Source organism: Nycticebus coucang, chromosome 19 (assembly GCF_027406575.1).
Source record: "Nycticebus coucang isolate mNycCou1 chromosome 19, mNycCou1.pri, whole genome shotgun sequence".
NCBI classification, from domain to species: Eukaryota; Metazoa; Chordata; class Mammalia; order Primates; family Lorisidae; genus Nycticebus; species Nycticebus coucang.
This window is the reverse complement of record NC_069798.1, coordinates 10,139,134-10,211,222: the sequence shown is the minus strand read 5'-3', so window position 1 is coordinate 10,211,222 and position 72,089 is coordinate 10,139,134.

Sequence of the window (72,089 nt, the reverse complement as noted above, 5' to 3'; positions counted from 1 at the left end):
TCTAGTACATCAGTTTCTTATTTCTGTATCCTGAGAAATATACATTCTTTGAGGGGGGATTTCATTATGCACATTTTAAGCCCTTCCTTCCATCACCCACCTCCAAACTATCGTCAAGAGATAATCTTCTTTCATCCACCCATCCATTTCCCCACCCACTTGATTATTTTAAAGCAAAACCCAAACATCATTTTGTTCATAAATACTGGGATATGTACCTTTGTAATATATGGCTCTTTTTCCACATAATTAAATATCACACTTAAAAATTATCCTTAATGGGTGGCGCCTGTGGCTCAGTCGGTAAGGCGCTGGCCCCATATACCCAGGGTGGCGGGTTCAAACCCGGCCCCGGCCAAACTGCAACCAAAAAATAGCCGGGTGTTGTGGTGGGTGCCTGTAGTCCCAGCTACTCGGGAGGCTGAGGCAAGAGAATCGCTTAAGCCCAGGAGTTGGAGGTTGCTGTGAGCTGTGTGAGGCCACGGCACTCTACCGAGGGCCATAGAGTGAGACTCTGTCTCTCCAAAAAAAAAAAAAAAAAATTATCCTTAGTTCCTTAATATCAACAACTTCCGTGATTATTTTATACTTTTTCGTTTATAATTTTTTACATGAAGTTTGTTCAAAACCCATTGGATTTGGCTGATACCTCTCTTAACTCTTCTATAATCTATAGGTTTCTCCTCTCTCTTTTCTCTCATACCATTTAGTTGTAGAAGATGCAACTTTGTCCTACAGAATTCCCACAATCTGGATTACTGATTGCATCCCCAGGAGCTAGTCTAACCTGTTCTTATGAATTGACTGTTAAATCTAGAGTCCTGATAAGATTCAAGCTCAATTTTTAAAAAAATAATATATGTGGTGCTAGAGAGACAGTGTCTGGTTGTCTTTCTGCGATGATGCCATGAACCAGTGAAGTCATGTATTGTCAGCCTGATCTATGCACTGTAGAGTTTCTGTCCTGGCTTTGGTTCCCTCAAGTGGAGTCCAGGACCAAAACCTGGGTGCAGGAGGTTTATTTTAGAGGTGATCCCTCTAAGACATGTTTATGGAGCAGGGCCAGTGACACAGGAAAGGAAGAAAAAGCAACAAAATTGTAAATTAATAATTATACTGAGACCTCCTGACAGTTATGAAGAGGACCTCCAAGAATCGTCCACCAGGAAAGTAGGAGGCAGGGGACTTTGTCCAGCAGCTCCCATCTCTTGGTTGAGGGTTTCTCTTGGTGACATTAACTCTTCCACTCTGAGCTTAATCAGAATATTGGATTCAGGGAAACAAAGAATTATAGAGAAGGCTCAAGGGCAGGGTGTAGAAAGACTTCACGTGCCTGGAGGAAGGATGCTGGTATCAGGAGAGCAGTCTGAGCACAACAGAACTGTCCACCAGAGCTGAAGCTAAAATCATATGTGGTCTGAGGGGATGCCATAGGAGAGTTGGAGATGCCTGCCCCAGGCCCCAGTGGCCTTTCTCTAACATTACGATTTTAGCAGCCAAGAATGATCACGGCCTAGAGGCATTATATAAAATGAAGATAATTTAATTCTGTTATTCTCTTTTAATTTATTAATTGCTATTCTTTGAGAAAAAAATTTCTCACACCAACAATTTGCTTACTCTGAGCTAGAGTTTGCTCAGGAAAAACTGAATAAATGCTTAAACTGTTTCCCTTTATTAACCAGTTTTCCGAATAATAATAATATGATGACCAATGAATGTTTTTGTAATGACTATCCTTATGTTCTCATGGACACTGATGTTTCAAACCATCATAATAATTATTCTCTTCGATAGTCACACTGTCACTTGTCTGGTTAGTGGGAGCCCCTCAGATTATCTCCTGAGTCCTTTTGACATATCTCCAGTTTCCTTTGATAGCCACAAGATGTTTCCAAGTCACTTTGCACATTTTCTGCCCAAAATACGAAAGTAGTTATTTCTCCAAGAAATCCTAGTATTCATTACCAGAAGACATGGTGTTCTTTACCACATTCTCGGCATGAGAGTACCCATGGCTACTGAATTGATCCCCACAGTGCCAGCCTTTTATATAGGCAGATCTAGAAACACATCATGAGTCTACACGGAAATTTCCAACTCAAACTTTAACTCAACTTAAATTCTCTCCCATCCTGCATCTGTGACTCATGGGGCATTCCCTGTAGAGGAAGAGAAGACTGGGACTGGTTTACAGGCGGTTCTGCACAGTAGGCACCACCGAGAGTGGACAGTTGTAGCACTACATCCCCTTTCTGGGACACCCCTGAAGGACAATGATGAAGGAAAATCCTCCCAGTGGGCAGAACTTCAAGCAGTGTATCTGGCTGTGCACTTTCCTTGGAAGGATAAAAGACCAGATATGCATTTTATACCAATTTATACCACCAATGTGGCTGATGGTTTAGCTGGATAGTCAGGGACCTAAAAGGAACATGATTAGAAAATAGGTGACAAAGATATTTGGAGACAAGATATGTGGGCAGACCGCTCTGAATGAGCGAAAAAATGTGAAAATATTTCTAAGCCACGTGAATGCTCATCTCAGCATGCTGAGTGACCTCAGATCAGAAGAATTTTAATAACCAAGTCTGTGGATACCAGCCAGCCTCTTTCCCCAGCTACCTCTGTCATCGCCCAAGGTTTCTTGAACAAAGTGGCAGTGGTAGCAGGGATGAAGGTTACACGTGGGTTCAGCGACATGGACTTCTCTCCAAGGCTGACCTGGCAGAAATCATGGCTGAGTGCCCAATCTGCCAGCAGCAGAGACCAACACCAAGTCCTCATGATGACACCATCCCCCAGGGTGACCAACCACCTACCAGGTAGCAGGTTGAATACACTGGAAGGCTTCTATCTTGGAAAGGGCACCATTCTACTCTTACTGAAATGGACCTTAGTCTGAATACAGATGTGCCTTCCCTGCATGCAGTACTTCTGCCAAACCTACCATCCATGGTCTGACAGAGTGCCTTACCCACAATCACTGGAGTCCACACAGTATTGCTCCAGATCAAGGAACTTGCCTGCCTGGAAAAAAGCACAGCCATGGACATGTGCTTGTGGCATCCACCTACCTTACCATGTTCCCCACCATCCTGAAGCAGCTGGTTTGATACAACAGAAGACTGAGGTACAGCACCACCTCACAGGGCTGGGGCAAGGTTCTCCAAGAGGCTGAATATGCTCTTAACTAATGTCCAAATACGATGCTGTCTTTCCCATAACCAGGATTCACAGGTGCAGGAATCAACAGTAGAAATAGAAGGGGCACCACTCACTATACTCCTAGCAATCCATTGGCAAAGCTTTCGCTCCCTCCCTGTGGCCTTATGTTCTCCCACCCTAGAGGTCTCTTCAAAGGTATGAGCGCTTCCAGGAGACAGCAATGATTTCATTGACATGGAAGCCTACCTTCCTACCACTCTGTGCTCTTCTGGCCTTTGAATCAATGGGCAAAAAAGGGAGCTACTGGGCTGGCCAGGGTGGTTCAGTCTGACTACCAAAGGGAAATTGGGCTGCTACTCCACGAAGGGGGTAAGGAAGAGTGTGTCTGGAATACAGGAGATCCCTAGAGCAACTCTTCATGTTACTGTGCCCTGTGACTAAGGTCCGTGGAAAACTACACAACCCAACCCAAGCCGGACTTCTAATAACCCAACTCTTCAGGAAGGAAGGTTTCGGTCACTCCACCAGGTAAAGACTCATGTCTAGTCCAGGTGATTGCTGAAAGCAAATGGAATACAGACTAGGTAGTGGAAGAAGGTAGCTATAAATACCAGCTATGACCACGTGGCCAGTTATAGAAATGAGGACTGTAATTGTTATGAGTATTCCTCCTTATTTTGTAATGAATATATTTATATGTGTATATATTAATATTAATATCTTATATTTAATTTTATTATAATTAATATAGTTTATATGTATATATCTTAAGCAAATAACTTTTCTTTTTCTCCCTCTCATTCCTTATGACGCATGGAACATAAGATGTACTGACTTGTTATCGTAGTAGTAAGTATTGTTACTTTTACGTCACAGTATTTAAGTGATGGTGTATCAAGGAGAAAGTAAATGTCATTCAAATACTTTACCTTCTCCTCCAGGGAAGGGGTTTATGAATTTTCAGTTGTACAAAGGATAGTTGTGTTGTATTGGGTAGAGTTATGACAGAACTGTCTTTATTTGGAAATTAAGTATGTTTAAAGAGAGGGGATTAGTGCCAAGGTGACAAAAGGTGGACTTGAGATGGTTATAATTGCATGTGTCAACTTGCTCAGGCCACAGGGTGCCCAGATATATTTTTAAGTTTAAGTTGGTTGTGTCTGGGAAGGTGTTTCTGAACATTAACATTTTAATCTGTAGACAGAAGGCAGATTGCCCTCCCCAATGTGTATGGGCCTCATTCAATCCTTTGAATGCCTAAATAGAATAAAAATGTGGAATAAGGATGAATCCTGTGTCTGCCTGTCTTCAAGCTGGGACATCAGCCTTCTCTTGCTTTCTCCGTTTTTAACAGTTCTTATGTATTGGGTATCTTCTATGATATAAATTCACTATAACTTTTCCCGAGGTTTTGTTTTGTTTGTTTGTTTGTTTGTTTTGCCATGTAATTTTGGAGTTTTTGTTTTTTGTTTTGTTTGTTTGTTTTTTGCATTTTTGGCCAGGGCTGTGGTTTGAACCCATCACCTGCAGTATATGGGGCCCGTGCCCTACTCCTTTGAGCCACAGGCACCACCCTTGTTTTTTGTTTTTAGGCACAGAGTCTCACTTTGTCACCCTCAGTAGAGTGCTGTGGCGTCACAGCTCACAGCAACCTCCAGCTCTTGGGCTAAGGCAATTCTCTTTCCTCAGCTTCCTGAGTAGCTGGGACTACCGGCACCCACCACAACACTCAGCTATTTTTTTGTTGCAGTTTGGCCGGGGCGGATTTGAACCCGCCACCCTCAGTATATGGGGCAAGCACCTTACTCACTGAGCCACAGGCACCACCCTGCAATTTTGTTTTTATTTCTTTATCTCTAGTACATCATATAAATCTAGTAAATCATATAAATGTCATCCTTTGGCACTAACAAGTTAATTCCAACCACAGGGAAAAACAAACATGGTATTGTAACATTTATGGCACTGTGAGATGTGGCTCCATTTTCTATTCTCCGCTTTGATCTTTCAGCAGGCTTTGATCTAGCCTGCTGTTTATCCTATACTACAAGTGCTTGGGGTCAAGTGTAAGATCACTATTGTAAAACAGAGCATTTTATCCTCATTTATTTCCTAGGGAAGAGAGAGACTTTCTCCACCAGGATATGATAGTACAATCAACCTTTCCAAAAGTCTCTCAAGTTTTGGTCTGTAAAAAGTAGAAGGGCCACATTTGTTTTTTCTGGAAAGGTTAAAAAATGTGCTACAAAGGGATGATTTTTATTTATTTGAGACTGTGATCTTGAATGATATAGTCAGGAAGTCAAGACCACCAAAAGAGCAATATTATTACCAGAATTTCTTTCTTCAGTAGGTCCTTGGTCTCAGGGATTCGAAGAATGAACCCACAGACCACAGATCAGTGATAAGATAGGATTTTATTAGACAGAAAGGAACATAGAAGGAGTAAAAAGCACCAGAGTTTCTGGACAGAGGGACTAAAAATCACCAGAGCTTCTGGCAGGGGGAAAGATCCAAGTGAGAAGTTTCCACATGGGTCCTCTGTCTAGGCATATAAGGTCTTGAGAATTACTTTTGGCCAGGACTTGGTAGATGGGAACACATTTTCTTTTTTTTTTTTACATTTTATTTTTTTTCTTTGTTTTTTTTTTTATTATTGGGGATTCATTGAGGGTACAATAAGCCAGGTTACACTGATTGCAATTGTTAGGTAAAGTCCGTCTTGCAATCATGTCTTGCCCCCATAAAGTGTGACACACACCAAGGCCCCACCCCCTCCCTCCATCCCTCTTTCTGCTTCCCCCCCCATAACCTTAATTGTCATTAATTGTCCTCATATCAAAATTGAGTACATAGGATTCATGCTTCTCCATTCTTGTGGTGCTTTACTAAGAATAATGTCTTCCACTTCCATCAAGGTTAATACAAAGAATGTAAAGTCTCCATTTTTTTTAATGGCTGAATAGTATTCCATGGTATACATATGCCACAGCTTGTTAATCCATTCCTGGGTTGGTGGACATTTGATGGGAACACATTTTCAATGTTAATGCATATTATCCACAAATGATTGAACGCAGTCCCTCCAGCTGGGGACAAAAGGTCGGGGCATTCCCTTTATGAAATTGCCCAGGCCTGAGAAAACTGGGGTCCCCTGGCCACAGTGAATAGGGGAACCCTGTATCAATATGACAGCTGGCAATTCTAATGAAAGCTCCTTGTGATTCATTAAAAGGAGTCTCTGAGTGGGGTGTGGGGTGGTGAATGTTTGTAGTAGGGGTGCCAGGGAGGACAAGCTTCGTCTCTTCACCCCAGAGGGTCAGAGTGTCGCTGTAAGTCTTACAGTGTAACACATCATTTCCAGGGTCTTCCCCTTTGTCATGAGGCATAGTTAAGTCTATGTTAACCAGTTTGATGTAAGCATTCCAAATTATATATTAAATTGGCACATTGTACCCCATAAATGCATTAATGTATATAGGTATGATTTAATAAAAATAAAAGAGAAAAATAAATAAAATATATAAATTTCAAAAAAAAATCTCTAGCACATTCTCCAACTATAACAGCAAGAAGTACAAAATTAAATCCTTAGGCAAAATAGTGGGAGATGTTTATGAGAGGCTCCCTTAATTCACAAATTGTAACTTCTCCAATTGACTGATGTTTTTGAAATTTGTTTTTAGTGAGAACAAACCTCAATTTTTCCACGAGGGGAAAAAAGTCTTTCAAAGCCATTACTCTCAGAGAGGTGAACCTATATGTTATTGACAGATAAAGTCATGAAGAATATCATTCTTCCTAAGAGCAAGTTGTAATTGGTGGGGAAGGTGAGGGTAGGGGTGGGGCAGTGGGTGACTGAAGGCCAATGGGGAAGGAACTGGAGATCCTGGAGGCGCTAAAAATCAACCTCTCAGCTGCAATCCTTTGCCTGGAGCCAGCCCTGGGTATATGATTTCTTAGCCTGCCAGAAAAAAATGAAGAAACTTCCCCTGAAAGCTTCATTAACTCTGTAAGCCAGTGATTACTACAGACTTTAATAGAAGAAGGACTTCTTTTTTTTCCCTGACATCTTAAGGGAAGACGCCTTAAATTAACTTTAGGAGAAGAAAGAGAATTGGGAGTGTGGAAGCAAAGCAGAAAGGGAGCGGAGAGGAGGGGAATGAAGGGAAAGCATGGTACCCATCACAGAAGAGGAGAGATGGACACTGCTGCCACGTAGGGATCAACGGGGTAGCTAACTCTCACACTCTTTCTTTTTTTTATTTTTTGTTTTTATTTTGGTAGGGACAGAGTCTCACTTTATCACCCTCAGTAGAGTGCCGTGGTATCACAGCTCACAGCAACTTCCAGCTCTTGGACTTAGGTGATTCTCTTATCTCAGCCTCCCGAGTAACTGGGACTACAGGGGCCCGCCACAATGCCCAGCTATTTTGTTGTTGTTGTTGTTGTTACAGTTTGGCCGGGGCTGGGTTTGAACCCGCCACCCTCGGTATATGGGGCCGGCACCCTACTCACTGAGCCACAGGCACCGCCCAACTCTCACACTCTTAATGAAGCAGGCTGAGCTCCACCCCACTAGTTAGTCATTATAGATGCACAAAGTCCAGCTACGACATTCCAAGAACAACAGCTAGACTGGAAATTTGTCTTTCTTTCTGGCTGCTGAGAATCAGAGCCCGCTTCCTATGTCTTGGGAATCTCCTACCTTGTCAGTCTTGGGAGAAGCTGAGCCACCTCTTAATATAAAGCTGAAAATGTCTGTTACTTTGATTCTCAGCCTCCATCACAGGTATGGAGGTGTTACCCACAGCCAGCGCTTTGAAAACTTTAGTGTACCTAGTACAGTACATTTGAGGGCTTCCCGAGCTGAGAGAAGCTTGTAAAATACCCTCCAAGATTCCAATTCATTAGGATGGTGTGGAGCCAACTGCATGATTTGCAATTCTGCTCTGCTGGTACTGATGCTGCTTCTCTCCTCACTGCTCTTCCAAGTGCAGAGACAGCCTCCGCCAGCCTGATGAACCTGCCTTAGGCTTTGAACTGAGCACTAACCATGCAAAGAAGAAAGTGAAAAGAATTCTTTCTGCTGACAGAGTGTGCAACAAGTCCAAGTTCCTGGAGTGGCAGGGGCAGTGGAGGTAATACCTATATCTACCTTCCTGGGTCTTTGATATTGGAAGGGCAAGTGCCCGGGGCAGATGGTGGGCAGAGGTGTCTTTGCTGAACCAGTTCTGTGGCACAGAACCCAGATTAGCCTCTCCAGTCTTCCTGATGATTTTGTGAGCCACCAAATAATTTTTCTGCTAAAATCAATTAGACCCCATTGTTTGGAAATAAGGGCTTCCATTGGAATAAAAACTGTTAAAGACAAAAGCTATTTCACAGTACCTGGCACATTACTGTGCACTTGACAAATACGAGTTGTGTTGCTATTGTCATTTGCCATGATTATTACCTAGAAAATAAACAGATCTTAAGAGTAATTCATCTCATGTATCTCTTCATTTTTTTTTTATTTCAGGTTAATGTGAGGGTACAAACAACTAGATTGCAATGTTTGCATTTCTATCTAGTTATGCCATATACCCTTACATTGTGCCCAATCCGCCTTCTGCCTCTGCTTTTCCCCCTCCCTTGTTCCCCATCCCCCCAACATGAATTGAATTGAGTTTTCCTCTTATATATGTGTGTATTAGATCATCTACTCATTTCATTTAGTTTTGAATACATTGGTACAGCCTCTTTGGAAAGAAATATGGAGAATCTGCCAAGAACTCAAATTAGACCTTCCATTTGATCCCACAATCCTATTACTGGGCATCTACCCAGAAAAAAAATATTATCAAAAGGACATTTGCACTAGACTGTTTATTGCGGCTCAATTTACAATCACCAAGATGTGGAAACAACCTAAATACCCACCAGCCCAGAAATGGATTAACAAACTGTGCTATATGCACACCATGGAATACTATTTAGCCATGAAAAGATGGAGACTTTACATCTTTTGTATTAACCTAGATGGAGAGGAAGCACATTCTTCTCAGTAAAGTTATCACAAGAACAGAAAAGCAGGCCAGGCATGGGGGCTCAACCTGTAATCCTAGCACTCTGAGAGGCCCAAGGCAGGTGGATTGCTTGAGTTCACAGGTTCAAGAACAGCCTGGAGTGAGACCCCATCTCTAAAAATTAGTCAGGTGTTGTGTGGATGCCTATAATTCCAGCCACTTGGAAGGCTAAGGGAAGAGAATCTCTTGAGCCCAAGAGTCTGAGGTTGCTGTAAGCTATGATGCCCTGGCTCTCAACCAAGGGTGACAAAGTGAGACTCTGTCTCAAAAAAATTTTTTAAAAATGGAAAAGCACATATCCAATGTACTCATATATTTCTTCAGCAGCACAATTCCCCTCAAAGACATAACATACATGTAAGAAAAAGGCAAATTTAACTTTGCAGCTCTCTCAAGAAGCATCCATTGACTCTGCTACCTGTCAGCACCTTTGGCCTTGAAAAGACAGAAAGAGGGAGGGAGAGGAAATTGGAACAGAGCAGGGTGTCAGAGGCAAAACTAATTATTGGGGATCTATCTTCAAGGATCAGTCACATATAGGAGGAGAAAATATTGACTATGCCTTAAACAAATATTCTAAGGCAAATGAATATCCTAAGCAATATTTGTAAGAAAAATATACAAAGGACAGTGTTCAGCTGGTTTGGCAGTTGTCTTATAAGAATATGTCCTAGTAGGATTATGCAGTGGAAAGAATGTTACATTTAAGGGTTCAAATATACATGTGCCTTTCTAGACTACAGTTAACCAGTGGTGAACAGGGAAAATGCCATAATTATTGTAGCTCACTATTCTCATCTCCTAGGGTAAGAATCTTAATCTACCCTAACACCTTCCTTTCAGACTACTGTCAGCATCAAAATAGACTCAAGTTATTGATTCCTTGATAAACTTAATAAACTCCTAGGCTGTGTGCTAATAATAATAATTATAAGAGTCACCATGGCAATAGCTGACATTTATTGTGCAAGGCACACAGTGTTCGAAGCACAGATATCTCATTTAATTTTCATAGAAATCCATATTATTTTCCCAATTTATATGAACTGAGGCTTAGAGTGATTTGTTTTCCTAAGGTCACATATCATTAGTGTCTAATGTCGAGTCCTCATTCTGACCCATGGCGTTAGAGTCGCTCCTTGAGAGGTAAGTCTAAAAGCATATATAAGAAGGGAGCAGTCAGGCAGCACCTGTGGCTCAAAGGAGTAGGGTGCCGGCCCCATATGCCGGAGCTGATGGGTTCAAACCCAGCCCAGGACGAAAAATGCAAAAAAAAAAAAAAAAAAGGGTGCGGTGGGAGAAAGTAATTAGTTTCACTGGGCGCATTGTTATGGATTGAATTTTGTCTCCCAAAAAAGACATGCTGAAGTCCTAACCCACAGTACTTCAAACTGTAACCTTACTTGGAAGGAGAGTCTTTGCAAATTTGACCAGATTAAGAGGAGGCAATGAGAGACAAGATGCTGACTGAAGCCAGCTTTCCACAGAGGCTCCCATCCAGAAGGAGAGTTCAAGGACAGAAATTTAGCAAGTAACCTGGTGGATTAGAGCTGCACCGAGAGAAGGTTGAAGAACGCACATCAACCCCGCTGAGGCAAGCTGCAACCCCAACGATACAAACAAAAGGTACAAAATCCATCACCAAGCGGACAGGAGTTCCCTCCCCCATGAGAATGGCTCAGAGTGCCCCACAAACAAACGACCAGAGTTCAAAGGTCCTCACACTACACTCCACGGGAGAGACCGTCTAAAAACTGGACCTACCTTCCCTACTAGGGTACCACGGTGTTCTCCTGCCAGGCATAAAACTGTATAAAACTGTATATATTCTCTACCTGCAACTCTGAGCTGCCAGCACTCCACTGCACTCTCACTCTGAGGTCTGGAGGCCTGTCCCCCAGGAGTCCAGATTTTTGGGTTATTTCTCAAGAGGTGTGGACAGGGCCTAAACTGCAGCTGGTCAGTGCTGACTCTGGGGCACTGGAGTGTGGAGGGGACGGTCCGCTGAAAGGGAACCACACCGGAGTGGCGGTGCCCCGAGGTGCAGAGCAGCAGCCATCTTTTAGCAACAATAGGGGTCATTCCCAGATATTCTGAAGCCACACCCCCTGTCTCCCTGGGCAACCAGAGGAGGCCAGGCATCTACTCAGGTGGCAACCACCATGGAACAGATCTGGGACAGAAACGCAGGCCCCGTGATTAAAGGGTTTGCCTGAAGCGGTAATGACCTGGGTGGAACTCGGGGACAAGAAACAGAGCCGGGAAGTTCCCAGGGCAGGGCTGACCCAGAGGACGGCTTTACTGAGCCTAAGACACACCTGGCCCTCAGGGGATCGTCAGTGTATAGACAAAGGAAGACAGGAGGCTAGAATTGACAGTAACCGAGTACAAACCCACAGGAGCAAAGACAGGGCCTGAGGCACAGGCTCTAGGAACTCAAAACAGCTTCTTTTCTGCAGAGGAATTTAGCAGGGTCGGAAACAAATGCCCGCAAAGTTGTTCTGTTCTGTTCTGTTCTGTTCTGTTCTGTCAGTAACATCAATTAGAGGTGGGGCTGGAACTGAGTGAACACCCCCCAGCCACCATTAAACACCCCAGGTTGTCAGGCCTCACCTTCCCCTGCTAGATAGAGGCAGAGTGCAGTGGCCTGGCTGAGCAGAAATAGATTTCCTTGTGATTCAGGCAGGTACAAACCCCTGGAGTATCTGTTCACTACAGGCAACTGGTTCACAGCCCTACGGGATTATCAGTGACTGGGTGTGACAGAAGTGCAAGGTGGGGAAGGAGGCATCAACCTTCCCAGACTGATCTATTTGCTGGGTGGGTCCTTCTGACTCCACAGAGCAATGGAGCAAGCCATATCAGAGTAGTCACCAGACCCCTGTGATCCAGTTGCCAGAGACCTTTTAAACTCTCCCACCTGAGACAGGTGCTGACTGAGACAATTGATTTGGACCTTTTGAAGTGAGCCAATCGCCCAAGGACTATTCAGGTGGTGCCCTGGGTGTGTGGTTGTAGAAAGGTTTGATTTTCCTTTTCCAATTGTTACCTCTGGGGGGCAGGGTGACTTAATTGCTGGTATTTCTCCACAGCTGAGACTTCAACCCAGAGTAACCATTTCACTAGGGTTGAACAGAGACAACCCAGAGTAACTGTTTCACTAGGGTTGAACAGAGACCAGAATCACTTAGCCCCACCACACCTAACAGGTCCCCAGGTTCTCAGGCCATAGCACTATACAGGTCCTTGACAAAGCTCCAGGGGAAAAAATCAAATGGTGTAAAACAATCATGGGGTGGAATCAGTGGGAAAACTCTGGTAACATGAATAACTAGAATAGATCAACCCACCCCCCCAACCCCGAGGAAAGATATGGCAGATGTAACCAAAGATCTTATTCATAAACAACTGGCTGAGATGTCAAAAATCAAATTCAGAATTGGGATTGCAAACAAGATTAATAAAATGGAGGAAAATTTGGAATTAGAAATTCGAGCAGCAATTCAAAAGTCGGAATTAGAAATTCAAGGAGAAATTCAAAAGTTGTCTCAAGAATTTAACGAATTTAAAGACAAAACCACCAAAGATTGTGACATGCTGAAGCAAGAATTTGCAGCCCTCAAAGATCTGAAAAATACAGTAGAATCCCTCAGTAACAGAGTGGAGCAAGCAGAAGAAAGAATTTCTGACACTGAAGACAAAGCCTTTGAACGCTCCCAAACTCTCAAAGAGGAAGAGAAATGGAGAGCAAAAATGGATCATTCTCTCAGAGAGCTCTAGGATAATTTGAAGAAGGCTAATATCCGCCTCATTGGAATCCCTGAAAGTGATGAGGTGGCCTTGCAAGGCACAGAGGCCCTTCTCCATGAAATTATGAAAGAGAATTTTCCAGACATGCCAAGAGATTCTGAAATTCAGATAGCACACAGTTTTAGAACCCCAGCACGACTCAATACCAATAAGACATCCCCCAGGCATATCATAATTAACTTCACTAAAGTAAATATGAAGGAGAAAATTCTGAAAGCAGCCAGATGTAACAAATCCATTACCTACAAAGGGAAGAATATTAGAATGACTGCAGATCTCTCTGCTGAAACTTTTCAAGCCAGAAGAGAGTGATCATCGACTCTTAATCTCCTAAAGCAAAATAACTTTCAACCCAGGATCCTGTATCCAGCTAAACTGAGTTTCATTTATGATGGAGAAATTAAATACTTTAATGACATTCATATGTTGAAGAAATTTTCCATAACCAAACCAGCTCTTCGGGATATTCTCAGACCTATCCTCCATAATTACCAGCCCAATCCTCTACCACAAAAGTAAACTCACTTAGAAACTTTTGATCAAATTCCAACTTCCACAGTGGCTAAAAGATTAAAAATGTCCACTGGACTTTCAAAAAACTCGATACCCAAAATTTTACCAGACTTATCAATATTCTCCTTTAATGTGAACGGTTTAAACTGTCCTCTAAAGAGGCACAGGTTAGCTGACTGGATACAAAAACTCAGGCCAAATATTTGCTGCATACAAGAGTCGCATCTTACCTTAAAAGACAAATATAGACTCAGGGTGAAAGGATGGTCATACTCCAAAATGGATCACATCTTAGGTCACAAGTCTAACCTCAGTAAATTTAAAGGAATAGAAATTATTCCTTGCATCTTCTCGGACCACCATGGAATAAAAGTTGAACTCAGTAACAACAGGAATCTGCATACTCATACAAAAACATGGAAGTTAAATAACCTTACGCTGAATGATAGCTGGGTCAGAGATGAGATTAAGAAGGAAATTGCCAAATTTTTTGGAACAAAATGACAATGAAGACATGAATTATCAGAACCTCTGGGATACCGCAAAGGCAGTCCTAAGAGGGAAATTTATAGCACTGCAAGCCTTCCTCAAAAGAACAGAAAGAGAGGAAGTTAACAACTTAATGGGACATCTCAAGCAACTGGAAAAGGAAGAACATTCCAAACCCAAACCCAGTAGAAGAAAGAGCATAATTAAATGAAATTGAAAGCAAAAGAAGTATACAACAGATCAATAAATCAAAAGGCTGGTTTTTTTTGAAAAGGTCAATAAAATAGATAAACCTTTGGCTAACCTAACCAGAAAAAAAAGAGTAAAATCTCTAATCTCATCAATCAGAAATGACAAAGACAAAATAACAACAGACTCCTCAGAGATTAAAAAAATCCTTAATGAATATTACAAGAAACTTTAAGAAGAAATATGAAAATCTAAAAATAAATAAATAAATAATCTAAAAATAAAAAAAAGAAATATGAAAATCTGAAGGAAATTGACCAATACTTGGAAGCACGTCACCTTCCAAGACTTAACCAGAATCAAGTGGAAATGTTGAACAGGCCCGTAACAAGTTCTGAAATAGCATCAACCATACAAAACCTCCCTAAAAAGAAAATCCTGGGACCAGATGGCTTCACGTCAGAATTCTACCAAACCTTTAAGGAGGAATTAGTACCTATATTACTCAACCTGTTCCAAAAGGTAGAAAAAGAAGGAAGACTACCCAACACGTTCTATGAAGCAAACATCACCCTGATCCCCAAACCAGGAAAAGACCCAACAAGAAAAGAAAATTATAGACCAATATCACTAATGAATATAGATGCAAAAATATTCAACAAGATCCTAACAAACAGAATCCAGCAACACATCAAACAAATTATACATCATGACCAAGTCGGTTTTATCCCAGGGTCTCAAGGCTGGTTCAATATCCGTAAATCTATAAGTATAATTCAGCACATAAACAAATTAAAAAACAAAGACCATATGATTCTCTCAATTGATGCAGAAAAAGCTTTTGATAATATCCAGCATCCCTTCATGATCAGAACAATTAATAAAATCGGTATAGAAGGGACATTTCTTAAACTGACAGAGGTCATCTACAGCAAACCCCCAACCAATATCGTATTGAATGGAGTTAAATTGAAATCATTTCCACTCAGACAAGGCTGCCCATTGTTCCCACTGCTCTTTAACATTGTAATGGAAGTTTTAAACTGCCGCAATTAGGGAAGAAAAGGCAATCAAGAGTATCCATATAGGGTCAGAAGAGATCAAACTTTCACTCTTCGCAGATGATATGATTGTATATCTGGAAAACACCAGGGATTCTACTACAAAACTCTTAGAAGTGATCAAGGAATACAGCAGCATCTCAGGTTACAAAATCAACATTCATAAATCGGTAGCCTTTATATATACCAACAATAGTCAAGCTGAAAAAAACAGTTAAGGACTCTATTCCATTCACAATAGTGCCAAAGAAGATGAAATATTTGGGAGTTTATCTAACAAAGGACGTGAAAGATCTCTATAAAGAGAACTATGAAACTCTAAGAAAAGAAATAGCTAGAAATGTTAACAAATGGAAAAACATACCATGCTCATGGCTGAGAAGAATCAACATTGTTAAAATGTCCATACTATCCAAAGCAATATATAATATTAATGAAATCCCTATTAAAGCTCCACTGTCATACTTTAAAGATCTTGAAAAAATAATACTTCATTTTATATGGAATCAGAAAAAACCTCGAATAGCCAAGACATTACTCAGAAATAAAAACAAAGCAGGAGGAATCACACTACCAGACCTCAGACTATACTATAAATCAATAGTGGTCAAAACAGCATGGTACTGGCACAAAAACAGAAAAGTAGATGTCTGGAACAGAATAGAGAACCAAGAGATGAATCCAGCTACTTACCATTATTTGATCTTTGACAAGCCAATTAAAAACATTCAGTGGGGAAAAGATTCCCTATTTAACAAATGGTGCTGGGTGAACTGGCTGGCAACCTGTAGAAGACTGAAACTGGACCCACACCTTTAACCATTAACTAAGATAGACTCTCATTGGATTAAAGATTTAAACTTAAGACATGAAACTATAAAAATACTAGAAGAGAGTGCAGGGAAAACCCTTGAAGAAATAAGTCTGGGCGAGTATTTTATGAGGAGGACCCCCCGGGCAATTGAAGCAGCTTCAAAAATATACTACTGGGACCTGATCAAACTAAACCACTTCTGCACACCCAAGAACACAGTTAAGTAAAGCAAGGAAACAGCCCTCAGAATGGGAGAAGATATTTACAGGTTATGTCTCCAACAAAGGTTTAATAACCAAAATCCACAGAGAACTCAGACGTATAAGCAAGAAAAGAACAAGCGATCCCATCGCAGGCTGGGCAAGGGACTTGAAGAGAAACTTCTCTGAAGAAGACAGGCGCACAGCCTACAGACATATGAAAAAATGCTCATCATCTTTAATCATCAAAGAAATGCAAATCAAAACTACTTTGAGATAACACCTAACCCCAGTAAGAGTAGCCCACATAACAAAATCCCAAAACCAGAGATTTTGGCATGCATGTGGAGAAAAGGGCACACTTCTACACTGCTGGTGGGAATGCACACTAATACGTTCCTTCTGGAAGGATGTTTGGAGAATACTTAGAGACCTAAAAATAGACCTGCCATTCGATCCTATAATTCCTTTACTAGGTTTATACCCAGAAGACCAAAAGTCACAATATAACAAAGACATCTGTACCAGAATGTTTATTGCAGCCCAATTCATAATTGCAAAGTCATGGAAAAAGCCCAAGTGCCCATCGAATGGATTAATAAATTGTGGTATATGTACACCATGGAATATTATGCAGCCTTAAAGAAAGATGGAGACTTTACCTCTTTCATGTTTACATGGATGGAGCTGGAACATATTCTTCTTAGTAAAGTATCTCAAGAATGGAAGAAAAAGTATCCAATGTACTCAGCCCTACTATGAAACTAATTTATGGCTTTCTCATGAAAGCTATAACCCAGTGATAACCTAAGAATATGGGGAAGGAGGAAAGGGAGGGAGGAGGTGGGCAGAGGGAGAGTGAGTGGTGGGATTACACCTGCGGTGCATCTTACAAGGGTATATGTGAAACTTAGTAAATGTAGAATGTACATGTTTTAACACAATAACTAAGAAAATGCCAGGAAGGCTATGTTAACCAGTGTGATGAAGATGTGTCAAACTGTCTATAAAACCAGTGTATGGTGCCCCATGATCACATTAATGTACACAGCTATAATTTAATTTAAAAAAAAAAAACCATCCTGGAAAAAGATGCATAAACTCCAAACAACTCAGCTGTGACTAACCAGCACTCCTTAGTTACAAGTAGTTAGACCACCATTTAATGATGTCATTAAAAATACATTGCCACCATAGAAACTGCAACTTTATAGGATACCAAATCTTTCTTTGAAATGTTCGTGCTGAACAGCTTACATTGTCTTATGTAATGATGATGGCTTCACTTTTTTTTTCCTTTTTAGCAGACATACAGCTTTTCCTTCTCCCCCAATTTATTTGTAACCAAGAAAAACTATCAAAATCTGTTGAAAATTGTGTGTTGATACCTTACTAGGGAAAAAAAAAAAGAATTGCTTAAAAAACAAAAACTTTGTGAAATAAACTATATTACCAGTTGTCAGTGGTGCCACTGTCTTGTAGATTGGGAAGAACAAAAGCTTTCACAGTCATGGGACAAGTAATACGGTCAGTATCTGGGAATAGATAGCCCAGCCTAAGCTCCTTGTTCGTCCTAGATGAGCTACCTTCTGCTCCATCTACTTTTGAAGTAGATAAACCAATAAAGAAATTAAGAAATAATCAGTGTTCTGATTATCAATCAGCAGTAAAATAAAGAAAATAATCAGTGTCCTCCAATAAAAACTATTGGCTAGACACTTGCTAGATCCTCTCCCAGACACTGGGGCTACACTGGCCAATTAGACAGACAAGCTTATATTACAGACTTCTGTCTACTTCAAGGGGAGACAGAAAACCAACAGGTAAATTTAAAAGACCAGTTCTTAGAGGGACCAACAAGCCCTGCAGGAATCTGAAAGAGCTTTCCAAGTAGAGAGACCCATGGGGACCAAATCCTGAGATAATGAAAAACTCTTACTTCATTCTGGAATAGTAGAAGGTCAGTGTAGCCGGAACACAATGAATCGCATGGAAATTGGTTCAGGACAAGATGAGAGAGTCCAGTTCCTGCAAGAGCTTAGAGTCAAAAACGAGGAGCCTGGATTTGATTCTCAATCTAACAGGAAGTCAGTGGAGGATTTCAAGGCGGGGAGGAAGGTGACCTGGCTTACTTTTTAAAAGATCACTCCCAGTTACTATATGGAAAATAAATTGTAGCAAGAGCCAAGGGAAGAAGGGAAACAAGTTTGAGGAATTTGCACTAACCAGTCGGAGACAAGGGTGGTTGCAATCATCACCACTAAGAGCAATGACGTGGTGGACATGTCTTTTCAATTAAAATGACAAGAATTTGACTAAGATGTTAATAAGTTTCATTTGCTTTCCTATCTCTCCTAAAATGGCATCAAGCTGCTCTTACCTAGTCCAGATGAACCAGTGAGAAGAACACAGCAATCATAACACTTCTTTTTTTTTTTCCTTTTTGAGACAGAGTCTTACCATGTCACCCTTGGTGGAGTGCTGTGGCATCACAGCTCATAGCCACCTCTAACTCCTGGGCTTAAGCGATTCTCTTGCCTCAGCCTCCCAAGTAGCTGGGATTACAGGCGCCCACCACAACGCCCAACTACTTTTTGGTTGCCATTGTCACTGTTGTTTAGCTGACCAGGCTGGATTCGAACCCACCAGCCTGGGTACATGTGGCAGGCACCATAACAACTGTGCTACGGGCGCCAAGCCAATCATAACACTTCTTTTTTTTTTTTTTTTAAAGGATAAAAATCATAAAAAACATTTATTGTTCTTGTTAATTTTCAACATTACCAATACAAAGGGTGATACGATTCTGTAGTTCTCAGAAAACATTTTCAAGCTGATTTTCAGTATTATCAGCAATCACATCTGTTATCCTAGCTTGCAAATTTTCTAAAGATGATTTGGTTGAACATTAGCTTTCACATGTCCCCATAAAAAGAAACTCAACGGAGTTAAATCTGGCAAATGTGGAGGCCAGGAAAATGGTCCACCTTTTCCAATCCTTCTCTTAGGGAATTTCTAATGTAGAAACTGTCTAACATGCAAAGCAATGCAACAAGAAGTATCATCTTGTTGGAACATTATATTCTATATCAGTCCTAATTCTTCAAGCTAAGGAATAAATAATTTTGCAGCATTTCTAAATAGCTATCACCATTAACACCCCCTTCAAAATAGAAGGGTCCTATGACTGATTTTTGCCCAAAGCACACTACACATTAACTTTGGGAGAATCTCTTTCATGTTCAGCAGACTCACGTGGATTTTCAGTTCCCCAAATATGACAGTTATGCCTGTTGACTCTGCCACTAATGAGGAATGTTGCTTCATTGGAGATCATCAGATTACTCAAAAATGCATCATTGCTAAGTTTTTCATTGAACTGATGACAGAGGGCGGCACCTGTGGCTCAAAGGGGAAGGGCACAGGTCCCATATGCCGGAGGTGGCGGGTTCAAACCCAGCCCCGGCCAAAAACCACAATAAATAAATAAATAAATAAAATAAAATCTATTAAAAAAAAACAAAAAGAAACATGAAGAACTGGTGACAGAAAGCTGTGTATGATAATCCTCTTTCTAACGTTTGATGCACTTGAATTTTATATGCTTTCATGTGAAGTCTTGTCTGCAGAATCTTCTTGTACAGCAGAATTTGGAAGCCTCAGCTCTAGGGATTCCTGTCTTAATGACTTCCTTGGATTTGCCTGAACGGTTTCTTCTACAGATGCTACAGTTCCTTCACTAATACGTGGCCTACCAGACCATGGCGTATCATTGACAGAGCCTGTTTCTTTAAATTTGTCCTTCCTTCTTGTAATGAGTTCGAAAACTTCTTTGGACAGCAGCGGCAGATTTTAGTTCAACCAAAGAACACAGTTTTCTTTCTCTTCTAGTGAAGCCATAGGTCCATGATTAAAGTCAAACTATTTCAAATTGCATAAGAACTTTATGGACACCCTGTACAGTTCTTTCCTCAGGAGTTAATGGAATCATTAGCAAATTCTCAGGAGTTAATGGAATCATTAGCAAATTCCCAGGAGTTACTGGAATCATTAGCTTATTCTCAGGAGTTAATGGAATCATTAGCAAATTCAGACCACAAACGCAACAATTGCGAATCACTTTCCAAAAGCGCCAATCATAACACTTCTATTAGAAGACTTCTGTGCCCAACTCTGGTTTTGTCAAATATTCAAGGAAAGCACAAATTTCAAAATCTCTCAAAACTATTAATAACTCATAGTAAAAGCAGTTAAACATGACTTATGTAAAACAGAACAGAGTTTGAGCCAGGGCAGAAGCCCCACATTCCTGCCTCCCACAGTGTAGTCCTGTCCTCTAGCCCATAATTCAAGTGATTCCAGATAGGTCCCATTTTATCTCCAAACGCTTACTCCAAAAGTACTCATCTGTGCAGCAGCCATAAAAAAGAACGCAACAAGCAATAAAGAAAATAATCAGTGGCTAATCAACCTTAGAATGTTATAAGAAATCTTAGCAGAGTGTTTGCCAGTATCTTTTTTACAAAACTGAATCTATTTCCCGTTAGTGTCTGTTATATGCTACTTTTACATGGACTCACAGAACAAAGAAATCTTAAACTTTACTCCCACTCCCTCATTGTACAATCAGTAAATGTAAGTAATTTCTCCAAGATTGCCAAGTGTATAGCATCAGCTGCTAAACAATAACACCGCTGGGACCTTCCCGCACACAGTTATACTCAATCCATTTATCTCAGAACTTTTACCCCTTTCCCTAAACCCATACCCTCCTCATGTCTTCACTTGTCCCTGCAGGGGCCACCACTACAACCATTCCCTTGTATTTATGGTCAGTTTTCAAGGCTCTCCCTAACTCAGTCCTATGTAGTCCCCAGATGTTATCAAATCCAACCTTCTACCTACTCTGCACCTGTTCCCGAACATATGAGGATGTTGCTGGCACTTTCCTGTAACCACATGGAACTGCTCTCTTTCTCCCAGTCTTCAAATGCCCTTCTCCTTTAGTCAGTCAGAAGAAAACGTCTGAGTACTCCCCACCAAATCTACCCTCAATCTTCAAGTGTGCCAGAACACACTGTCTCCCCTTCTGTTACGGGGAGGAACGCCCCATGCTCTCAGCTCCCCCCTTTTCAACTAAACTCTACCACCACCTCTTTGCTGCTAGACAGGATTGATCCTACACTTCTCCCCTCTGCCTCCCTCCCCCATCATCCATTTTCCCTTCCTCCTGGGTAAAAGTAGAAGGGAAATTTGATTTATGCTTCTCCAATTTAGGCTGGGTTCAGTGCGAAGTTCCTCTGATGATCTCTTGTGAGGTCACTAGGTGACTGCAATCATCTCAGAGTTCAGCTGACCACACTCCTATGCCTTGTGGTTAGCCAGAGTTATTGGTTGGGGGGGGGTCTCAATTCTGTCCATTCAGCCTTTCTTGCAGGACAGCTCCAATCTGTAGCAGCCAAGTGGGAATGAGTAGAAACTTCAAGAGCTCTTAAGACGGCTGAAAAGTCTACCGGCATGGGTCAGGCGTCTACCCCTCGGCTAAGCCACTGCGTTCTGCTTGTCAAAACAAGTTACAAAGTCAGTCCAGATTAAATGGGAGAAGAAAAACACTCCACCCTTTGATGTAAAAGGCTGCAAAGAATTTTTGGCCATTTTTCATCCAGTGCAGTCAGGTTAATTGACAAAATATCAATTCCCGTTCGCTGAAAGCACAAAAAAGCCTCCTTAAACACTATCCCCATATCAAGAGTTCTTATTAAGCTTTGGGAGGAAGAATTGCGCCCCAGGCTGGAGCTATATTAGTCATCTTCCTCCAGAATTACCCTTCTCGGTAACATTGGAAATAATTTAAGAAAATTGTTCTCTCTTCCTTTCCAATCTCCAGCCCTCTCAGACACACCTCCATTTCAACAGCACAGTTGCCAAGAACAGTTGGGGGATGTGGGAAAGGTGGGAGGGCGGGAGGAACTCCTAAATATGGTATGTGCATGTATTTTGAGCAACATCACAAGTCATTTCAAACATTTCAGTAAATTAAAACATAAAATATGTGGAAGTGGTAGAATTTCAAAAAGTCTTCAATGAAAAGAGAGAAGATGTAGATTATATTAATCAGTTTGGGAAGTAATGGTAGAACTCGATGAGAGGTGTGCCTGGTTTGCATAGACAATTGAGTGGAAAAAGAAAGTAAGAAATATAAATTGGATATTTAGCATAAAATATACTGATAAAAGGCCTGGAGTATGATGGCGGGCTGCTTAAGTTAATGAGGAAAACAATCAAAAAACATACAGGTATTCTAATATGGAGAAATTTGTATTCTCGTAGCTGTCGATACAAAAATTCCTTTTTAAGGGAGAGTGTCACATTTATTAAGAAGATGCTCTGGTAAAACCCTTTGCAATAGAAACAAATTGGCTGGCCTTTGGTTTCTTGAGAAGAAGATAAGTCACTTTTTTTTTTAAGGGAGAAATTTTTTTTGTTTGTTTTTTTTGAAACAGAGTCTCACTATGTTGCCCTCAGTAGAGTGCTGTGGCGTCACAGCTCTCAGCAACCTCAAACTCTTGGATTTAAGCGATTCTCTTGCCTCAGCCTCCCAAGAGCTGGGACTACGGGTGCCCACCACAACACCCAGCTATTTTTTTGATGGCAGTTGCCATTGTTGTTTAGCAGGCCCGCCAGCCTCAGTGACTGTGGCCGGTTGGCACCCTACTCACTGAACTACGGGCACCAAGCCAGGAGAAATGTTTTGCTGGAGTGAAAGAAAAGAAACCAGATTCCCCAATACTGATAGGGGTGCATCTGGAGGAAGACACTGGTCTCGTAGGGAAAGAAACATTTTGAATGGAACAGAACCCTGGAAGGAGATATTTTAAGGGGAATATTGAATGTAATCCACTGACTCTTTTTTTTTTTTATTAAATCATAGCTGTGTACAATAATGCGATCATGGAGCACCATACATTGGTTTTATAGACGGTTTGACACATTTTCATCACACTGGTTAACATAGCCTTCCTGGCATTTTCTTAGTTATTGTGTTAAGACATTTACATTCGGGCGGCGCCTGTGGCTCAGTGAGTGGGGCACCGGCCCCATATGCCGAGGGTGGTGGGTTCAAGCCCAGCCCCGGCCAAACTGCAACATAAAAAAAAATAGCCGGGCGTTGTGGCGGGTGCCTGTAGCCCCAGCTACTCGGGAGGCTGAGGCAAGAGAATCGCATAAGCCCAAGAGTTAGAGGTTGCTGTGAGCCGTGTGACGCCACGGCACTCTACCCGAGGACGGTACAGTGAGACTCTGTCTCTACAAAAAAAAAAAAAAGAAAAAGACATTTAGATTCTACATTTACTAAGTTTCACATGTACCCTTGTAAGATGCACCGCAGGTGTAATCCCACCAATCACCCTCTCTCCACCCACCTCCCCCTGCCCTCCCCTCCCTTTCCCCCTTTCCCCTATTCTTGAGTTATAACTGGGTAACACTGACTCTTGAATGGGATTAATGCCTTAGTTTAAGGGTGTCTGTCTGTCCCTTTCTCCCCTTTCTGACACGTAGGAACACAGAAACAGGCTCTATGAGGAACAGGTTCTTGCCAGACACCAAATGCTCTGGCAACTTGATCTTAGACTTCCCAGCCTCCAGAAATGAAGGAAATAAATTTCTGTTGTTTATTTATTACCCAGTGTAAGGTATTTTCTTATAACAACAGGATTTTGTTTTGTTTTGTTTTGTTTTGTTTTAAGAGACAGAGTCTTACTTTGTCACTCTCGGTAGAGTGCCATGGCATCACAGCTCACAGCAACCTCCAGCTCTTGGGCTTAAGCTATTCTCTTGCCTCAGCCTCCTGAGCAGCTGGGACTACAGCTGCCCGCCCCAAAGCCCTGGTATTTTTTGTTGCAGTTTGGCTGGGGCTGGATTCAAACCTGCCACCCTCAGTATATGGGGCCAGTGCCCTACTCACTGAGCCACAGGTGCCGCCCAACAATGACCAGATTTTATGTGGAAAATACTGATGGGTCTAGGTCTGTCTGCCCCCAGGAGTGAGAATGAGTCAACCAGCACTCAGTGTTATGCAACCCAGGATTCAATTACTCTTAATTCAATAAATAATGTAAACCATATAATAATCATTTTCTCTTTGGTCATTAAGTAGAATATTATGTCATTTTTGCTTTCTATTTGTTCAAGAAGAGGTTCTTTTTTTTTTTTAAGAAGAGGTTCTTTTTATTATTATTATTTAGTTTTTTATTTCAGATTAATATGAGGGAAATATTTAGGTTACATTGTTTTCATTTCTAAGGTGAGTGACACCACAACCACCGCTGGAGTTTTGTGGGGTTTTTTTGTTTCTTTGCAGTTTCTGGCCGGGGCTGTGTTTGAACCCGCCACCTCCGGCATATGAGGCCAGCACCCTACTCCTTTGAGCCACAGGCGCTGCCCGACTGCTGAGGTTTTCACTGCTGATAAATTTACAGAAAAGACAGCAGCTATGAAACTCCCTTCATTTTGCCCTTCCTCCTTGCAAAAATGCCTTCTTTCCCTGCCTTCTTAAATATCGGTCCAGGAAGATAACAAAAGAGATCAAAGAAGAAATAAAAACTTAATGAGAGAAAAAATGAAAGCTAGACCATCTAGATATGTGTCAAGCTGGGGTAATCATACCAGGCTCATATCTTCTCATCTGTGTCAAGGGGGTGATTGCTTCAGATAAACCTGCCCCTCTTTCCCTACCAGGTGTCTAAGTGGTAGCTCTCCAGGGGCGTGTGCTGACTGGAACACAGCCCTGTCAGGTAAAGTAGCTTTGTATTCCGCTTACTTGCACTGTGCTCGTTCCAGAAACACTCGTGTTGTTGATCCAAGAAAAAATACCACAGGGCGCTGGCTAAAAAGAGGCCTAAACCAGAATCCACCCTAAAGTGCTGTGTGCCTGGTCTGCCCATCTCAGCAACCACAAATGTCAGTCGGATGAGTTGATCTAATTCAGGTATCTCTCTGAATGATATCAGAAGTGACTTTGTTAGTTGATCGGTCACCTGGATCCATAAAAGTACAACTGAAAACAACATCGGCAATACACACCTAATGGAGGGTATCACAAACAGTATAGGAACATGGGCTGGGCACAGTGGCTCATGCCTGTAATACTGGCACTCTGGGAATCAAGGAGGAGAGTCCCTTGAATTCAGGAGTTGGAGATCAGCCTGCACAAGAGCAAGACTCCATCTCCATTAAAAATCATAAAAATTAGCCATGTGTGGTGCCACATATCTGTAGTCCCAGCTACTTGAGAGGCCGAGGCAAAAGGATTACTTGAACCCAGGAATTTGAGGTTGTTGTCAGCCACAACACCATAGTGCTCTGTCTCAAAAAAGAAAAAAGAATAGAGGAACATTGAGATAGACGCAGACACAATATACATAGACCTCACTGCATAAATATAGCCGTAGAGACAGCCCAGTATGGGCCTCCAATGCCTCCCCTCCTGATCAGCCAGGAGCTACTGAAGAAGCCTATTCTGATTCTGTGCAGATCCTTTTCTCTTTTGTTTTCTAATGTAAATTATTTACTAATTCTCTTTTATGGCTACGTAGAACCATGGTTTAGCTGTGCTGGCCACTTCCTCCTTGACAAATTTTCTCTCTAAAATTGCGCAAAGTGGCCAGGCACAATGGCTCATGCCTGTAATCCTAGCACTCTGGGAGACTGAGATGGGTAGATTGCCTGAGCTCAGGAGACCAGCCTGAGCCAAAGCAAGACCCCATTTCTAAAAAAAATAGTCATGCATTGTGGCAGGAGCCTGGAGTCCCAGCTGCTCAGGAGGCTGAGACCAGAGGATCACTTGAGCCCAAGAGCTTGAGGTTGCTGTGAGCCGTAATGTCACAACACTGTACCAGGGGGCGACAAAGTGAGACTCTGTCTCAAAATAATAATAATGATAATAATAATAACACTGTCCAAAGTTCAGATTTATAGATTTTTCGATTGTTGCAGCCTTTTTTAGCGATACGACTCTTTTGCCCTCTGCTTTGTTGCCGCTGATCTTACTGACCACCATCCTTCCAGGTCCCTCACAGCGAAGGGAAAACCATCTCTAAACTAAGTGCAACCTCAAAGACTCTTTTCTTATTATTCAAAATGAAATAAAGAAATAAAGAAATAATGAAATAAAGAAAATCACTTTAGGATTTCTTGCTCTCTCAGCCTCGCCCCACCCTTCACATTTAATATTCATCAATTAATTTCAGGCTTACTAATGAATATATTGTCAGTATTGTAAAAAATATATGTTGCTGTCCACTGGCCTAGTCAGAGACATGGAGGCAGACACTGCAGATGAAATGAACAATTTATTAAGGGATGGCTGGTGCTCGCTCAGGCACAGCAGCTAATGGCCTTTCTCATTCACATTCTCATATACCCCAAAACATCAGATAGAAATAATCCAAGAACAAGGAAGACAAAAGGTAAAGATGCCTTATCAGAGTTAATCCAATAAAGTATGTGCACACCTTTCTAAACCAAGAATATCTTATTTAGAGATAAACAACAATGGAGATGAACCATAAAGGGCTGGGTTGCTGTTCTGTTTGCCTACTTCTCTGTATGATTAACTGAAAGTTTTTGTGTAAATAGAGGTTGGAGATTAAGTGCAATGGTCCATTGCCCAAGGCAGATGCTCTGTCTCCAGCTACGACTTTGCAAGAGCCCTCCAGGATATTCTTTCCTTTAAGGCGTGACTGCCTGCATTTTTCAGCAAAGCCGCTTATGTGAACTGGGGGAGAATATCCCCCAAAACTCACATCTAGCCCAAGTACTGGAAATGTCCCTTCTCAGGGTCTCATAACTTCAAGGAGCACAAATGAGACTGATTCACCTACAAGGGTGCAGTGGACTGTTCTCCTTCAAATATACTACAAAATTTTTTTCAGTTTTTTTTTTTGTTTTTGTTTTTTGTGAGATAGAGTCTCACTTTGTCACCCTAGGTAGAGTGCCATGGCATCATAGCTCACAGCAACCTCAAATTCTTGGGCTCAAGTGATTCTCTTGCCTCAGCCTCCCAGTAGCTGGGACTACAGGCACCTGCCACAATGCCCGGCTATTTTTAGAGACAGGGTCTCATTCTTGCTCAGACTGGTCTCAAACTCGTGAGCTCAAGCAATCCACCTACCTCAGCCTCCCAGAGTTCTGGGATTACAGGCATGAGCCAACACACCCAGCCCTTAAAGTCATGAGTTTTAATGATCATGTGGAGACAGGAGGTAAGGCCTTGAGTTCAGACAAGGCAAGATGTTGGAAAAGAGACCTTCATGTTAAGCCAGAAATCTCAAAAAAGCAACCTCCTCAGTGAGAAGTGCTCTATGAAGCAAGACTCACAACACAGGAAACAAACGCACTTGCCCATGTCACCCAACTTTGGCTTAAGGCAACAATTATTTCTTGCTCCTCAGAATTTCTCTGTGGGTTGCCTGGATGGCCTGCTTGTCTAACCTTGGTCATCTTTTGTAGGAGCAGTCAGATGACAGAGACACCAGCTGGAAAATCCAAGACCACCTCACCCACAGGCCTGGAGCCCACATGCCAGCCGTCACTGGGCCTCTTCCTTGTGGCCTTCATTCTCAAAAAGGTTAGAGCAGGTTTTCTGACAACAAGGTGGCTCGGTCAGATTAGCATTAGGAACTGAGAGCTCTTCGAGCCTTCCCTGCTCCCTATCCCCTTTCTCTCACGAACTTTCTTTTGAAATCCCCACGAAATTAATCTCACTTAGGCATCTACTTCTTAGAGGACCTGGACTAACACACCAATTCATAAACAATCTATGTTAAGGAGCAAATGTTTGCTTAACAAAACAATTCTATTAAATAATTAATTCCTTTCAACATTTTCCCCTCTCTTAGTTTGAAATGTTTTAAAACTTTAGACAAGTAGTCAGACTGACGCAGTAAATGCTGATGTCTACAACACATGTAATGAACTAAATACAGCACATTATATGTGATTCATCCTTAGACACTATTTTTCAAAAAAATGCCGACTAAGGCGAGGGATGATGGGAGATGATGGGACTGGTATTCTATCTCTCAGAAATGCACAATTCTATCCATCTCCCCCAATTCATAGGCCCTAGGACAAGGCAGGAAAATTATCAGTAGTTGTGCGATTCCTGGGTGTTTCAAACAATTAAAACACTAGAAGAGTATAATAAACAATTGATAATCTGTAGCATTTTTCTCTCTCTCCTTTTTTTAGGGCCATTTGTTTATGAGCTTCCTTTGACAATCCATTACGTAGAGGCTCAGTAGAACAGTTACTCATCAGTCACCCATCAGGAAGGAAAGTGTGGCTTCAGTGTTCCCATCCATCGTGTCTGACGGGTACCACAGGTGTCACTTCTGCTCATTATTTCCAAAAACAGTCAAACTAGAAGTGCTTTAAAGACCTGCTTGTCTAACCTCAGTTTTTTATTTTGAAATCCAAGATTTGAAAATAAAAAGAACACCTTCAAAAAATAAAAAATAAAAAACATGTTTGAAATACATTGATTTACAGTGCTTTTATTGTAAATCCCTTTTAATAGCTGAAGAAAATATAAGAATTTCTACTTTTTTTCTCTAAATGAAAATTACATTTTCAAAAACTTGGGGGGCCGTTCTTCCTTTCAAAAGAAAATACGTTCCACTGTATCTACACATGAAGCATGATTCTTATTTCTAGCTTCATACCATTCTTGAAAAGATTTGTTTACTTCCCTCCTCCAAGCATTTCCTGCTTTTTACCCTTCATTAACTTTCTCGTATACACAGCTTGTTTCTTTAAAAAAAAAAAAAAAACAGGATATCTGGATGTAGTCCATTATCCGGTTATTAACCATGTAACACTAAAACTCCAGAAATCAAAATTTAATTTACAACTGTTTGGAATAGCAATATAGGTGTCACTTTTAATTTCACTCCACTCACTTTTTATAAAAATGTCTAAAATTTATTGAAGGTGCAGCATTAGGCAACTTTCCTTGAATATAATTTCCTGTCTGTTTTCTATGAGCACACTCCTCTAATTCAAAAGATGTTTGTAAGATGAAGAACGTGGCTTTCGATTCATTAACACATCTATGAACATGCCTGAGGTGCTTTGGACACGATGCTGCTTCCAATTCTGTGCTGTCTTCCATGCCATTAAGCTTCCTGCTTTCTAAGGGGAAATCTTAACTCTCACTCTGCTAAGTTTCCTTCAACTATAACTTTAGGACTGGATCTCTGTGAAGATCACCACGGAGAAGATGAAAACTCAGACATGGGCAGGAATCTCTACTGCCCTGCTCCTCCTGCCATCTCCTCCAGAGGTGCCAAAAGAATTTATGTTTGGTCATTTCAAAAGTAACAATATAAGGCCAGGCACAGCAGCTCATGCTCTATAATCCTGGTATCCTGGGAGGCTGAGGCTGGTGGATGGCTTCAGCTCAGGAGTTGGAGACCAACCTGAGTAAGAGAGAGACCCAGGCTCTACTAAAAATAGAAAACCTAGCTGGGCATTGTGGCAGGTGCCTGTAGTTCCAGCTACTCAGAAGGCTGAGGCAAGAGGATTGCTCAAGCCAAAGAGTTTGAGGTTGCTGTGAGCTGTATGATGCCCCGGCACTCTACCTAGGGCAATGGAGTGAGACTCTGTCTCAAAAAAAAAAAAAGCAACATTTTCGGTTTATCGAACTTCCCCAGAGGACCATCCTATAGTTCTATGGCTACCATACTTTTAGGGTGTTAACAAATAAATATTTAATAAAAGTAGTCTACATTCTATAAGGCTATCAGCTGGAATATGCTTTTTATACCACTGCTTCCTGTCACTCAATTTAAAAGGGGAAATGACAATAAAAAGTAAACTGAAATATGTAATAATTTTTAAATAGTAAAAGAAATTGCAGGTGGCGCCTATAGCTCAGTGAGTAGGGTGCTGGCCCCATATACCAAGGGTGGCAGGTTCAAACCCAACCCCCGCCAAACTGCAACAAAAAATAGGCGGGTGTTGTAGTAGGTGCCTGCAGTGCCACCTACTTGGGAGGCTGAAGCAAGAGAATCGCCTAAGCCCAAGAGCTGGAGGTTGCTGTGAGCTGTGATGCCACTGCACTCTACCAAGGGCAATGAAGCGAGACTCTGGCGAGACTCTGTCTCTAAAAAAAAGAAATTGCTATGGGTAGAACCATACCACTTAAAAGAGAGTGAAGTTAGGGCAGCGCCTGTGGCTCAAGGAGTAGGGCGCCGGTCCCATATGCCGGAGGTGGCGGGTTCAAACCCAGCCCCGGCCAAAAAAAAAAAAAGAGAGAGTGAAGTTATAGATGCTGAGATGACAAGCAGTTTCCCAAAGTACAGAAGAAAATAAAACCTCCTTCCTTAAGAAAGTCTTCCAAGGGCATCACATGAAAGAAAAGACCCCTTTCGTCAATGTGGGCTAAGAGCCTTTCGGTTCTTTCCTGGTTTCTGCTTCCTGGTCCCCCAGCGGGTCAGCAGAGTGGGTGGCATATGCTTATGGGTGCTGCCCACCACATTAACACATCCCAGTGGGAGCAGATGACTTACACACCATCTGGCCTCGGGGACTGGTTGAGGGAGTGGGTTGAGCCTCCCTTAACCAGAATAAGATCTTGAGCCTAAGCCAAGATCCTATCTCACCTGGAGTTTTCTAACTGAATCTGGGATAGAAGTTTCTCCTTTCTCTTGTGAGTTAGGATGCTTAAGGATCCAAGCCCAGCATTTCCCAAGACTGTGGGCTCTGAAAGTTCATGGTAAGTAGGAGAAAGTAAAGCAAACAGAATCAAGACTGAAATGGTTGCAGAGTATAAATGTCTTAACACAATAATTAAGAAAGTGCGGTGAAGGCTATGTTAACCAGTTTGCTGTATTTCAAATAGTATATAAAACCAGCACATTGTACCCCATAAATGCATTAATGTACATAGCTATGTTTAAAAAAAAAAAGACTGAATGGTGGCATCCATTTCTCAGTGGGTAGGGCGCTGGCCACATACACCAAGGCTGGAGGGTTCGAACACAGCCCAGCTCAGCTAAAACAACAACTACAAAAGAAACTGAATGATGTAAGCACTGTGAAAATGTTGATTATCTTGGTCCAGTTGTCCTTGAGATAGTTCTCCCTGACCCATGTCATGGCTGGTTACATAAAACAATTAATTACCCACTTCTGTTAAAGCTTTATGCAAGTTAGCTTTCTGATATTTAGAACAAAGGAGTCCAGATTAATGTTTTATACTCTTGTTTGTTTGTTTTTCTTTTTCTTTTTTCTTTTATTTTTTATTAAATCATAGCTGTGTACATTAATGCAATCACGGGGTACAATGTGCTGCTTTTATATACAATTTGAAATGTTTTCATCTAACTAGTTAATATAGCCTTCACGGTATTCTCTTAGTTTTTGTGTTAAGACGTTTATATTCCATGTTTAGCAAATTTCACATGTACCCTTGTAAGATGCACTGTAGGTGTGGTCCCACCAATCACCCTTAATGTCTTCTCTCTTTATGCATGGGTAAAACTGCAACCCTAAATAAGGTTTTTGTGTGTCAGATCATGGGCTAATTCAATGTCATTTTGTTGAATTTTGCATTTGAGATAGAAATCTCAGTATTTCTTTCTATTATACTTAGTTGACAATATGTCATTCTTTGCACATCTTCTCATATACTACCACAATTCATGACTGTAACAGAGAGAAAAAAATGATCTTTGAAAGCCAAAATACCGTATCTCTGTGTCCTAAATGGAGACGTCGGGAGGCCACGGGTGGCAGGGACAGATCTCCATTTTGCTCTTTTCCTCCCAAAGGCCCAGATGGGAAGAGGAAGCCTCAGAGTTGACAGCCCACTGTTTAGCATTGCCCCGTAAAGGTTTTCAGCTCTGGATACAGGGCTGGAGAAAGCCAAACTGAACTATATGCAAAAGCAAAAGGAACTGAGGAAAGAAAAAGGTGGCAGGAGGGAGGACAAGACTCCCCACAACACACTGAGAAACTAGAGCCATGTTGTCCTACAAAACTTTTGGAAAATGGAAAACCAAATACTCAATTTGATAAATTATCTGCTGTCTGAAGATGTAATATAATTAAGGTGACCGTGTAACTCCTGACCCTCACCTGGACCTCTGAGAAAGAGCCAAAGTCAGTATGTTAATAACAAAATAAAATATAGAGCAGGGCTGTCTCGGGCAATCCAGGCCTGTGGTGCTCACAAGCATTTGCTTCTTTTCATTGCCTATTCAGTGAGGTTGGCTGCACCCAGATAACTTGTGTGAGGACTTCAGAGGCAGACAAACAAAACATGAAAGAGAAAAGAAGCCTGCTCTGGGGTCTGGATGGTGAGGGCTGAGCAGGAACAGCTGCCACATGACTGCTACGCTCCAAAGGATTGGGGGCCATCCTGTTGTGGAGGAGAGAGACCAGGTGGGGATGGGAAGGCTCCACTGCGCTGGGTTTGGAATCAGCTGAGGTGTCTCTGTACCTTGGCCAAGAAACTGGTTCTACTGCGTTCCCACTATTGTTGTACTTTCTTTTCATTCATTAAAGAGGAGTTAAATGTTTCTGCTCACCTAGAAAACTAAAAATTTTAATTTTAAACAGTGTACCAAGGTTGGGGTCGGTGGCTCATGCCTGTAGTCCCAGCACTCTGGGAGGCCGAGGCAAGGCAGGAGGATCACTTAAGCTCAGGAGCTCCAGACCGGCCTGAGCAAGAATGAGACCACGTCTCTACTAAAAATAGAAAAAAACATCCGGGCGTTGTGTTGAGCACCTGTAGTCACAGCTACTCAGGAGGCTGAGGCAGGAGGATAAATTGAGCCCAAGAATTTGAGGTTGCCATGAACTATGACGCCAGGGCACTCTAGGGTGACACAGTGAGATGCTCTCTCAAAAAAGAAAAACAGTAGCAGATGCCTTCTTACCTTCTCTGGCTAACTTCTATGACTTCTCCCTTCTCTCATCTATGAGAGAAGAATAAAAGCTTGAGATGTTGCCAGACCCAAGTCTACCCAGGTGTTCACACAGAATCTCCAGTGTGACAGAACGGTGACAGCACCAGTTAGGGCTGACAGTGAACATACCTCTGAGTTTTACAATAAGATACAAGCCAGAAGATACAAGGCAGGGGGAAAAAATAACAGTTTCATTGATTATCATGAGCTCTGCCTCTTCATTCTCAAGCAGAAAGAAAAAGACTTTCAATTCAGATGGACTAGGGTTTAAACCTTAGCTCCAACATTTACCATCACCCCTATAAATTAACCATCACATGAATTACCTTACCTAAATCTGTTTCATCCTCAAAATGGGGTAACAGCACCCAACTTATAAGCATATTAAAAACATTAAATCAGTGTATCAGATGTCTACCGTGCCTTTCCTCTCATTCTCTTGAAACAACGTTTTTACTGCAGCTATTATATAATACTGTAATCTAATCTACAGCCATAGAGAGTTACATAATTTGGAGGGCCCAATGCAAAATGAAAATTCAAAGCCCCTTGTTCTAAAAATGATTAAAGGGGAAGTGGAGCAAGATGGCGGCCGAGTAACAGCTTCCCTGAAACAGGGCACGGTGAGTCTGGGGAGATAAGACTCCAAGCATCTATGGCTGGTGGGATCTGCCTATAATCATCCCTTTGAGGATACAGGGAGTTAGCAAGGGACTTCTGGACCCCAAGAGGAGGACAAAAACAGTGCAAAACTGGCAAGTGGTTGCATGTGTTCAATCGACCTAATCCCACCGGCAGTCGTAAGTACAAGCAGCAATGAGACTGCAAACCGGAAAGGCCTTACCTGTGAACTGTTTTGGTGTTTTTGGACTTGGCACTCAGTTTAACTGCCTTAGGGAGAGCTTGAACAGGAGTGTGGAGAACTTTGGGCATTGTCTAGGGCCCCAGACTGAGCCACTGAGCCAGATGGAGCTAATAGTGTTCGACTATGGGCTGCAGGCAAGTTCCGCCCTCAGGGTTGCAGAGCAAGGATCGGGTAGGAGCTAGTAACCTAGTGACTGAGCAGCCTAAAGGCAGGGACTGAGCTGCCTTACAGCCTTAACCCTCAGGGGCAGAGTGAGACCGGTTTTGGCACACTGGAGCCTCGGGCTATTGCCCTGGGTAGAGTACCATGATATCACAGCTCATAGCAACCTCAAACTCCTGGGCTTGGCACCACCCAGACCTCCATAAGAGCGGCACCACAACCCCTGACCTGCGACCCACGCCCGCCGGGCCTCCATATGCCCTGACCAGGAACTACGGGAGCCGCACAACCCTGCATCCTCCCTTCTGTACCCTCCCTTCCTCCACACCAGCACGCTCATCTGGCCAGGGACTCTGGTAGCCATGTGCCCTCCAGAGCCCTCCCTGCCTCTGCGGAGAGCCCTTCTCCTGGCCAGAGACTGCTGGAGCCTTGGGCTCTCTGTGTCAAAGTCACTGGGCTCCAGGCAGTCCCAGAACTGTGCGCACCACCTCCCACCCTCTTGCTGGATCCAGATGTGTCACACTCCAGAGCTGCTCCACAACCAGAACTCCCTGGCTGGGGCAGCCTCAGAGGAACTACACAGGGTCACCCCCTACAAAGATCCAGCAACAATAGAGTGATCCCGCTGGGGATCTTGGAGAGACACCTCCCCAACTCTGAGGATGGCCAGAGGCAATGGTGAAAAACAATCATGAGGCAAAATCAACAGAAAAACTCTGGCAATATGAATAATCAGAGTACATCAACTCCCCCAAGGATCAATGGGGCAGACACAGCACAAGATCCCATGCACGAACAAATAGCTGAGTTGTCAGAAATCGAATTCAGAATCTGGCTAGCAAATAAGATCGACTTAGAATTCCAAGCAGTAACCCAAAAGATATCTCAAAAATTCAACAAATTCAAAAACCAAATGACCAAAGATTTTGACACATTGAGACAAGAAGTTACAGCCCTCAAAGATCTGAGAAACACAGTAGAATCCCTCAGTAACAGAATGGAGCAAGCAGAAGAAAGGATTTCTGACATTGAAGACAAAGCTTTCGAACACTCCCAAACTCTCAAAGAGGAAGAGAAATGGAGGGCAAAAACAGATCACTCTCTCAGAAAGCTCTGGGATAATTTGAAGAAAACCAATATTCATCTTATAGGGATCCCCAAAAGTGACGAAGTGGCTTCAGAAGGCACAGAGTCTCTTCTCCATGAGATTATGAAGGAGAACTTTCCAGACATGCCAAGAGATTCTGAAATTCAGATAGTAGACAGTTTCAGAACTCCAGCACGACTCAACCCGAATAAGACATCCCCCAGACACATCATAATCAATTTCACTAAAGTTAATATGAAGGAGAAAATTCTGAAAGCAGCCAGACGAAAGAAAACCATCACCTACAAGGGGAAGAATATTAGAATAACTGCAGACCTCTCTGCTGAAACCTTTCAAGCTAGAAGAGGATGGTCATCGACTTTTAATCTCCTAAAACAAAATAACTTTCAACCCAGGATCCTGTACCCAGCTAAACTGAGTTTCATTTATGATGGAGAAATTAAATACTTCAATGACATTCACATGTTGAAGAAATTTGCCATAACTAAACCAGCTATCCAGGATATTCTCAGACCTATCCTCCATAAAGACCAGAGTAACCCTCCACCAGAAAAGTAAACCCACCCAGAAACTTTTGATCAAATTCCAACTTCCACAGTTGCAAAAGGATTAAAAATGTCCACCGGACTTACAAAGGGCTTATCAATATTCTCAATTAATGTGAATGGTTTAAATTGTCCTCTAAAGAGGCACAGGTTGGCTAACTGGATACAAAAACTCAAGCCAAATATCTGCTGCATACAAGAATCACATCTTACATTAAGAGACAAATGTAGACTCAAGGTGAAGGGATGGTCATCTATACTCCAGGCAAATGGAAAGCAGAAAAAAAGCAGGCATTACGATCCTATTCACAGACGCAATAGGCTTTAAACCAATCAAAATAAGGAAGGATAAGGATGGACACTTCATGTTTGTTAAAGGTAATACTCAATATGATGAGATTTCAATTATTAATATTTATGCACCCAACCAGAACACACTTCAATCTATAAGAGAAATAGCACAAGATTATGGGGAAAGAGCCAAGGAAGGTGAAGGGAGAGGGGAGGTTAGGGTGGAGGGAGGGTAATGGGTGGGGCCACACCTACCATGCATCTTAGAATGGGTACAGGCAAAACTTACTAAAGGCAGACAATAACTAAGAAAATGCCATGAAGGCTACATTGAACAGCTTGATGAGAATATTTCAGATTGTATATGAAACCAGCACATTGTACCCCTAATTGCACTAATGTACATAGCTATGATTTAACAATAAAAAATAAAAACAGTAAAAATGATTAAAGATCAGGCATGGTGGCATGCACCTGTAGCTCCAGCTGCTCAGAAGGCTGAGGCAGGAGGACCACTTGAGCACAGGAGATCGAATCCATCCTAGGCAACATAACAAGACTCTTGTCTATAATTTTTAAAAATTAGAAAATAAAAATCATTAAGAATTTCAAGACAGTGACATGGGTGTACTAAACCAAACACAAGGCCTTGCCTAGGTGTCACGCCCATGGCCTGGGGGCTGCTGGCAGCTCCTCTCCTCCCTGCCCCAGTTATATCTCTCTCCCTATATGTCAAGGCTCTGCTCTGACAGTATGGCTTTCTTACACGTGCAATCTGGAAGCCTGAGCAAATTACAACCCATGGAGCAACACTGGAGCAAAAGAGGATGGGAACCAGCAGATAAATGCCACCCTCCTCTGTCCCTTGGGTGGACAATCCAGAGGTATGTTGCATATGACTCCTCAGAGAGTCCAGCAGAATCAAGCTTCAGCTGTCCACAGTGGCACAGAGCCTGATGATGAACCTATAAATCGGCTTTCCCTCTGTTGCATACCTATACATAAGTACTTGCCCTACACTCTGCTCTCAGGCTCAAAGACACACCTTTTGGCAAAGCACCTCCCATAGACCTGTCTCATCAAAGTTCTCCCTTTTCCCTTTGGAAGTGCAAGAGACAGTGACCAGAAAAGAAAAGTGAGGGTTAAATTCTAACTATGGTCCAGAACAAGAAAACAAAGAGGGAAGTTTGCATTTATTCCACCTTCTACCTTCTCAGTTTACCCTCTCCTCACCCCTCCACACCTCTCTGCCTCAACACCATACACTCATACTTGTATCCAGTATTCTGGATACAAGATTCTACAGATTCCATGTATTGAAGTCCTATTTTTACTGACATTCATTTGGCCTTGATCCTGTAATAATCTGACTGGAAGAGAAAACACGATCATGACTCAGGCTCTGAACGGGGTAAGAGAGCGAAATTCATGATTTCACCAATAATACAATAAACTAATTTAAAGGAAGTGAAGTACTCTCAAGACACCACTTTAAAAGAATAAAGGACAATTGGATTCTTGGCTAGCTAAAACCACATTCTGATAAACATAAAAAAAATTATGTATTTTTTACCTGTTTTATACCGTATTTCACAATATTGTACTTTGCTCTCTCAGAACAGTATCTTTTCTATTGTCTCTTTTATTCACCAGCACAGTTATTCAATAGCCTCTCTAAGGAACCATAATAGGCCTGTAAAACTGTATCAAACAGTACAATGACCTTGGCTGACCAGCTTGCTGACCTGCCAGTCTGGGCTGTTCTGCCTACTAGATGCTTACCCTTAGGCACATTTTATCAGAAGTCCAATAATCTAACAGGTCCAGACTGACACTCTATCAGATTATTGGATTTTTCTACACTATTGAGTATTATAGTATTAATACCCCGGATACCAAAATATCGCTCAATTTTCATCATCAAATCTTCAATACGATATTTTGATATTTTCTTATAAAAGCATGGTTCTGTAAGTAACCAACATAATAGAAGAGTATAGTCTAAGAATCACTAATGTCATACACTATCGATACACCAGCAAATCAATACCTGTAAATGTTACAAATAGTATAAATTTTAGTTCGATTTTTTTCACAGTGTACTTGCTAATATATTAGCAAAAAAGATTATTCATTGTAGATGAGAGGGCATAACATATGCTATTTGAAGATTATTATATCTATAACTTAAACCATAGTTTCTTTTTTTCACCAAAGTTATATCACAGTAAAGTAATTATAACTTAAGTAAATGTAGTCTCACATTTATCTATTCAACAATATTTGTTAAATTTTACTGTGTACCTGGGAATAAAATAATACATAAAAGAGAAATGGGTTCCAGTTTGGGGGGAATTTATTATACAGTCAGTAAAAGAGACTGGTCAGTAAGTGTTTAAACTGCAGAAATAGGCACTTCATGGTGGGAAATCCCATCTGTTCCGACAGCACTTACGGAAGCCCTTAACCCATACTGGAGAGGTCAGGGAAGCTTCCAGAAGGAAGGGAAAATTAAGCTGAGATCTGTAGGGGTTGGCCAAACATAGGAGAACAGCAGACATGGAGAAGACTTATAGCAGAGAAAATGTACGTTCAAAAGCCTAGAAGGGGAGAGCAAGGTGCAGAACTAAAATAGGTTCCATGTGACCATATAATCCAAAGTTTTAAAATGTTTTGTACTCCTTAATGTGGATAAAATTTACTTTATGTGCATTAGCTTAAAATTTCCCTTCGTACTGTGGCTGCTGCACTGGTGGATGGAGACATCAGTCATGCACTGATGCCACAGATGCGCTTGGGTGCTGGTGCCATCCATGATGTTGATCCGCAGATGCACTCGTGTGCTGGTGCCAACGATGATGTTGATCCACAGATGCACTTGGGTGCTGGTGCCATCCATGATGTTGATCCACAGATGCACTTGGGTGCTGGTGCCATCCATGATGTTGATCCGCAGATGCACTCGTGTGCTGGTGCCATCCATGATGTTGATCCGCAGATGCACTCGTGTGCTGGTGCCATCCATGATGTTGATCCGCAGATGCACTCGTGTGCTGGTGCCAACGATGATGTTGATCCACAGATGCACTTGGGTGCTGGTGCCATCCATGATGTTGATCCACAGATGCACTTGGGTGCTGGTGCCATCCATGATGTTGATCCACGGATGCACTTGGGTGCTGGTGCCATCCATGATGTTGATCCACAGATGCACTCATGTGCTGGTGCCATTGACGATGTTGATCCACAGATGCACTCATGTGCTGGTGCCATCCATGATGTTGATCCATGGATGCACTCATGTGCTGGTGCCAACAATGATGTTGATCCACAGATGCACTCATGTGCTGGTGCCAACAATGATGTTGATCGACAGATGCACTCATGTGCTGGTGCCATTGATGATGTTGATCCACAGATGCACTTGGGTGCTGGTGCCATCCATGATGTTGATCCATGGATGCACTCATGTGCTGGTGCCAACAATGATGTTGATCCACAGATGCACTCATGTGCTGGTGCCAACAATGATGTTGATCCACAGATGCACTCATGTGCTGGTGCCATTGATGATGTTGATCCACAGATGCACTCGTGCGCTGGTGCCATCGATGATGTTGATTCACAGATGCACTCGTGCGCTGGTGCCATCAATGATGTTGATTCACAGATGCACTCGTGCGCTGGTGCCATCCATGATGTTGATCCACAGATGCACTCGTGCGCTGGTGCCATCGATGATGTTGATTCACAGATGCACTCGTGCGCTGGTGCCATCCATGATGTTGATCCACAGATGCACTCGTGCACTGGTGCCATCGATGATGTTGATTCACAGATGCACTCGTGCGCTGGTGCCATCCATGATGTTGATCCACAGATGCACTCATGCGCTGGTGCCATCGATGACGTTGATTCACAGATGCACTCATGCGCTGGTGCCATCGATGATGTTGATTCACAGATGCACTCGTGCGCTGGTGCCATCGATGATGTTGATTCACAGATGCACTCGTGCGCTGGTGCCATTGATTCTTTGATGCATAGATGCCCTTCACACACTGATTGGTGCCACTGACCCAGCCCCTCAGTGATCTTCCACCTGTTGCCAACAAGAGCAACCCTTTCTTCCCCCTTTTTGACAACCTAATTATAACCATCTTACTGTGCTATTTCTTATACAGGCTATTAACTACAATTAATGTGCCTTATTAACTATAGTCAGATATACTACCTCAGTAACTTCCTAATTTTAGAATTATTTATTTAATGCCCAATGTATTTACTCCTGGGCTTTCCACCTCCCCTCCTTTCTCATTCATATCATGTGACATTTGCAGGTCATAGTTTGAACAGGTTTTTTATCCATACCTCTTGGACAACGATGTTAATTGATCTTCTGTCTCAATGTTGTATATTGCAAATAATACTGCATGTTTAATTTCTTCCTTGTATATGCTTTTATTGTTTTCAGTTTCTGGGGTAACATCAGAAAAATCTTCTGGGTGCTGTGATTCTATCAGTTTACTCCTCAAGTCTATGACCATAGAGGGCTTGAAGAGGTAGTTTAAAAGTTGAACATTAGGATTATCTAGACTATTTTCAAATAAAGAACCATTTTTGCTAAACCCAACCCACTTAGATCTGTACACTTACAGAATGACACATTTTTAGTTCTTGTTGGGCCCTGCCATGTGCCTGAGACCTAGTGCAACTTCCCGAGCTTGACTAGAAGTAGATCCATCAAGCTACTTCCACGTAGCAATGACTCAGCAAGGCCTGGCCTGAAACTGCCTCTACCTAGATACAGCCAACGTGGTACCATGCCACTGGCCCAACCCTGTTATACCACCCATCACACCATTTCATGTACCTCATCCCCCGCTTCCTTTCCCCACCCCTTCCCCACACTCTATATAAGCCGCTGCTTGACACAATAAAGTTGAGTTCCTGCTTCGACAGACTCTGGGCTCCCTGTGTTCCTGTTCGGGCGGCCTACGCTCACCATCCTGCTCAGTCCCAGGGACAGAGTCAGGCTGGCCCTACCCTCCCCTCTTCTGGACCTGCTGGACAGCCCGGCAAGTTCTTATTTTGTTTAACTCCTCCCTCCAAGCCTTGGTTTTCTCACCTGTCAAACAGGAGAAGCAATGTCTAGTATGTGTTCCTAACAAATGAAGAATGCCTAGTTTTAATCAGCGAGAGCTCCCTATTTAAGATAGATAAGGATACAACACAGAACAAAGCCCAAACCAAATCATCATTTGTAATTAAACAAACGAATTCCCAAAATGAAATGAAAATACAAGATTTTAAGAAAGTAGCAGTTTCCTAAGATGAAAAATAAGATGTAGCTTATTTTTCAAGGTAGCTACAGATTTCTGCCCTCCATGATTTCCGTTCATTGAAACACAACTGAAGGCTTCTCCTGACACAGACCCACAGCGAGTTTGTCAGAAACAAACTCTTAATGACAACAGGAGAGGGTGGTGCCTGTGGCTCAAAGGAGTAGGGCGTGGACCCCTTATACCGGAGGTGGTGGGTTCAAACCCAGCCCCGGCAAAAACTGAAAAAAAAACACAACGAGATGATTTTGCAACTCTCTCAGATGCAGCCAAGGAAAAAAGATTCCCCACCTCAATATAGATAAATATCCAAAACTGAGTTTCTAGGATCATTCTCAAAAGTGAGCAGCATATCGGGTGGCGCCTGTGGCTCAGTGAGTAGGGCGCCGGCCCCATATGCCGAGGGTGGTGGGTTCAAACCCAGCCCCGGCCAAACTGCAACAAAAAAATAGCCGGGCGTTGTGGCAGGCGCCTGTAGTCCCAGCTGCTCGGGAGGCTGAGGCAAGAGAATCGCGTAAGCCCAAGAGTTAGAGGTTGCTGTGAGCCGTGTGACGCCACAGCACTCTACCCGAGGGCAGTACAGTGAGACTCTGTCTCTACAAAAAAAAAAAAAAAAAGTGAGCAGCATATCTTAGCCCAAAATTAGCTGAGGAATAAAAACACAATGTATTAATTTATAAATAAATTTCCAAAAATCCATAAAGACCAACAAACTAGTAGAAAAATGGCCAAATATATGATCAGACAGTTCCCAGAAAAGGAAAAACAAAATGGTCCTGAAGAATATGAAATAATGTTTATAAAACATTATAAAAAGGTTCCTGCCTTTATAGAGCTCATAGTCTAACGGACAGAGTAATATAAAATAAGCGTATTATAATCTTCCCATATACCAACCACTTAATTGCCAGCCATTTGCTTACGTGTAGCAGTAAGCTACCTACATTTGAATGTTAATGCTATGTTGGGTAAATTACTCAAAATAAGGGAAATGCAAATTAAAACAACTATTTTTCAACTATTAGGTAGGCAACAATCAAAAAGTTTACTAACACAATGTGATGGTAAGGAAGGCATGTAAATTGATCACCTTTCTGAAGTACAATTTTGCAATATATATCCGATATGCTACACCTAAACTCAGAAAATTTGATTTGTACAAATGGATCCTATATTCAAAGAAGTACAAAACAAAACACATATGAGATATTCACTGCAGGGTTGCTTGATATAGCAAAAGACAGACAACAAACTACATGTTCATCAGTAAGTGGCTGGTTAAATAAATTATGATATATCCATTCAATGAAGAATCTCACAGCCATAAAATTTAATGAGGATGTGATTTTTGCAACAATATGAAATAATTTCAAATGGTAAGTTTAAAAAAAAGATGCAGAATATACTGACAAGTATTTACTATTTTTATGAAAAAAGAGAAGGGAAATCTCTACATACACATTTGTTTGCATTTGCATAAAATACTCTTGAAGCATGTTCAGAAAGCATTGTCTACATCCAAGGAGGGAGACTGGATGGCTGAGGAACAGAACAGAAAAAAGATTTTCATTATAATTCTTTTTGTTATTTCTCAATCGTGTGAATATATGTCCTATACAAAAATAAATAAATATAACTTAGATTTTTCTCTTATTTTTTACAAGAAAAAAAGAGCATTTATTAATATTTTCTTTGAAAATCTCATCAAAATTTTCAGGAGAGATTTTCTTTTTTTAAACAAGATGCACTTGCCTAAGCATCAGAAACTCTGATCACTGGTTCTATCTCAGCCTCTGTGATCTGAAATCATCATAGTTCTCTGTGATTCATTTTTTCACTTCAAAAGATAAGGAAGTTAGTGGGCAAATCTCCCTGTAATCTTAGGCTTCAAGGCATTTGTAAGAAACCATCACTTCAGGAAAAAAATAGAATACTTTTATGAGATTCACATATAAAACTTCATGGTGGCTCTGGCCCATACAATTGTGATTCCATTTCTTCATAGCCAGAGCAAAAGCCTGGATTCAGTGCAAACAGTAGGACCCTCTTCTTACAAATACATGATCCCACTATGTCTTTTATGAAAATTGAAGGTGTGCGTGCAGAGACCTGTGGCCACACACTAACCAAGCAGGTTGCTTGGATTCTCCAACCCAGAACTCCTGAAGATGGACGATTCTCACTTTCTAGTGCAGTCCACTTAAAGGAGTGTGGAAGGCCCCAATGCCTACCCATCCCACCATTCTCACTGTATTGAGAATCTGCTTCATTCAATATAGAAGCCAGCTAGCTGATTTCTACCTGTTCACACACAATCTAATATGGCTAAGAAGTCGGAGTGGTGGCTCACGCCTGTAATCCTAGCACCCTCAAAGGCAGAGGTGAGTGGATTGCCTGAGCTCAGGAGTTCCAGACAAGCCTGAACAAAAGCGGGACCCCCCCCCATCTCTAAAAATAGCCAGGCTTTGTGGCAGGGGACTGTAGTCCCAGCTACTTGGGAGGCTGAAAGAAGAGGATCGCTAGAGCACAAGAGTTTGAAGTTGCTGTGAGCTATGATGCCAGAGCACTCAATCCCAAAGCGACAGAGTAAAACTGTCTTAAAAAGAAAAAAAAAAAAAAAAAGTTGACATACCCAACTTAAAGTCTATTTAAGATGAAAAGGGCCAAGAATATAGTTGTTGCAAATACACAAGACCTCTACACTGTGCAGTTAACCAAACATGCCCAGTACTCTAACAGTGACTTAGAATTACAAAGCAAAATAGCAGCAATGAAAAATAATACCATACTCAAGAAAACAGGGATGCTGGGGGGAAAACTAAGCGTTTCTCCTTGGCATTGTAGGAATTGCAACTGACCTCATATGAAAAAGTACAAACTTGCCAAGAACTACATAAGAACCAAACTCTTTAGCCACAAACATCCTGAATTAGAGTTCTCTAGTTACCTGCCAATTTATGGAAACCCCCTTTTAATCAAACTATATTCATTTAATAGATTATGGGTAACTAGTATTACTTATATTCTAAAAATAAGAGTCTATGGAATACGTCATTTGTTTTCATTTTCCACATTTTAAGATAATAACAGTATTTATTCCTAACTCTCAGTGTTGTTTTGAGGATCAAATGATCAAACAAGATGTAACAATATTTTATAACCCGTTTGCAGATGTAGACTATTAATGTTAAATCCTGAGGCAGGATTCATGCAACCTGGCTGAATAGTCATGCAAACTTGAGCTGCTATGGACAATAACTGTTGAACTGCTGAAGATTTCGAAGGATCCTTCTAAGACTAAGGAATTTTGAAAAATGTTAATATTTAGTTGAGTAATAGAAATTAAAGCTATTTTAAAACATTGTTTAGAAGTTTATATATGGATGGTTGATTTATACAATATGTATATATTTGATCAAATAGACAAGTTTGATTTATATTTGATCAAATAGACAAGTTTGCTGGTGTACCCCATCTTTAGTTTTTAAGAAACAACTCTTGAGGAAGTGAAATGAACCAAATTGTCACGTTCTGCACTTGGGAAATGTGCCCCGTAGATATTTAATAACACACTCTGCTTTTCTGCAATCATTATATTAGTGTTTACAAACTTACCTTGAGGATCTGTTTTAATTACAAATATGTCATGCATAAAACATGTGGAGTCACTTAGATATGTTCATTAGTCTTTGCTTCGTTCTCCAGTTCACAAGGCAAGCTGAACTGTAGTCTTAAGGCTCTTCTTTAGTCTTAAGGTTTCCGCATATATGAGTTCAGCTGAAATGTATAGGAAACAGGTTGTCCGGCAGGTTGTCCTCCAACAGGTTTCACATGAGAGGACAGTATCAATCCATGCTCTGGAAAACACACATGCACCAAACACATGAAATCTATGCTCCATAGGGCCCTGATTATGGAAATAGATTCAAATATTTTAGTGATAATCTTTGCAGCCACAATTCTTTCTCAAATAAAACTGGAAGCAGTCATGTAGATTAGCACTGGTCCAACATTTTAAAACTTTTAATCGGGCTTCAGAGGAAATGATTTCAGCCTCTCTGCGTTCTCCCTTCTTCACTAGGGTAACATGAAACTTAATTAGACTTACGTTGAGGCTATGTGCACTTCCGAAGTTTAAGTTTCTGAGAACATCGAATCATTAAATAATTGCAGTGGCAATATTAAAAAAAAATAATACCCCTTTCCCCAAATCAAAAGGAATTTGAGAAATCCCAAGGTACCTGAGGCTAGAGGGATTGAAATGTAATTAGTTAGAAGATATACTAGTATTTATTTGAGATAGAAAACCAGAAGTTGGGCAGTGCCTGTGGCTCAGTAAATAGGGTGCCGGCCCCATATACCAAGAATGGTGAGTTCAAATCCAGCCCCAGCCAAACTGCAACAAAAAAATAGCCAGTGTTCAGGTGGGCGCCTGTAGTCCCAGCTACTCGGGAGGCTGAAGCAAGAGAATCACCTAAGCCCAGGACTTGGAGGTTGCTGTGAGCTGTGTGAGCCATGGCACTCTAATGAGGACAATACAGTGAGACTCTGTTTCTAAAAAAAAAAAAAAAAGAAAAAAGAAAAAGAAAGAAAAGAAAAGAAAAAAAGGAGACCAGAAGTTGATCTTTAGATGAGGAACCAAAATAAAAAGCCATAGTGAGTAAAAACAAAGAAACAAACTTATAAAGAAAGCTGGAGAACTTCAGGAAAGAAAGAAAAAAGAAAAATAGTAAGAAGTTATTAGACTCGGGTGGTGGTATTAAATATCAAGGGATGTAGGTGATCTTTTATAATAAGGTTTAGGTGCCCTGAGGTGAGACGGTCTAATTGAATTGGTGTTCAAGTGGCTGAAAGGAAAGCAATTTTAACCAGCCACCAAAAAGTGGATTTGAGACCCAAAAGAAATAAAAAAAGACAAAAGCTCTTTCCCAATTTGGAAAGATGAGACCAAAAAGAAATAGCTCTGTCCTTATCCTAAGAGCAATTGTTTTGTACCTTTTTGCCACCAAGACACAGATAACAAATAACATTTCCATTTAAGACATAGCCCCCACGAGCACAAAACATCCGAGGATATTAGATATGTTCAGTTTTCACCACATTTCATTCCTTTCTCTTCTGTTCTGGAATTGTAATCTGTGACTGTATTGTCTTTCTGAAATAAGCACTCTAATGTGCAGGAAAAGGTAATCATTCATTACCTGGAATTTGCCTGTCTGATGAGTTAGATGTCTGGGGGGGTTGCCCCTCACTGGTAGAAGTAAGACAGCCTGGAAAGGGCAACTGGAAATGCCTAGAGAGGGCCAAAGGGTCTGACCACTTGTCAATACGGTCATGAGAGCCCACAGTGGAAAGAATTAGAGAGTCCCCAAAGACCCTCTGAATCCAAGCCTTGTCACTCACATCTAGTCCCCCAGACCAGGAGCCAAGATTTCTCTACTGAGCTCACACGACCTTCGGTTTTGAGGAGGGAATCGGGATAAACAAAATACAATCCAAATTTCAAAAATCACAACCTACACATTTTGAATTTTAGTAATCTTTTAAGACATATCAGCTCCCCACTCAATATTTAACTTTCTAAACAATGGAAGGGTAGACTGTAAAACCAAAAAGTTGACCACCCAGGGATTCAGGTCTTACAGAAAATATGAAACTCAAAACCCACCACAGGGTACTGAAATACCAAAAGGTCTCTCTCATCTTGCTTCATTTAGAAAGCTTATTTTGTATATCTCTTTTATTTAAGTTAAAATAGTTAACTGTCATTACCATTCAGACTGGCATTTAATCACATACTCCCTTCAAATGTGTTTAATTTTTCTGTTATGTCTTATCTCTCCATTTAGATTATAAATTCCAGATAATCAGAATTGTATCCCTCTCAGCCTTAGGGTAATGCTGGGCACAAAGAAGGCATTTGCTGAAATGCTTGTAAAACTAATTAGGCAAATTTAATTAATTTCTACATTTTTCTAACGCATTTTTCTGTGGGTTGCGACCCCTTTGGGGGTTGAACGACCCTTTCACAGGGGTTGCCTAAAACCATCACATACACCCTGTACAAATACAGGTGTATGAAAATAATTTTATAGTTGGGAGTCACCACAACATGAGGAACTGTATTAAAGGGTTGAGGCATCAGGAAGGTTGAGAGTGACTGTTCTAACACATTATTTTCTTTCTAGCTATTATTTTCTATAAATTCTGTTACAATTAAGATAAAATAAAACAAATGTGTGTATAATACCTAAAGGCAGTTGGCAAATGTCATAAACTAGGAATTAAGAAAAATGTCTGCCGGGTGGCATCTGTGGCTCAAAGGAGTAGGGCACTGGCCCCATATGCTGGAGGTGGCGGGTTCACACCCAGCCCCAGCCAAAAACAAAAAAAAGAAAAGAAAAATTTCTGCCTTTTATCAGATACATCATTAAAAATATATATATACTTTCAATCATGGGGAGAAACTGCTTTTAGTATGGAAATGTGAACTCTTAGGGAAAATAGACTAAAGGAATTTTTTGTCCCACAGATTAAACTCCTAATGACAAAAATTGAGTTTGCTTTAATGTATCATTCTAATGGTTTGATTTTGCATCAATTTTTTTTTTCAAGACAGAGTCTCACTCTGTCACCCAGGACAGAGTGCCATTACCTCAGCCTCCCTCACAACAACCTCAAATTCCTAGGCTCAAGCAATTCTCCTGCTTCAGCCTCCTGAGTAGCTGGGATGACTACAGGCTCCCATGTCACCATGCTGAACTAATTTTTCTATTTTTAGTTGAGACCAGGTCTCACTCTTACTCAAGCTGGTCTTGAAATCCTGAGCTCAAGCAATCCTCCCACCTTGGGCCTCCCAGAATGCTGGGATTACAGACATGAGCCATCACACCCAACCTCAATTTTCCTATGGAAAAGTAAGAGAATATGCCTCTGGTCAGACACAGAGGCATATATCTGAAGTCCCATCTATATGGAAGGCTGAAATGGGAGGGTCACTGGAACGCAGAGTTCAAGGCTGCAGGAAGCAATGATTGTGCCATTGCGTTCTAGTCTGGGCAACACAGCAAGACATTATCAAAAGAAGAAAGGAAGGAAGGAAGGAAGGGAGGGAGGGAGGAAGGAGTTATGTTGCTTTTACTTCTAGTAACACTTCCTTAAAGAAATCTCTTATCAAGGGCAGCGCCTGTGGCTCAGTGAGTAGGGCGCCGGCCCCATATACCGAGGGTGGCGGGTTCAAACCCACCCCCAGCTGAACTGCAACCAAAAAATAGCTGGGCGTTGTGGCGGGCACCTGTAGTCCCAGCTACTTGGGAGGCTGAGGCAAGAGAATCGCTGAAGCCCAAGAGCTGGAGGTTGCTGTGAGTCCTGTGACGTCATGGCACTCTACTGAAGGCAATAAAGTGAGACTCTGTCTCTACAAAAAAAAATAGAAATCTCTTATCAAAATATAAATCTAAGCAAAACAATTTAGAGTAACTTAATTTATACAGATTTGCATTTGTAGCTACATTATTACTTTAAAAATTGAAAATCAGGGCTCAGCGCCTGTGGCTCAAGCAGCTAAGGTACCAGCCACATACACCTGAGCTGGTGGGTTCAAATCCAGCCTGGCCCGCCAAACAACAATGACAGCTGCAACCAAAAAACAGCCCAGTGTTGTGGCGGGCACCTGTAGTCCCAGCTACTTGGGAGGCGGAGGCAGGAGAATCACGTCAGCCCTGGAGTTGGGAGGTTGCTGTGAGCTGTGACAGCAGGGCAACAGCTTAAGGCTCTGTCTCAAAAATTAAAAAAAAAAAATTGAAAATCAGGTGGGGCCTGTGGCTCAGTGGGTAGGGCACCAGCCCCATATACCGAGGGTGGCAGGTTCGAACTGGGCCCCGGCCAAACTGCAAATAGCCAGGCAGGTCGCTGTGAGCTGTGATGCCACCGCACTCTACCGAGGCAACAAAGTGAGACTCTGTCTCTAAAAAAAAAAAAAAAAAAATAGCTGGGCATTGTGGCGGGCACCTGTAGTCCCAGCTACTTGGGAGGCTGAGTCAAGAGAATCACCTAAGCCCAGGAATTGGAGGTTGCTGTGAGCTGTGATGCCACAGCACTCTACCGAGGGTGATAAAGTAAGACTCTCTCTCTAAAAAAAAAATAAAAAACAAAGAATTAAAAATCAGTAGTGACCAATCATATATCCCAGACCAGTTTTGTAAAAATTAAACACAGTCTAGAAAACAGCATGAAAGCCAGCAACTTGATTTTTTATGGTATGCTCACTAAAGGGAAAGTTTAGTGAGCATACCATTGAGAAAGAGGGGTCAAAAAATTCCCATGTGTGAGTAACCTGAATTCCTCAAGGGATAGAGAAAAACATTAGGTTACATCAGTGGTTCTCAACCCTTGCTGAAAGTAGAAAGCTGGGAAGCATGTAAAAATATATAATTGGGAGGGAGGAGGGAGGATGGACGGAGGGAGGGTGATTGGTGGGATTACACCTGAGGTGCATCTTACAAGGGTATATGTGAAACTTAGTAAATGTAGAATATAAACGTCTTAACACAATAACTAAGAAAATGCCAGGAAGGCTGTGTTAACCAGTGTGATGAAAACATGTCAAATGGTCTATAAAACCAGTGTATGGTGTCCCATGATTGCATTAATGTACACAGCTGTGATTTAATAATAAAATTTAAAAAGAAATACAAAAAAAAAAAATATATATATATACACTTGCCTGTCTCCAAGACATCTATAAATTTAGAAGTTCATCAGATGATTGTAAAATACAGCCAGTGTTAAGAACCATTAGGCTAAATGATATAAGATTACAAATAAGCTTTCAAAAAAAGATGTGTATTTTTTCCTTCCACCTAATTCCAGTACCAATTCAGGCAAAGTTTGAACTACCCTTAAATATAGCCCTCTTTATGTAGACTGAAATGTTAACATATACACATATACAAGACTGTAGGTTATGGAAAACTCATCTACCAAAACTGTATAATGTGTAGCTAGAGCCAAAAATGTAAAGACTAAATTTATAAAATATATTGATTCTTGTCTGGGCCCAGTGGCTCACACGTGTAATCCTAGCACTCTGGGAGGCCAAGGCAGGAGTTGAGCTCAGAAGTTCAAGACCAGCCAAAGCAAGAGGGAGACCCTGTCTCAACTAAAAATAAAAAAATTAGCCAGGCATAGTGGCCAGCACCTGTAGTCTCAGCTACTCAGGAGGCTGAGGTGGAAAGGGGAATCACTTGAACCCAGGAGTTTGAGGTTGCAGTGAGCTAGTCTGAAGCCACGGCTCTCTAGCCTGGGGGGAAAAGAAAGAAAAAGGAAGGAAGGAAGGAAGGGAGGGAGGGAGGGGAAGGGAGGGAGGGAAGGGGGAGGGAGAGAGGGAGGGGGAGGGGAGGGAAGGAAGGAAGGAAGTTAATTCTTTAATTCTATTGCATCTCTATGGACTCCATTGATCTCAAGTGATAAAGACTAAATCGATCTAATTTAAGACTTTCAAATGAAAAAAGTAGGCATGTAGATTAAATCAGCTAATACTGAAAAGAACTAGAACAGGTCTTGCACCAAGCACAACAGATCCAAGCAAATCTTGAATTCTCACCCTTTCACACTCTCTTGCTCAAGCCCTTCTCTCTGCTTCTCTCTGGACGTTGAAATCATTCTCTTTATCAATGAGCATCCTCCACGTGTAGGAGCCCCAGGTCGAACAATGGTCTTTTCTGCTCCCATGAACCAGATCTGGGCACAGGGGAGGCCAGCTCCATTTTGTCCTTAATATTACTACCAGACATCGATAGGTAATATTTGAAAAGTTACTGGGACTTTTCTTCCCATGATTCTGATGGCCCCAAATTGGATCACAAGCCAATACTAAATATCTTAAAATATTACCCATCTATATCTGGTGTAAAATTTACCTGAAAGGAGATATAGTAGTTGAATTACAGACATAATCAAAGGTCACATATCAAGGACCAACTTCTACTTAAAGCGCTGAACTTGATTTGTATTCTGAGAGCTAAGAGGGCCACAAAAGGATTTCAGCAAAAGAATGAAATGGTCAGATTTGTTTTAGAAGATTACTTTGGGCTCGGTGCCTATAGCACAGTAGTTACAGCGCCAGCCACGTACACCGAAACTGGCGGGTTGGAAACAGCCTGGGCCTGCTAGACAACAATAACAAGTGCAACAAAACATAGCTGGGCATTGTGGTGGGCACCTGTACCTGCTGCTTGGGAAGCTGAGACAAGAGAATCGCTTAAGCCCAGAATTTTGCTGTGAGCTGTGACATCACAGCACTCTATGGAGGGTGACATAGTGAGACCCTGTCTCAAAAAAAAAAAACAAAGAAAGAAGAAGATTACTGTGGAAGGCAGGAGGTGGTGGCTCACGCCTGTAATCCTAACACTCTGGGAGGTCAAGGTGGGTGGATTACCTAAGCTCATGAGTTCAAGACCAGCCTGAGCCAGAGTGAGACCCCATCTCTAAAAATAGCCGGGCATTGTGGTGGGCTCCTGTAGTCCCCAGCTACTTGGGAGGCTAAGACAAGAGAATCACTTAAGCCCAAGAGTTTGGCTGTGAGCTGTGATGTCACAGCACTCTACCGAGGGCAACAAAGTGAGACACTGTTTCAAAAGGAAAGATAACTTTGGCAAGAAGGAATGGATTGAGGAGGATGTTAAAAATAAGGAATGGATTGAGGAGGATGTTAAAAATAAAAGCCAGTTAGAAGGATATTGCAGTTATCCACATGAAAAGGTACCTAAACTTGTACTAAGGCAATGTTTAAGAGAAACAGACACATAAAACGTATTTAAGAGGTTTTAAGGACATGGTATTTACAGTAACTGGTTTGGGTATGGGATGCCCAGAAAGGGATTCAGAAATGACTTATCAATTTCTGGCTTGGGAAACTTGGAAGATAGTGATGCTGTTAACTAAGAATTAGGAATAGAGGCAAGTTTGGAAGGGACCATTTTGGTTTGGGGGAAGGGTTGAGACAGAGTCTCACTCCTTGCCCTGGGTAGAGTGCTGGGTCATCATCATAGCTCATAGCAACCTCAAATCCCTGGGCTCAAGTGATCCTCCTGCCTCAGCCTCCCAAGTAGCTGGGACTACAGGCACCACCACCACCCAGCTAGTTTTTTTTCTATTTTTAGTAGAGACAGGGGTCTCCCTCTTGCTCAGACTGGCCTTGAACTCCTGAGCTCAAGCTATCCAGCTGCCTCAGCCTCCCGGAGTGCTAGGATTACAGGCGTGAGCCACTGTGCCTGGCCAGGAAGGAACAGATTTTAAATTCAATTTAACATATTAAGTTACAGTTATCTGTAGGATTAACAAAGAGACCAAGTCATATTGTAAATCCAACTATAAGATCAACTTTAATTGCAAAGTCATAGTGTCAGGACTGGGATAGGGAGCCACGTGACATTGCTAACGCCTGCAGGAGAGATGAGTTAGCGAATAACCCCAACTAGAGTGTTGTGAACGGTGTTCTATCCAGATGAAATGAGCTCCCAAAAAGGCCTACCATGAGAAGGCACTTATGAAGTAGTAATATGAAGACCAAAAAGTGGAGGAGCCCCCCCCCAGCCCCCCAGGGCCTGAGGAGCAGCAGCCACTTGGCCAGGATGTGAAGGGGGCACCAATTCTGAAAGAAGGCTGAGTATCAGCTGGGGCAACTGAGTGCCCTACTAAAGTTTTCCTTCAACTGTCCAGCATCCAAACCCCCTTTTTATGGTGGAGGAAATCCCAGAATCGGTGGTAAAGGGGCTCATCCTTGGAATGCCACAAAAGCCAAATAAGCAGCAGACTCTCCTTCCCTCTGGCCTTCGCCCGTGGCCTGGATTCAGCCAACTCCATGTCCTGATCTGGACCGCGAGGCAGTCGCAGAAGGGTGCAGCAGACCTGAGAAATTCTTCACACGCAAGCAGCAGTCTAAATGACAAGTGGGACATGGGGCATACTGGCATGTTCATTATTCCACATACAATATCCTCTCAGCGTCAGTAGCTGGAAGAGGACTCCCAGTCAGTACCCACGTCAACCCCGAGCACCACTCCCTGCCACGAGATGCACTGGTTCAACCATCTGCGGTATGGAGAGCAGGATAATTTGAAAACAGCAGCCAGTAAATTTGTATCAATGCAACGTGATGATTTTTTCTAACTCTGAAATATTAATTTTCATGTATGTTTCACAGAGGGGGTCATTATGAAAGTTTTGAGATACACAAAAATCAAGAAATGACTGTGTTTCTTGGAAGAGGAATAATGGACCATAACACACTCTGACTCAGAACTTTCACGGTGACCCAGGTATCATTAAACTAGACAACACAAATGGCTAAGGATCCAACGATGGCAGTGACAGAGCTGATTACTCTGCTGTGGGCACTAAAGCAAACTGTCCCTGTGCCAGACCTGGACTGTGACCCCACAGCCACAGCCTCCCTTAGTTCCTGCTCATCTTCAGAGTGAGATTTACAAGGCTTCCCATAACTGGATGTATTTGCAATAAATTCCTTTCATGCTTAAATTAACCAAAGTTGGTTTCTGTTGTTTGCAACGAAGAACTCTAACAGCAGGTCATAAACACCAGCAGCTGTTTCAGGAACTTCCATACTTTCTCTGCAGGGGTGACACTAATTTCCATTCCCACCAACACTATCCAGGAGTTCTCTTTTCTCCACATCCTTGCCAGCATTCGTTATTGCCTGTCTTTTTGATAAAAGCCATTTTAACGAGGGTAAAATGAGATCTCATGGTAGTTTTAGTTGGCATTCTCTGATGACTAATGGTAAGGAGGACCTATTGGCCATCTGTATGTCTTTTTTTATTATTATTAAATCATAGCTGTGTACATCAATGCAATCATGGGGTACAACGTGCTGGTTTTATATACAATTTGAAATATTTTCATCAAAACGGTTAACATAGCCTTCCTGGCATTTTCTCACTTACTGTGTTAAGACATTTATATTCTACATTTAGTAAGTTTCACATGTACCCTTGTAAGATGCACCGTAGGTGTGGTCCCACCAATTACCCTCCCTCCACCCTTCCTCTACCCTCCCCTCCCCCTCCCCTTTCCCCTTCTTCTTATATAATGCAGCCTTAAAGAAAGATGGAGACTTTACCTCTTTCATGCTTACATGGATGGAGCTGGAACATATTCTTCTTAGCAAAGTGTCTCAAAAATGGAAGAGAAAGTATCCAATGTCCCCAGCCATACTATGAAACCAAGTTATAGCTTTCATATGAAAGCATTTGTATGTCTTTTTTGAGAAAAGTCTATGCAGATCCTTTGTCCATTTTTTTCTTAATTTTATTTCAGATTAACATGAGGGTACAGTTGTTAAGGTTGTAGGGTTTTCAGTTCTCAGGTAATGTTCAAGTTGCAGTTGAGCCCTTCACCCGAGGTGGGTACTGAACACCCTCACATTGTGCACATGAGGTGAGCTTTGTCCATTTGTTAATCAAATTATTTCCCTTTTTTCCTACTGAGTTGTTGGAGCTCTTTATACATGTATATTCTATAGGCATTCCCTGAGTTACAAACATCCCACTTAAGTATAACACACACTTTGAACCGAGGCTATTACAGGCAATAGGTAATGTAATGTACCTGTTCCAACTTACACACAAATTCAACTTAAGAACAAACCTACAGAACTTATCTCGTTCACAGCCCAGGGGCCACCTGTAGTTGTCAATCCTTTGACAGGTGGGTGGTTTACAGATATTTTCTCCTGTTATGTGAGTGGTCTCTTCACTCCACGGAGTGTTTCTTTTGCTGTGCAGAAGCTTTTTAGCTTGATGTGACCCCATGTGCCCAAGTTTGCTTTGATTCCCTGTGCTTTGGGGGTATTACTCAAAAAGTCCTTGCCCGGACAAATGTCCTGAAGTATTTTCCCAAAATTTTGTCTTAGTAGCTTCATAGTTTCAGGTCTTAGATTTAACTCTTCAATCCATTTTGATTTGATTTTGGCATATGGCAAGAGGCAAGGGTCTAGTGCTGCTCATCTGTGTATGGAGACCCAGATTTCCCAGTACCATTTACTGTCCTTTCCCTACGGCATATTCTTGGCACCTTTGCTGAAGACCAGTCTTCTATAGATGTGCGCATTTATTTCTGGGTTCTCTGTTCTGTTCTGTTGATCTATGTGTCTGTTTTTATGCCAGCACCTTCCTGTTTTGTTTACCGCAGCTCTGCAGTATAATCGGAAGTCAGGTAATGTGATTTCTCTACTTTTGTTCTTTTTGCTCAAAATAGCTTTGGCTAACCTGGGTCTTTTGTGGTTCTATATAAATTTTAGAATTTTTTTTCTATTTCTGTGAAGAATTTCATTGGCATTTTGATGGCGATTGCAATAAATCTGTACATTGCTTTGGGTACTATGAACATTTTAATAATATTGATTCTTCTCAGCTCTGCACCTGTAGCTCAAGCAGCTAAGGCACCAGCCACATACACCAGAGCTGGTGGGTTCGAATCCAGCCCAGGCCTGCCAAACAACAATGACAACTACAACCAAAAAACAGCCGGGCATTGTGGCAGGTGCCTGTAGTCCCACTACTTGGGAGGCTGAGGCAAGAGAATTGCTTAAGCCCACAAGTTGGAGGTTGCTATGAGCTTGGATGCCATGGCATTCTACCCAGGTGACAGCTTGAGGCTCTGTCTCAAAAAATAATAATAATAATAATAATATTGATTCTTCTAATCCATGAACTTGGAATATCTTTCCCTGTTTCTGTGCTTTCTTCAGGTCCTTTCATCAACATTTTATAGTTTTTATTCTAGAGATCTTTCACTTCTTTGGCTAGGTTTATTCCTATATATTTTATTTTATTTGTAGCTATTGTAAATGAGATTGCTTTCTTCATGTTTTTTTTTTCAGATTGCATTACTATTGGCATATAGAAATGCTACCAATTTTTGTATGTTGCTTTTATATCCTGCAACTTTACTGAATTTATCAGTTCTAACAGTTTGTTGGGGAATATTTAAGTTTCTCTAAATATAAGATCATTTCATCTGTAGACAAAGGTAATTTGACTTCTTCCTTCCCAATTTGGATGCCTTTTATTTCTTTCTCTTGTCTGATAGCTCTAGCTGGAACTTCCAGTACTCCGTTGAACAACAACGGTAAAAATGGACGTCTTTGTTTTATTCCAAATCTTAGCACAAAGGCTTTCAGTTCTTCCCCATTTAGTATGATACTAACTGTGGTCTGTCACGTATGGCTTTTATCATGTTGAGGTAAGTTCCTGCTATACCCAGTTTTTTGAAAGTTTTTATCATGAAGAGATGTTAAATTCTATCAAATGCTTTTTCAGCATTAATTGAAATGATCATATAGTTTTTCTCCTTTGGTCTGTGCCTATATCAAAACATCACATGTACGCTACGCTATAAAGGTATACAGCTATTATGGTACCCATAATCATTAAAAACAAACGAAAAAAAGTGATTCCAAAAAAAAAAGGCACTTTTGCAAGAGAAATTAAGGGTGTAGTATGCTGGGGTCCCTGGTTCTCTCTCTCTCTTTTTTTTTTTTTTTGGTAGAGACAGAGTCTCACTGTACCACCCTCGGATAGAGTGCCATGACGTCACACGGCTCACAGCCACCTCTAATTCTTGGGCTTACACAATTCTCTTGCCTCAGCCTCCCAAGCAGCTGGGACTACAGGTGCCCACCACAACACCCAGCTATTTTGTTGTTGTTGTTGCAGTTTGGCCAGGGCTGGGTTTGAACCCGCCACCCTAGGCATGTGGGGCCGGCACCCTACTCACTGAGCCACAGGCACCACTCTCTCTTTTTTTTTTTTTTTTTTTTGAGACAGAGTCTCACTATGTTGCCCTGGGTAGAGTGCTGTAGCATCACAGCTCACAGCAATCTCAAACTCTTGGGCTTAAGCGATTCTCTTGCCTCAGCCTCCCAGGTAGCTGGGAATACAGGCACCTGCCACAATACCTGGCTATTTTTTGTTGCAGTTGTCGTTGTTTAGCTGGCCTGGGCCAGGTTTGAACCTGGCTCCTTTGGTGTATGTGGCTGGCGCCATAACCACTCTGCTACAGGTGCCATGCCCCTGGCTCTCTTAAGACCCTTACATTTTCGTGTTAGCAGTTTCACAGAGTTTTGAAACATAAAGCAAAAGGCCAAAGGAGAAAAGTGATCTGATGAAATAAAAATTTAAATATTTACATGTGAGAATATACCACAGCTAAAATTGAAAGGCAAATTAAAAGAGGGCATAAGAAAATATCAAAGTGTCAAGGGGCTTTTCAAAATTAATAATAATCTTTCCCTGACCAAGACTTTGTGTTGGCTGTTTTGATCCCAGTGAAACAGAAATTAGATAAGATAAAATTTGTCAAAAGATTGTATTCTGTCTTTATTTCTTACAAATCCAGGGCCTGGATTATTGCCTACACGTTTTCTATTCTTCTGCTCAACAGGTGAGATTGAACCACCTAAACATCTCTGCGCTTGAGAGGCAGGGACACTTTTCCAGCAGTGAATTTCATGGGTGAGCGACGTGCACTTGAGTTTGACAGCTAAGCTTGTGAATTTGTAACCAGACAGTTATATCAAGGCAGACAGTGGAGGTGGGGTAAGAAGAGAATGTTGTTCCCATCTTTTTAATTGTTTCATTCAGGCAAGAAAGTTCCAATTCGAACTGTATGTCTAGTGACAATTTTCTCTAACTTTACATCAGCTGCTGGCCAAAACAGATGTAAAGCAAATAACCATGATTACTAAATATAAAAGCTGTTAGCAGGGGAAAAGTAGACCTTCCATGTTTTTTCTTGTTGATACGTCGTAGCCCACCCCTGGAAGGGACACAAAGACCACAGTTGCCTTATTGAAGGACTGTAGGTCAAAGTCACAGAAAAATAAAATATTACTTTATGGGTGTCAGGCCCCATGGAGGAGATGGTACCAAGGTTCCCATCTCTGCACCTTGGACTTCATTCCTAGCAGTAGAACACTTACATATGACTAACTGTGATAATGCACACACCAAACCCCAGCAAGGTCAATTTTGAACCTGGAATCCTTTGCCATGATGAACTGGAGTAGAGTGGGGAGCCTCTGGCTTTCAGGCCACATGTGACCTTCTAGATCAATGATTTTCAACCAATGTGCCACCGCACACTGATGTGTCACGAGAGGAACTTAGATGTGCCACAAAGATTTTTAAAGATCATTAATTAAATTATTTTCGAAAGAATTTCAAGCCACAGTAAGTATTCTTTTTTTACGTTTTTTATTTTTTGGATCCACATGATTTAAGCGTGCCTCAGAAGATTAGCTATAGGTTCAAGTGTGCTGTGAGATAAAAAAGGTTGAAAAATACTTTTATAGATCCTGAAGTGTGGCCTTTTGACTGAAATTTTGGATTCCCTTGTTCTGGAGGATTCCTGAATGTCGGAAGTTCAAAAGGCGTAGAGGAAGGCCTGGCAAAGGGGAAGCAGAGGAGATGATTGGAGGAAGGCTGGCAGGCACCCAGACCTGCTGGGATGACCACACTGCAAAGGGCACAGGCCTGAGGGGACTGACACTTCAGGGTGAGGTTAACTGGTCACAGGTCTAGCTGGAACATCTCATAGGTCACTGTGCTGAGATAGAGCAGTGGCCCCAAACTGGATGGTCTTTGTTATTGCAGTACAGGCAGAAATCTCCACCCTGCAGAAGGATGATCTGGTTTGAATATTGGCTTGAAAAAGTTTTATGCCTCTCTTCTGCGTCAAAATATTAAAAGTTTAAGATGGTGACTTCACACCTTTTGCAATATCCTGGATGGAGTTGAAACACATTCTTCTCAGTAAAGCATCACAAGAATAGAAAAGCAATCATCCAACGTACTCAACACTAATATGAAGCCAGTAGACAATCTGATATCCACACAGGAGAAAAACTCATTTCAATTCAAGCTGGGGAGAGGAGTACCGAGCAAGGGTGAGGGGCTGGGGGTGTTTGCCACACCCTTTGCGTGTGGGACATAACCACAAGAGGGACTCTACCTAACAACATCAAATATTTTGACCTCATTGAACCCTCACATTAACCTTTGTAAATAAAATGAAGTAAAATAAATTTACTTTACAAAAACATAAATAAATAAAAAGTTTTATTCCTCAGGAAAATACCACTACTATGGAACTGGGTTTCCAGGAAGAGTGAGGCCCCTGGCAAAATGGAAGTAAGCAACATTCTGGTCAGCTTTTAAGGAATCAGAGCAAAATGCCAGCAAGGTGATAGATGCGATCTATCCACACACTCAAACTCAGACAACTCCTGTTCTACTTTTACCTTTACACATAAATTTTCAATCACTTTGCTTTTACTCTATATGGTGCAATTTGGCAATTACAGATGGTAAGCCCCAAAGGCCCAGGGCTGTGTGTGTCTTGCTCTACACTGTACCCAGCATGCAGCACGGTGCTGTGTGCTGGTATGTGGATGTATGTAGCAAAAAAATAGTTGTCAAACTGAGTAAATAAATTAGATTGTTGACCCACATGCCAAACATTCTGTCATCATATCTCCCATTATCAATATGCATGGAAAACTTCAAGAGAAAACTTCTAAAATATTCTGTCTTTGGGGGGGTCCATTTTCTTGGGTATGTGCAAAACAATTATTTCATAGAATAAGGACTTATAGCAAACTCTAACAATTGAAATTACAAGTGCAATGCTAAGAATATTACAAAAATAAAGTCTATCAATACATGAAATCCCCTAAGTCTCAGTGAGGTGAGGACAAGCTCCAAATGGTCATTTAACCCCTGTGATCACTGCATTCCCATCATGTGAAGGCATGCTTTGCTATATTTCAGCAGAGGTAGGGGATAGTATATGACTTATCAAACAATAGTAGTTGTATAATTTTTAACAGAAATGTCTCAACATTTATAGAAGTTTTTTAAAATATTGATGTCCACAGATACTCCATCATTAAACTGTACAACAATTTTAAAAAAGACATAGAAAAACTTGAATGATATAAGAAATTCAGTAAAATCCTTATAGAAGTACATTTTGCATATAACAATCCTATCAATGCACATCTTTGAGCAAATGTTTGTGAATACTTTAGAGAATTTTGGCACAGATTCGTTACCCTTAAACATTTCAGAAAATAATTATTTCTATGTGCAAAAGAACTGACTGGTATACTCTAGTATTATAAGCAACTTTATTGCTAAACTTTATAATTATTTGAAACTATACAATTACAACTGAGCTAATATTATAGAATGGCTGTGAGTTTATTAAAATCATTAACTTTCTCTAGTTAATAACTATGGAAGAAAACCATGGTACCCAAGAAAAGATTTTCCTCCCATGAAGTAAATATGAGCATCTATTCTTTTAGGAACATTCCTATCTTTTAACTTTTTTCCAATCTTTCATTCCACTACTACAATTGTTTCTTAAAGAATTCATGAACATTGTTGCAATATTAAATCTTCTTAAGTATTTCTGTAGCTCTGAATCTTCTATTAATCCTCTCCTTCTGAAAAACTCTTTCTTCCATTTGGGTGAAGGGAGAATGGGGCTTGAGACATGACCGCCACTTAGGTAAAACTGTAGACAAGTCATTTAACCTCTCTGGGCCTCATTAGCAAAAGAGTAATAATAATATTTGCCCCATGGAGTTGTGAGGAAAAATAAGACACTGCATCATAGCAGTTCTATGTAAACTTCAAACTTTTATAGACATACTAATGCATTGTATTTGGCAACTAAAATTCCCACCCCATCAAAAATCTCCCTTCCCTACATGAACCTTCAATTTTTTTTTTTATTTATTTTTTTTTTTTGAGACAAAGTCTCACTATGTCGCCCCGGGTAGAGTGCTGTGGCGTCACGGCTCACAGCAACCTCAAACGCTTGGGTTTAAGTGATTCTCTTGCTTCAGTTTCCCAGCAGCTGGGACCACAGGCGCCCGCCACAGGCCCAGCTGTTTTTTGGTTTTAGTTGCCACTGCTGTCTGGCAGGCCCAGGCCGGGTTCGAACCTGCTAGGTCTGGTGTATGTGGCTGGTGCCCTAGCCACGGAGCTATAGGCACTGAGCCTGAACCTTCAATTTTAATGCTAATGTCTACAATCCTGCATTAAACATATATTTATTGAGTTCCTGCTATGTATGAAGTGCTGTGCTAGGAGTTACAGATCCAAAAGGGAATACAGTCGGGGAGAAAGCTGAGAATTGCATGAGCTAAGCTGTACTATTGTGTGTAACCGAACAGGACAACCTTGAGACGTGTTCTGTGCAAGCATCATCGAAATGCTTGACTTTTATTAACCTAAGCATTTTTTTTCTCATTTTTCTCTCCTTATGTTCTTTTACTTACTAAATTTTCAGAATTCCAAGATAACAAACATATACTTTTTTTTTTTGCTGTTTTTGGCCGGGGCTGGGTTTGAACCCGCCAACTCTGGCATATGGGGCCGGCGTCCTACTCCTTTGAGCCACAGGCGCCACCCCATACACTTTTTTAAAAGTGTTCAGAGCACTGAACTTGCTGTAGAACACTGTATCCTCAGAGATGATAAACCATCTGTCCCATCAATATGTTTAAAAATCATAGTGTGGGGTAGCGCCTGTGGCTCAGTTGGTAGGGCGCTGGCCCCATGTACTGAGGGTGGCAGGTTTGAACCCAGCTCTGGCCAGCTAAAACAGCAGTGGCAACTGCAACAAAAATAGCCGGGCGTTGTGGCAGGCGCCTGTAGTCCCAGCTACTTGGGAAGCTGAGGCAAGAGAATCACTTAAGCCCAAAAGTTGGAGGTTGCTGTGATCTGTGACATCACAGCACTCTACTGAGGACAAAGAATGAGACTCTGTTTCAAAAATAAATAAATAAATAAATAAATAATAAAAATCATAATGTGATGTAATATCAAACACATTGGCTTAGTCTTAAAAATGGAAAAGTCGACAGACTCTCAAGACTCTGATTGCTCCCTTGACTCCTTAACTGCATCACAGATCCCTAAGAAAGTGGGCCTGGGCCGGGGCCCGAGACCTCACCCTGTTATGGTAAACTTGGACAGACAATGTATAAATGCAAAGGCCATTTGGCCTGGAGTTAGGCTGGAGTCAGACTCCCCACGGTCTCTGGACCTGCCCTAGTGCCTGCTGGGCTTTCCAAGGGTGCCCTCCCAGGTGAAAGGGGATGTAGCCCTGAGCCCCTCCTTCCAGTCACACTGGAGAAGAGAGAGGGCAATGGAATGGAAGGAAAGGAAAAACAAAGGGGAGAGGGATAGATACAAAATAGAGGACCACCCCAAAAAAATTCCATGAGGTTAAAAAAGCACTTTTAACCTCTTTCTACTTCCCTCTGAAACTTTCCCCTTTAAACCAAGTTCCACCCCGTAGTCTGGTGATAAGCACCTGAGGACCCCATTACAGATGAGGTCAACTAGGCCTGTTTCTCCCGTGCCTTCTGCCACGAGAGGGCATGTCCCAGTAGAAGCTTTTCTTTCTGCCTGAAACACAGAACAAGAAGAGGCTTATGGTGTCTGAATCTAACCAGTGATTTGAACCAGAACCCTAGCAGGCAACCCACAGCTACGGATATGTAGAGAAGTAAGTCTTATTACTGTAAACCACTGAGCTTTTGAGAGGTTTCCTATTACACTGTCTAACCCAGCATATACTACCCAACAACATCACTCCCAAAATAAGGCATGCAAAAATCGTGCTTGCCCCATTATCATCAGTTGACACCTCAGGGTCAACAACTTCCTTGTACCCTCCTGTGACTTTCCACCTCCCAAAATCTTTTTAATGTCCTACGAAGCCCTCACAATTTGGATACCATTACCCAAACCCTCTTTACTCAGCTTCAGCTCTGTGACTTCCTTGCTCTATGCCAAACCTACTAGACTTGCTCCCCACCTAGGATTTTTGCATTTGTTATTTCCACTGTCTGGAATGGTCTCCAGACATTCTATGGAATGGTAGATTTCATTTCCAGATATCTACAGCCTTGCTCTCTGGCTATGTGATCTAAAACAATACCACCAAGGACGGAAGAGGGTAATGGAATGATGATATATTACTGTAAGATTCTCATTCATAAAGTAGAATAATGTCATTATGATGGTGGAATGCAGTAAGCTAGATTAGATGTAAACCTTAAGTATACCATTAAAAAAGGTACAGTTTTAAGTCAATCATGAAAATAAAATGAAATCATAAACACACAACTAATCTGAAAGAAGTTGGGCAAAGAGGAAAGAGGTGAAGAACAGATGAATCAAATAGAAAAAAAATGGTAGATGTAGACCCAAGCATATGAATAATTACATTAAGGCCGGGCCTGGTGGATCACAACTGTAATGCTAGCACTCTGGGAGGCTGAGACGGGTGGATTGCTTGAGCTCATGAGTTGGAGAGCAGCCTGAGCAAGAGTGAGATCTTGTCTCTACCAAAAAGAGAAAAACTAGCCAGTCATTGTGGTGGGTACCTATAGTCCCAGCTACTCAAGAGGTCGCAGCAAGAGAATTGCTTGAGCATAAAAGTTTAAAGCTGCTATGAGCTATGATGCCACAGAACTCTACCCAGCATGACAGAGTGAGACTCTGTCAAAAAAATAAAATAAAATAAAAATAATTACATTAAATATAAATGATATATGCATCTATCATCAGTGTTTTGGCTTCAAGACAATTTCAATGTCCACATCAACAGAGAATTATTGCTTTACATGTCACTACAGATAACTCAGAAGGAAACCTAATCCACTTGGGTGAATCAGGGAATTTCATTTCCAGCACTGACAGTCCCCTGTGCTCACATGTCTGCTACAGTTTTCCAGCTAAAACGTTTTTCTTCAATTTTGAAAATTTTGTCTGTCATGTTTCCATCAATCTAAGGTGCTCAAAAAAAAAAAAGAAAAGACTATTGATACGATATGACAAATGAGGAAAAAATGGTAAGTAATAACAAAATCCAATAGTTAAAAGACTCAGAAAATGAGAAAACGAATAAAGGTTGAAAATTACTTACAAGTATCATGTAGATAAGAGAATCTTTTGCAATTATAGCTACATGTTTGGAATTTCATGTAACATAATGATAGTTATATTATTTTGCAGCTATTTTGCCTGTTCAGAGTTGCCATTTTATTGTTGCTTAATAATCATGTTTGTTAGTACAGCTTAAAAGGAAACAAGCTGGATTATCTCATCCACTTGTCTCCTTCATTGAGACAAAAAAATACTTTCTGTTCTCAGTTGGGCTGCAGAAATACACCATCTTTCTCAAGACGGTGAATTAATGATTTCTGCAGGTTGGCATTTTACAGATGGTCAAGCAGTAAGAACAACAGCACACGCCATGTGCTATGAACTGAATGTGTCCCTCCAAAATACATATGTTGAAACCTAAGGCCCATGGCGGTGGTAGTAAAAGGTGAGGCCTTCAGGAGGTGGTTAAGTCATGAGGGCTCCTCCCTCCTGAAGGGAATGAATGCCCTCATACAAGAGTTTGAAAGGAACTGCCCTGTGCTTTCCACCTTGGAAAGATTGCCAGGCCTTGAAATCGAATCAAGGAATTCTGCCTAGAGTTAGCTGCTTCAAACCAGTGAGACTTCCCCTCCCCCCACTTTGCTTTTTTATAACCACAATGGCTGTAACTCTTATGCCTGTCCCATCATTGTGATGTTAGAAATGTTGGTGGCAGGTACATTATTATTTTAGTTTCACAGGCCCAGAAATAGAGAGGAATTAGAAGCCTCTGTTCTCACTTAACTTAGGTGATTTAGATGATGAGAGTTAAGACTTTTGTGCTGAGATTCTGCACTTTTGAGCTGATGCTATAACGGAATGATAAGCCTTGCAAACATTGGGATAGGATGAATGTATTTCGTATGTGGGAAGAACACATATCATTGGGGACCAGAGGTTGGACAGTGAAAGGTAAAATTCTAAGATAATTCCCAACACCCTTCCTGTGATTTCCTCCCCTTTAACTTTGGTTGGAACCTGTGAATATGATGAAATACCATTCCTATGATTATGTTACACCACGTGACAAAAGAGAGATTATCCAGGTGGGTCCTGTCTAATCATGAAACCCTTTAGAAGCAAAGAATTTTCTCTACACGGTTGTATAAGGGGAAGATTCAAAGGGGATGAAGGATTCAATGAGCTATTGAGGCTTTGAGGATGGAAGGAGCCTTGTACAAGGACTAGTTAGGAGCCTCTAGAAGCTAAAAGCGACTCCTGGCCAACAGGCAGTCAGCAAGCAAGTGGTGCCTCAGTCCTATGACCACAAAGAACTCTGCTATCACTGAATGAGTTTGAAAACAGTCTTCTCTAGAGCCTCCAGCCCAGCCCACATCTTGCTTTTGGCCTTGTAAGATCCTAAGCAGTAAAACCCAACCCAGACTACCAGAAACTTCTGACCTAAAAAACTGAACTAATAATGGTCCTATTTTAAGCCATTATGATCATGTGATTTGTTACATCAACAACAGAAAACTACCACATAACTAGGTTAAATGTGGTATATCCATATAATTGAATACTACTCAGCAAAATAAAAAGGAACGAATTCTTGATGCATAGGAAAGGAAGAAATCTTAAAATAATTTTCCTGAGTGAAAGTTCAACAAGATAGAGTTACATGCTATATGAGTTCATCTTTATCAAATTCTAGAACAGTGTTTCTCAAACTGTGGGTCGAGACCCACAGGAACTGTATTAAAGGGCTGAAGCATTAGGAAGGTTGAGAACCACTGCTCCAGAAAATGTACACAACTCTACAGTCCAGAAGATCACTGCTTGGCTGGAGATGGGAAAGGTAGGAGTGATTAGGGAAAGATGGATTATAAAGGGGCATGAGACAATTTTGAGTGGTGATGATTATGTTTATCACTTTGTTTGTGATGGTATCTTCACAGATGTATGTATACATAACTCAAAACTCATTAAACTGTACATTTTAAGTATGTGCAATCATTTTTGTTTTTTTAGTATGTGCAATTTATCTATCAATTATACCTCAATATAGCTATAAAAACAATAAAATAAGCCTCCTGAACAACTAATGAAAAAAGCGCAAATAACATTTTCAAAAAGTGGGGAGTGCAGAGAAGTAGGTTAAAAAAATTATTTTTCCTGTTTTAATCTCTAGTTGTGTTAAATTGACAGAATGACTGTGCATATCTTCTAAATTTCTGGGGAAAGAATTTTTCAACGTTTACAATCTAGAGAACAAAACCCTTCCTTTGTAACTATTTTGAAACAGCATGTTTCAGCTGCCTACTCTCTAGTAACTACATTATGACCACGGCCTAGAGTTAGGAAATAAACCAAAATTTAATCAGGGCACACAGTTCCTGCTCTCCATTTCTCATATGAGACTGCTTAGTAATCTCCAAGTAATCTGTTTCTCTAAACTTGTGCGTCATTTTCCATCTGTTCCACAGCTCTTGGTGTTTAACTGGGTACTGTGGTTTGACATGCTCTACTAACTTCTTGTAGGAGTTTTGACTATTCGATTAAATTCAGATACTTGAAGGCCAAGAGTCAGTTCATTCATTCATTAAATATTGGCAGCTCCAAGTATGTTGGTGTAGGGAAAGAAAAAATAATTTTCCCTCTAGCTTCCATTCTTGGCTGGGGCTCTGTAACCAAAGAAAGATTAACAAGAGAAAAATAAACATAAGTTTATTTGCATGTTTATGTCATCTACATGGGAGATAGCCAAGGGAATGAGTAATCCTCAAAGAGGTGGCTTAGAACTCTAGTTTTTAAACCATCTTCAACAAAGAATAATAAATTTCTAGATAAGTGAAAAGGAGGAAACAGACCTTGGCTCTCATGGGGCATCAAATTGTGGGAAGGCAAATAAATGGTAAACCAATGGCATAGGCTAATTAGTGCACACACATCGTGGAACAGTTACATCTGGCTAAGTCACAAACGCTTTACCTCACAGTTATCATCTTTGTGATTAGAGGTTAAAACATGCAATGCCACATTTAAATAAATGTAAAAAAAAAATAAAAGTCTAGTTAATAAAGTTTGTTAAATAGATTCATATGGGTCTACAGTCTTCTCAGCCTGGTGATTAATTTTTTTTCTTTTCTTTAGGCAAAGTCTCCCTTTGTCACCCAGGCTAAACTGATCATAGCTCACTGTAGCCTCAAACCCCTGGGCTCAAGCAATCCTACTGCCTCAGCCTCCCAAGTAGCTAAGACTATAGGTATATGATATTGCGCCTGGCAGGGAGAAGCAATTTAAAAGCAGATGCAGAGGCTCAGAACCTGTAGCTCAGTGGCTAGGGTGCCAGCCACATACACTGGAGCTGGCAGGTTCAAATCCAGCCGGGGCCTGCCAAACAACAATGACAACTACAACCAAAAAATAGCTGGGTGTTGTGGTGGGTGCCTGTAGTCCCAGCTACTTGGGAGGCTGAGGCAAGACAATCACTTAAGCCCAAGAGTTTGAGGTTGCTGTGAGCTGTGATGTGACGGCACTCTACTGAGGGTGACATAGTGAGACTCTGTCTCAAAAAAAAAAAAAAAAAGAGCCCAATTATTAAACTGGTGCTACAAACAAGGGCAACCATGAGGCTGGACAACTGAGGAGCAGGGCTAAGACTGGTAGAACTCCACCTACTTGAATACTAGACTCACTCAATAAAAATCTTCTCTTTTTCTCTTTAGAGAAAATAGTATCAGTATTTATGATGCAATAGTTCAAAACTTGACAAGGATAAAGGTTCCATAAACTATTCATACTCTAAATACCACAAGAAGCTCAAAAGAATTTCAAAATGAAATTGTGAAAAGTTTGCTTTAAGTTAAATACCTTTTTCCTTCTAAACAATATAGAATAACCCTCTTTTGCCATGCTTATACTTTCAAAGGATGAATAAACTTCAAAAATAATATACTTGGGGGCAGAGACAAGATGGCGGACTGAAGCCGGCTTTCCACAGAGGCTCCCGTCCTGAAGGAGAGTTAAGGGACGAAAATCTAGCAAGTAACCTGATGGATTCAAGCAGCACCAAGTGAGAAACTTGAAGAACACACATCAACCCCGCTGAGGAGAGCTGCGACCACAAGGACACAAACAAAAGGTACAAAACCCACCACCAAGCGGACGGGAGTCCCCCCTCCCCCATCTGATCGGCTTAAGAGCCCCACAAACAAACGGGCAGAAATCAAAGGCCCTCCCACTACACTTCACGGGAGAGACCTACTAAAATCTGGACCTACCTCCCTTACTAGGTTGCCTAGACGTTCTCCTGCCAGGCATAAAACTGTATAAAACTGTAAATATCCTTTGCCAGCAACTCTGAGCTCTCAGCACTTCCCTCCACTCTCTCTGAGGTCTGAAAGCCTGTCCCCCAGGAGTTCGGATTCTTGGGTGACTTCTAGAGGGGAGAGGACAGTCCCCGAGCTGCGGCTGGTCAGTGCTGATTCTGGGGCACGGGAGAGAGGTGAGGACAGTCAGCGGAGGGCGACCCTCACCAGGGCGGCACTTCCCTGAGGTGTGGTGCAGCAGCCCTCCTTGGGCAACAATACAACCAGGCATAAAACTGAATGAAACTGTGTGACCTCGCTACTGGCGATTCTGGGCTCCCTGCGGCTCTGGGCTTCCGGCGCGCCCCCCACCCTCGCTCTGTGGTATGGAGACCTGAGCGCCTGCCATGTGGCCGGGCAAGGAACTGGGTAGAACTGAGTCTGTTCACTGCCGGCGGCTCTGGGCTCCAGCTTCTCCCCCCACCCCGCCCTCACTCTGAAGCCTGAAGGCTTGAGCTGTGGCGGTGCGGGTAGGTGAGAGACTGGGAGGAGCCGAGGGTGTTCGCTGCCGATGGCCCTGGGCTCCCACCGCTACCCTCACCCCACCCTCACTCTGAAATCTGGAGGCTTGGGCTGCCACAGTGTGGCGGAGCTAAAGATTGGGAGGAACTGAGTGTGCTTGCTGATGGTGGCTCTGGGCTCCCGGCGCCCCACCCCACCCTCACTGTGGGATCTGGAGGCCTGTCCCCCGGGAGTCCAGATTCTTGGGGGATTTGTCGGGGCATGGACAGTGCCCAAACTGCAGCTGGTCGGTCCTGACTCTGGGACGCAGGAGTGAGGCTGGGGGAGACCCACATCAGAGTGGCAGTTCCCTGAGGCAGCTGAAGCCACACACCCTGCCTCCCTGGGCAACCAGAGAAGGCCACCTCTGAGTATAGGATTTGCCTGAGGTGACTCACAGACATGGGAAACTTACAGGGCAGGGCCGACTCTGAGAACTGAGACTTCAACCCAGAGCAAGTGTTTCACTGGGGTCAAACAGAAGCCAGCTGAAAATAAGTCAGAACCACTTAGCCCCACCACACCAGACAGGGCCCCAGTCTCTCAGGCCACAACACTGAATGGGCCCTCAACTAAACCCCAGGGGAAAAATCAAAGGGAGTAAAACAACCATGGGGCAGAATCAGCGGAAAAACTCTGGTAACATGAATAACCAGAATAGATCAACTCCCCCAAGGAAAGATATGGCGGATGTACTTGAAGATCCCCTTCATAAACAACTGGCAGACATGTCAGAAATCGAATTCAGAATTTGGATTGCAGATATGATTGATAAAATGGAATTAGGAACCCGAGGAGAAATTCAAAAGTTGTCTCAAGAATTTAACGAATTTAAAGACAAAACCACCAAAGACTTAGACACACTGAAGCAAGAATTTGCAGCCCTTAAAGATATGAAAAATACAGTAGAATCCCTCAGCAACAGAATGGACCAAGCAGAAGAAAGGATTTCTGACATTGAAGATAAAGCCTTTGAACGCTCCCAAACTCTCAAAGAGGAAGAGAAATGGAGAGCAAAAACGGATCATTCTCTTAGAGAGCTCTGGGATAATTCGAAGAAGGTCAATATACGAATAACAGGAGTTCCGGAAAACGATGAAGTGGCATCGATGGGCACAGAGGCCCTTCTGCATGAAATCATGAAAGAGAATTTTCCAGACATGCCTAGAGATTCTGAAATTCAGATAGCAGACAGTTTCAGAACTCCAGCACGATTCAACCCCAATAAGTATCCCCCAGACATATCATAATTAGCTTCACTAAAGTTAACATGAAGGAGAAAATTCTCAAGGTTATCAGGCGAAAGAAAGCCATTACCTACAAAGGTAAGAACATTAGAATGACTACAGATCTCTCTGCTGAAACTTTTCAAGCCAGAAGAGGATGGTCATCGACTTTTAATCTCCTAAAGCAAAATAACTTTCAACCCCAGGTCTTATACCCAGCTAAACTGAGTTTCATCTACAATGGAGAAATTAAATACTTTAACGACATTCATATGTTGAAGAAATTTGCCACAATCAAACCAGCTCTTCAGGATATTCTCAGACCTATCCTCCATAATGACCAACCCAATCCTCTACTACAAACGTAAACTCACTCAGAAACTTCTGATCAAACTCCAACTTCTACAATGGCGAAAAGACTAAAAATGTCCACTGGACTTTTGAAAAACTCGATACCCAAAATATCACCAAACTTATCAATAGTCTCCATTAATGAGAATGGCTTAAACTGTCCTCTAAAGAGGCATAGGTTAGCTGACTGGATACAAAAACTCAGACCAGATATCTGTTGCTTACAAGAGTCACATCTTAACTTAAAAGACAAATACAGACTCAGGGTGAAAGGATAGTCATCCATATTTCGGACAAATGGTAACGAGAAAAAAGCAGGTGTTGCAATTTTATTTGCAGACACAATAGGCTTTAAACCAACAAAAGTAAGGAAGGACAAGAATGGTCACTTCATATTTGTTAAGGGTAATACTCAATACGATGAGATTTCAATTATTAATGTCTATGCACCCAACCAGAATGCACCTCAATTTATAAGAGAAACTCTAACAGACATGAGCAACTTGATTTCCTCCGCTCCATACCAGTCGGAGATTTTAACACTCCTTTGGCAGTGATGGAATGATCCTCCAACAAAAAGCTGAGTAAAGAAATTTTAGATTTAAATCTAACCATCCAGCATTTAGATTTAGCAGACATCCACAGAACATTTCATCCTAACAAAACTGAATACACAAGGGCAGCGCCTGTGGCTCAAGGAGAAGGGTGCCAGTCCATATGCCGGAGGTGGCGGGTTCAAACCTAGCCCCAGCCAAAAACCACAAAAAAAAAAATGAATACACATACTTCTCGTCAGCCCACGGAACTTACTCCAAAATCGATCACATCTTAGGTCACAAGTCTAACCTCAGTAAATTTAAAGGAATAGAAGTTATTCCATGCATCTTCTCGGACCATCATGGAATAAAACTCGAGCTGAGTAACAACAGGAATCTGCATACTCATACAAAAACATGGAATTTAAATAACCTCATGCTGAATGATAGCTGGGTCAGAGATGAGATCAAGAAGGAAACTGCCAAATTTTTGGAACAAAACAACAATGAAGACATGAACTATCAGAACCTCTA